At 46.2% G+C, this 69,958-nt stretch overlaps 5 protein-coding genes across 15 annotated transcripts; 2 read left to right on the forward strand and 3 right to left on the reverse strand.

Annotated features, from left to right (window-relative positions):
* Window positions 1–4,971: 4,971 nt before the first annotated feature.
* LOC130202983 (neurofilament heavy polypeptide-like) lies at window positions 4,972–6,497 on the reverse strand. The gene is made up of 2 exons (XM_056428881.1): window positions 5,442–6,497; window positions 4,972–5,394 (listed from the first exon to the last, which is right to left on the reverse strand). The coding sequence occupies exons 1-2, from the start codon at window positions 6,495–6,497 to the stop codon at window positions 4,972–4,974; spliced, it is 1,479 nt and encodes a 492-aa protein (XP_056284856.1).
* Window positions 6,498–7,299: 802 nt separating this feature from the next.
* On the forward strand, window positions 7,300–17,345 carry nt5e (5'-nucleotidase, ecto (CD73)). 3 transcript variants are annotated; one of them, XR_008833298.1, is made up of 11 exons: window positions 7,300–7,741; window positions 8,705–9,103; window positions 10,456–10,678; window positions 11,611–11,799; window positions 14,150–14,347; window positions 14,416–14,570; window positions 14,646–14,754; window positions 15,062–15,211; window positions 15,724–15,924; window positions 16,021–16,839; window positions 16,968–17,345. XR_008833298.1 is itself a non-coding variant. In XM_056427509.1 (10 exons), the coding sequence occupies exons 1-10, from the start codon at window positions 7,724–7,726 to the stop codon at window positions 16,179–16,181; spliced, it is 1,803 nt and encodes a 600-aa protein (XP_056283484.1). In that variant the 5' UTR covers window positions 7,300–7,723; the 3' UTR covers window positions 16,182–17,345. The 3 variants fall into 3 exon arrangements, 2 of the variants coding, with proteins under 2 accessions (XP_056283484.1, XP_056283485.1); XM_056427509.1 differs by having other exon boundaries at window positions 16,021–17,345; XM_056427510.1 differs by lacking the exon at window positions 7,300–7,741 and having other exon boundaries at window positions 8,609–9,103; window positions 16,021–17,345.
* Window positions 17,346–18,153: 808 nt separating this feature from the next.
* snx14 (sorting nexin 14) lies at window positions 18,154–48,361 on the reverse strand. Of its 5 annotated transcripts, none has more exons than XM_056427483.1 (28): window positions 48,194–48,349; window positions 41,097–41,237; window positions 40,877–40,997; window positions 39,313–39,386; window positions 38,712–38,790; window positions 38,532–38,575; window positions 38,359–38,446; window positions 38,183–38,267; window positions 37,844–38,000; window positions 37,342–37,417; window positions 36,890–36,934; window positions 36,730–36,810; window positions 35,193–35,307; window positions 33,189–33,344; window positions 32,378–32,502; window positions 32,090–32,148; window positions 30,659–30,791; window positions 30,401–30,587; window positions 30,221–30,304; window positions 29,745–29,845; window positions 29,277–29,376; window positions 28,565–28,605; window positions 28,261–28,443; window positions 27,347–27,470; window positions 19,234–19,398; window positions 18,914–19,009; window positions 18,544–18,635; window positions 18,154–18,449 (listed from the first exon to the last, which is right to left on the reverse strand). In XM_056427483.1, exons 2-28 carry the CDS (start codon window positions 41,222–41,224, stop codon window positions 18,381–18,383), a joined length of 2,808 nt encoding a protein of 935 aa, XP_056283458.1. In that variant the 5' UTR covers window positions 41,225–41,237; window positions 48,194–48,349; the 3' UTR covers window positions 18,154–18,380. The 5 variants fall into 5 exon arrangements, with proteins under 5 accessions (XP_056283458.1, XP_056283457.1, XP_056283459.1 ...); XM_056427482.1 differs by having other exon boundaries at window positions 29,277–29,388; window positions 48,194–48,348; XM_056427484.1 differs by having other exon boundaries at window positions 28,261–28,380; window positions 29,277–29,388; window positions 48,194–48,345.
* LOC130202189 (E3 SUMO-protein ligase ZBED1-like) lies at window positions 22,011–23,573 on the forward strand. The gene is made up of 5 exons (XM_056427557.1): window positions 22,011–22,357; window positions 22,448–22,592; window positions 22,764–22,995; window positions 23,096–23,212; window positions 23,331–23,573. Exons 1-5 carry the CDS (start codon window positions 22,165–22,167, stop codon window positions 23,433–23,435), a joined length of 792 nt encoding a protein of 263 aa, XP_056283532.1. The 5' UTR covers window positions 22,011–22,164; the 3' UTR covers window positions 23,436–23,573.
* An 856-nt stretch (window positions 48,362–49,217) lies between the features above and the next one.
* LOC130202161 (heterogeneous nuclear ribonucleoprotein Q-like) lies at window positions 49,218–59,396 on the reverse strand. 5 transcript variants are annotated; one of them, XR_008833297.1, is made up of 12 exons: window positions 59,262–59,396; window positions 58,316–58,472; window positions 57,633–57,751; window positions 56,574–56,795; window positions 55,680–55,856; window positions 55,434–55,569; window positions 55,140–55,345; window positions 54,065–54,214; window positions 53,877–53,998; window positions 52,880–53,261; window positions 51,240–51,342; window positions 49,218–50,841 (listed from the first exon to the last, which is right to left on the reverse strand). XR_008833297.1 is itself a non-coding variant. In XM_056427508.1 (10 exons), exons 1-10 carry the CDS (start codon window positions 59,262–59,264, stop codon window positions 52,652–52,654), a joined length of 1,881 nt encoding a protein of 626 aa, XP_056283483.1. In that variant the 5' UTR covers window positions 59,265–59,396; the 3' UTR covers window positions 51,715–52,651. The 5 variants fall into 5 exon arrangements, 3 of the variants coding, with proteins under 3 accessions (XP_056283483.1, XP_056283480.1, XP_056283481.1); XR_008833296.1 differs by having other exon boundaries at window positions 51,240–51,345; XM_056427508.1 differs by lacking the exons at window positions 49,218–50,841; window positions 51,240–51,342 and having other exon boundaries at window positions 51,715–53,261; window positions 53,898–53,998.
* Window positions 59,397–69,958: the final 10,562 nt, after the last annotated feature.

The following is a 69,958-nucleotide window of genomic DNA, read 5'->3' on the forward strand; positions in this document are numbered from 1 at the left end:
AGCTGAAGCTGTGAAGCTCCTCACACCAGAAACCGATCCAATCATCAGAACCCATAACTCCCCCCGTCTCGTCTGAATGTGGAGGCTGATACTTTAACATCATCTCATGTCCGGGTTTCTTCACGTTCTGGTGCTCAGAGACCAGAGGAGCTCCGTTAATCTCTCCGTCTGGATTATTAACGTCTGGCAGCTTGTTTACGTTTCACGCCGACGTGAATTCATATTTCTGCTCCGCGGCAAAAGATTAATACAGAAGCTTTATGAACAATGTCATCGGGGTTATGACCTCGCGCTGCTGGCAATAAAGAAGATAAGTTTACATTATCGATTCTTTTTAATTTTGATTATGTCCCTGTAACCACGCCTCCTCCCCATGACCATGTCCTCCTCCCTGTGGCCACGTCCTCCTCCCCGTGACCACGCCTCCTCCCTGTGACCACGCCTCCTCCCCATGACCATGTCCTCCCTGTGGCCACACCCTCCCTCTGATCACGTCCACCTCCCCGTGACCACGCCTCCTCCCTGTGAACACGCCTCCTCCCTGTGACCACGTCTCCTCCATGTGACCACGCCTCCTCCCCATGACCATGTCCTCCCTGTGGCCACACCCTCCTCCCTCAGATCACATCCTCCTCCCCGTGACCACGCCTCCTCCCTCAGATCACATCCTCCTCCCCGTGACCACGCCTCCTCCCTGTGACCATGTCCTTCTCCCCGTGACCACGCCTCCTCCCCGTGACCACGCCCTCCTCCCCGTGACCACGCCTCCTCCCTGTGACCATGTCCTCCCTGTGGCCACACCCTCCTCCCTCTGATCACGTCCTCCTCCCCGTGGCCACGCCTCCTCCCTGCGACCATGTCCTCCTCCCTGTGACCACGCCCTCCTCCCCGTGACCACGCCTCCTCCCCGTGGCCACACCTCCTCCCTGTGACCACGCCTCCTCCCTGCGACCATGTCCTTCTCCCCGTGACCACGGCTCCTCCCCGTGACCACGCCCTCCTCCCTGTGACCACGCCTCCTCCTTGTGGGCTCTTTTAGTCTCCTCCTCAAACCTCCTCCTCCTTCTCCTCATCGCTCTGAATGACATGTTGTCTCTTCCATACAAACGGCAGAGAATCTTCATCTCCACGGCAACTGGCTGTGTGTGTGTGTGTGTTTGTTCATATTGAGGGTTCAGAGTCTCTTAAAGGGGCCCTGATAGTCAGGAGGGGCTAACGTAGCAGCTAGGTGGCTCCCAGGCTGACGTGATTGGCTCTCAGGCTGTGTGGGCGGGACCTCGACAACATAGCATTGAGTCATCATTGTGTGTTAGGGGTCAAAGGTCTTTGCTCTCCGTGTCTCCAGAGCTCCTAGAGTTTCATTAGTTCATCTACGACTGACGAGGAGAAGAAGCTGAAACACGTTCCAGCCTCTTGAAGGAGACGCTCAGCATGCCGGCGGCGTCCCGGCGAGGAGGCGGCGGCGTCTGCCGGTCGGCGGGTCGGCGCCGCCTCCTTTGATGAGCGTCTGCACCGTGGAGTCCGAGCTAAGTCTGCGGCCGCCTCTGCAGGTCGGCCCTCAGCCGAGAGGAGGAGGAGAAGCTTTGAAGTCCTCTGTGGTCTCTGACCGGCGGAGGAGAGCATCAGGGTCCAGTGGGAGGAGCTTGTTGAAGGAGTTCTGAGAGCGTCAGTGTTAACGTCTGCAGAGCGAACACAGACGCTGTAGCTCTGTTCATCTAAATATGTATGTATACATATAAATATGTATACATACATAGAAATATGTATACGTATAAATATATATAAATGATTTACGTTGTTGCGTTACGTTGTTGCGTTACGTTGTTGCGTTGTTGCATTACGTTGTTGCGTTATGTTGTTGCGTTATGTTGTTGCGTTACGTTGTTTCGTTACATTGTTGCGTTATGTTGTTGCGTTACGTTGTTGCGTTACGTTGTTGCGTTACGTTGTTGCGTTATGTTGTTGCGTTACATTGTTGCGTTGCGTTGTTGCTTTACGTTGTTGCGTTATGTTGTTGCATTGTTGCTTTATGTTGTTGCGTTACGTTGTTGCATTGCGTTGTTGCTTTACGTTGTTGTGTTATGTTGTTGCGTTGTTGCTTTACGTTGTTGCGTTATGTTGTTGCGTTGTTGCTTTATGTTGTTGCGTTATGTTGTTGCATTACGTTGTTGCGTTATGTTGTTGCGTTATGTTGTTGCGTTATGTTGTTGCGTCACTATTATTTGAGATGTTCTTCACAGCCTTCATGTCGTGAAGCTGATATGAAACTTATTCATGAAGCTTTATTTTAAATCTGAAATATATAATAATTACAATAAGATATATAATTAGTGTTAAATTCTAGTTCAAAAGTTAAACTTTCAGATTGTTAGTTTAGTTTGAACAAGAAATTAATTTCAGTTCGCAATTTTTTAATTATTGAATTTGTTGTTTATTATTTCTGTTGATCAAACAGATTTCAATATGCAAATGTGAATATTTGCATGATTGTGTGTGTGTAACTGTGTGTGTAACAGTGTGTGTGTGTGTGTGTGTGTGTGTAACAGTGTGTGTCTAATAGACTGGGTTACGCATGTTAATATTCACATGAATATGAAGCTGTATTCAGTCTCTTGAACCACATCCATGATTTCAAACAGGAGGAGGAGGGGAGGAGGAGGAGGAGGGGAGGAGGAGGAGGGGGGATCATGTCTCTCAGACCAGGACTGCAGAGATGATGGAATGATGCTACATAAAAAACATTTTTTTATTTCCAGATCTCCCAGAAGAAGCGTTCCCGCTTCACTTTGTCTGAAGAGGCCTTTCCTTTTTTTTTGATGACTCGATAAGAAACGTCAGCCTCCCGCTGATGAAAGAAATATCTCCCAGCATGCCCCAGACCCGCGGGTACTTCCACCACGACATGATTAATAACCCTGCACTTAAAACAGGCTTCAACAGTAATTATAGGAGACGGCTGGGGGCCAATCAGAATCCTTTAATTACAGAGGACGGAGACGGATTTGTGTTGGTGGGATAAGTGCAGCGCGGCTGACACCGGACAGGAGGAGGAGGAGGAGGAGGAGGAGGAGGAGGAGGAGCTCCACAGGGACGCAAAGGGTTAAAACACCGTATCAATGTGTCGCTGCTGCCGAGTCCCGAGGGATCAGAGGGAAGGAGAAGAAGTAGAACGTTGAATCCTGAAGTGCATTCTGGGAAAAGAAGTGAAATGTATCAAGAAATATGAACATTCAATTCTAAACTCTAGTTCTGAAGCTTAAAGCTGCATTCTCTCTCCTGACCACCAGGGGGCGACTCCTCTGGTTGTATAGAAGTCTATGTTTCATGTGTTAAAGCTGCATTCTCTCTCCTGACCACCAGGGGGCTCCTCTGGTTGTATAGAAGTCTATGTTTCCCCTTGGGGATTAATAAAGTATATATCTATCTATGTTTCATGTGTTAGAGCTGCATTCTCTCTCCTGACCACCAGGGGGCTCCTCTGGTTGTATAGAAGTCTATGCTTCATGTGTTAAAGCTGCATTCTCTCTCCTGGAGGTTAAGGAAACTATAACTAGATTTATATCTCATATGAACTTCTACTGCCTTTTTTATCCATTTCTTTGTTTCTTTGTACCCATTATAGTTATTACTGTGTGTGTGCGTGTGCTGCACCATCTCAGATATTACTACCTGACCACACATAGAGCTACACTCTGCTGCACTAGAGAGCTTTGGCTCGGTGTATTGATGGCACTTTAGAGTGTGGTGCTGGGTTCAGTACCTCATCATGCCACTGGTTGGTGCAGTACCTCATCACGCCACTGGTTGGTGCAGTACCTCATCACGCCACTGGTTGGTGCAGTACCTCATCACGCCACTGGTTGGTGCAGTACCTCATCACGCCACTGGTTGGTGCAGTACCTCATCACGCCACTGGTTGGTGCAGTACCTCATCACGCCACTAGTTGGTGCAGTACCTCATCACGCCACTGGTTGGTGCAGTACCTCATCACGCCACTGGTTGGTGCAGTACCTCATCACGCCACTGGTTGGTGCAGTACCTCATCACGCCACTGGTTGGTGCAGTACCTCATCACGCCACTGGTTGGTGCAGTACCTCATCACGCCACTGGTTGGTGCAGTACCTCATCACGCCACTGGTTGGTGCAGTACCTCATCACGCCACTGGTTGGTGCAGTACCTCATCACGCCACTAGTTGGTGCAGTACCTCATCACGCCACTGGTTGGTGCAGTACCTCATCACGCCACTGGTTGGTGCAGTACCTCATCACGCCACTGGTTGGTGCAGTACCTCATCACGCCACTGGTTGGTGCAGTACCTCATCACGCCACTAGTTGGTGCAGTACCTCATCACGCCACTGGTTGGTGCAGTACCTCATCACGCCACTAGTTGGTGCAGTACCTCATCACGCCACTGGTTGGTGCAGTACCTCATCACGCCACTGGTTGGTGCAGTACCTCATCACGCCACTGGTTGGTGCAGTACCTCATCACGCCACTGGTTGGTGCAGTACCTCATCACGCCACTGGTTGGTGCAGTACCTCATCACGCCACTGGTTGGTGCAGTACCTCATCACGCCACTGGTTGGTGCAGTACCTCATCACGCCACTGGTTGGTGCAGTACCTCATCACGCCACTAGTTGGTGCAGTACCTCATCACGCCACTGGTTGGTGCAGTACCTCATCACGCCACTAGTTGGTGCAGTACCTCATCACGCCACTGGTTGGTTGTGTATCTGCAGATAATGGTGATGTTTTTTCTGCCTGGAGCTGCGTGACGTTCACACGGAGATCACGTGATCACACGAGCCTGGTCAAGGACTCACGGCGTGCCAACGGACACGCTGTCGGTCCGGTTGCCATGGAAACACCTCTGCGGGGGAAGCAATTAAAAGGCCTGAGATTTTTGCTTTTAACTGATTGTCAGACTGACAACAAAGAGCAGCAGGCAAACCACAGTGCAGTGTTCAGAGGCCGCCACAGGGGGGCGCCAGAGAGCTGACGGCCAGACACGGAGTTTGAGTCCCTGAGTCACAGGTCTTGCTCCTCTCGGGGGTCCTGCTCCTCTTGGGGGTCTTGCTCCTCTCGGGGGTCCTGCTCCTCTTGGGGGTCTTGCTCCTCTTGGGGGTCTTGCTCCTCTTGGGGGTCCTGCTCCTCTTGGGGGTCTTGCTCCTCTCGGGGGTCCTGCTCCTCTTGGGGGTCTTGCTCCTCTGGGGGGTCCTGCTCCTCTTGGGGGTCTTGCTCCTCTCGGGGGTCCTGCTCCTCTTGGGGGTCTTGCTCCTCTTGGGGGTCTTGCTCCTCTCGGGGGTCCTGCTCCTCTTGGGGGTCTTGCTCCTCTGGGGGGTCCTGCTCCTCTTGGGGGTCTTGCTCCTCTCGGGGGTCCTGCTCCTCTGGGGGTCTGGTTCCTCTGGGGGTCTTGATCCTCTGGGGGTCTTGCTCCTCTGGGGGTCTGGTTCCTCTGGGGGTCTTGCTCCTCTGGGGGTCTGGTTCCTCTGGGGGTCTGGTTCCTCTGGGGGTCTGGCTCCTCTGGGGCCTTGATCCTCTGGGGGTCTTGCTCCTCTGGGGGTCTGGCTCCTCTGGGGTCTTGATCCTCTGGGGGTCTGGCTCCTCTGGGGTCTTGATCCTCTGGGGTCTTGATCCTCTGGGGGTCTGGCTCCTCTGGGGTCTTGCTCCTCTGGGGGTCTGGCTCCTCTGGGGTCTTGATCCTCTGGGGTTCTTGATCCTCTGGGGTCTTGATCCTCTGGGGTCTTGATCCTCTGGGGGTTTTGCTCCTCTGGGGTCTTACTCCTCTGGGGGTCTTACTCCTCTGGGGTTCTTGCTCCTCTGGGGTCTTGCTCCTCTGGGGGTCTGGCTCCTCTGGGGTCTTGATCCTCTGGGGTTCTTGCTCCTCTGGGGTCTTGATCCTCTGGGGTTCTTGCTCCTCTGGGGTCTTGATCCTCTGGGGTTCTTGATCCTCTGGGTTCTTGATCCTCTGGGGTCTTACTCCTCTGGGGGTCTTGATCCTCTGAGGGTCTTGATCCTCTGGGGTCTTGATCCTCTGGGGTCTTGATCCTCTGGGGTTCTTGCTCCTCTGGGGTCTTGATCCTCTGGGGTCTTGATCCTCTGGGGTTCTTGCTCCTCTGGGGTCTTGATCCTCTGGGGTCTTACTCCTCTGGGGGTCTTGATCCTCTGAGGGTCTTGCTCCTCTGGGGTCTTGATCCTCTGGGGTCTTGATCCTCTGGGGTTCTTGCTCCTCTGGGGTCTTGATCCTCTGGGGTCTTGATCCTCTGGGGTCTTGATCCTCTGGGGTCTTGCTCCTCTGGGGTCTTGATCCTCTGGGGTCTTGATCCTCTGGGGTTCTTGCTCCTCTGGGGTCTTGATCCTCTGGGGTCTTGATCCTCTGAGGGTCTTGCTCCTCTGGGGGTCTGGCTCTCTGCTGCCCCCTGTTGGGAGGGCGCCTCCTGTTCAATAGCAGCTGCAGGTCTTCGTTGGTCCTCGGGGGACCAGGACGCATCCTCTAGTCAGAGCTGAACCATCACGGAGACATCAAAGCCTCTCAGATTCATGACGGATCCACCGCCATCTTGTTTTAATGACCCAGAGAACAGGAAGTGAGCTGGAGACGCCGTCTCTGTCAACACCTTGTGGCCCCGCCCCCCTGGACGAGTCCACAGGGAGGAACCGAGTCCTTCATGTCCTGCAGTCTGCTGACACCTAGTGAGTCAGAGTGAGGAGGAGGAGGACTGTCGACGGGCGATGAAGGTGGAGACGAGTCTCTAAGTCGTTCTGTCCTCAGCGAGCGCACACATTCATTCTAATAGTCTTATAAAACGATGTTTATTAACTCGTGAAGCCAAACGTCTCCATGACGACGACACGCTTCCCTCCCTCAGGTCAGGGGTCTGCTGCGACCAGAGAGCTGTCAATCACCTGTAGCCCCGCCCCCAAAGCGCCCCCTGCTTCATGGTCTGACGCTAAATGACCATAAAGTATAAATGATGACATCATGCTGATTAGAAGAAGACTTGAAACTAGAGACTGAGACATAAACTCATGTTTACAATGTTTACTGAGGGAATATATCAAGAGAAGTAGAGTCACTATATAGACTTATATACAACCAGAGGAGCCCCCTGGTGGTCAGGAGAGAATGCAGCTTTAACACATGAAGCATAGACTTCTATACAACCAGAGGAGTCGCCCCCTGGTAGTCAGGAGAGAATGCAGCTTTAACACATGAGCATACATAGACTTCTATACAACCAGAGGAGTCGCCCCCTGGTAGTCAGGAGAGAATGCAGCTTTAACACATGCAGCATAGACTTCTATACAACCAGAGGAGTCGCCCCCTGGTGGTCAGGAGAGAATGCAGCTTTAACACATGCAGCATAGACTTCTATACAACCAGAGGAGTCGCCCCCTGGTGGTCAGGAGAGGGAACTCTCATGAAGTCTGCTGGTGACTTGCTTGACGACTGTTTCTCTCAACATGTTTTCCTGTCTGTTGTTTTTAGTGTTTCTCTCTTCCCCTCCATAAATAAACCGAGCCTCCGTCGGCCCAGACTGCGGCTGGTCCGGTCTGGGGGACCCGCCAGGAGGTCTGGAGGACCCGCCAGGAGGTCTGGAGGACCCGCCAGGAGGTCTGGAGGACCCGCCAGGAGGTCTGGGGGACCCGCCAGGAGGTCTGGAGGACCCGCCAGGAGGTCTGGGGGACCCGCCAGGAGGTCTGGAGCTGGTTTCCATGAGCCGGCTGTTGGCAGTGAGTGTGTCTGGGAGTCGACGTGTTTCATCGTGTTCGCTCTGAATGTGAAGCGGAAACTACAAATTCAAATCTCAATGTGAAATACCAGCGCTCCTCAGGGAGTCGTCACGTCTTCTGGTGGAAATATTTAGTTTAGAAACATCTGCGTTGAGTTTCTGTCGTTTCGCTGCGAGTCCAACGACCACAGGAGGCGAGGTTCACTGCTGCAGCGCCCCCTAGTGTTCAAGTCACTCACAGTGTGCCGGTTCCACGACGCAATGTGCACATGTGATTCGTTATGAGCATTAAAAACAAGCCACGCCCCCAAGAGGTTCATCGGCCGTCTGAACAATGAGATGCAGCTTCGGGCTCGCGTGGAGCAGGACTCAACGATGTGTTACTCACTCAATTAAAAATGGCGGGAAATCTAAGTAGGCGGAGCTTAGGGTCTGAAACAGAAGGTGGTTGTTGTTGTTGTTGTTGGACTGCAGACTGTAAACACAATAGAGCTTCGGTTGAAAGCCTTTATGAAAGGAGGGTCGAGACAAGGAGACAAGGAGACGAGGAAACAAGGGGATGAGGAGGAGACAAGGGGATGAGACGAGGGGACGAGGAAACAAGGGGACGAGGAGACAAGGAAACAAGGGGACGAGGAGACAAGGGGATGAGGAGGAGGAGACGAGGAAACAAGGAGACGAGGAGACAAGGGGATGAGGAGACGAGGAGACAAGGGGACGAGGAAACAAGGGGACAAGGAGACAGGGGGCGAGGGTTAGTCTGTGTGTGTGTGTGTGTGTGTGTGTGTGTGTCATTCTAAGAGCAGCATTGAGTCCCTTTTAGTATAAAGTCTTTAAATAAACTTTATTGTTCAGAAAACTTCCACCAGTGTTTACTTATGTGAGAACCTCTTCCTCCTCCTCCTCTTCCTTTACCTCCTCTCTCTCTCTCTCCTCCTCCTCCGGTTCCTGCGGGGCCCGTAAGAGGAGAACCACCACGTGGTCTGGTTCTGCTGCTCCGTGTTTCTTGACGCGCCGCGGAGAGATGGACCCGGTGCGCTCCCACCTCCTCCTCCTCCTGCACCTCCTGCTGCTGGGCTTCTTCTCCTGCAGCTCGGCGGACTGGGACCTGGTTCTCCTGCACACCAACGACGTGCACGCGCGGGTGGAGGAGACCAGCGAGCTCTCCGGTACCTGCGGCGGCGGCGGCCGCTGCTTCGCCGGCGTGGCGCGCCGCGCGGCGGCGGTGCGGCGGGTGCGCGCCGCGGAGCCGCGCGTGCTGCTGCTGGACGCGGGGGACCAGTTCCAGGGCTCCGTGTGGTTCAACTACTACAAGGGGGCCGAGGCCGCGCACTTCATGAACGCGCTGCGCTACGACGCCATGGTGAGGCGCGCGCACGCATGGAGAGCTTTATGAGTTATTGATCATTAATAACTGATCAGCTTATTTTTAATATTAAGTTTCTGTCTGTTGACCTGAAGTCTGTCAGGAATGTTACTGAGCTGAGTGTACTTTAAATAAATAGATATATATATTAATATATATGTATATTAATCTATATATTAATATATATATATATTAATAAATATATGAATATTTATATATTAATATATATATTAATACATATATATATTAATATATATATATATATTTGTATATATATATATTAATATATATTTTTTTGTCACTTACATTTTTTATTTGTTACATGATATAAACATAAAATAAGTACAAAAATGTCAGACATAAACATAAACATATATATACACCCATATACATACCCATACACACACACACAGACATATACACACATATACATACACACACATACCCTCCCCTCCTCCAAAACACAAACAACAATAAAAAACAACAAAAAGACAACAACAAAAAACAACCCCGGCACCCCCTTAATTATCTTTTACTTGTAAGTGTGTATACACTACCCTGCATCTGTATTTGCAATCCCCTCAAAATCCAAATCTTACCCCTGAGTATTTGACCCCTCCTCTAATTTGTAATGAAAGCCATCAGACTTTTCCATGCTTGGTCAGTTTGGCTTGAACTGTCCTTCAGCCTGGCAATCATACTTTCAAAAGCAGCCGTCTCCGTCATGAGTCTGAGCCGGTCTGTGAGCGTGGCCGTATGTGGGCTCTTCCAGTTTCTCAGGATAAGCCTCGCTGCCACCATGAAGCCTGTTAGTGACAGTCTGATCTCTGCGTTGGTGAGGCCTGGTGGCACCAGTGATGTGTCCCCTAATAAACACAGTTGTGGGGATTCTGGTAAAGGCCGCTTGAGCCACACACGCATGGAGAGCTTTATGAGTTATTGATCATTAATAACTGATCAGCTTATTTTTAATATTAAGTTTCTGTCTGTTGACCTGAAGTCTGTCAGGAATGTTACTGAGCTGAGTCTGTACTTTAAATAAATAGATATATATATTAATATATATATATATATTAATAAATATATGAATATTTATATATTAATACATATATATATATATATATATTAATATTCATATATATATATATTAATATATATATATGTATATTCATATATATATAAATTAATACATATATATTAATACATATATATGTATATTAATATATATATGGATATATATTAATATATATATCCATATATATGGACCGTAGTCCTCCTGCACCTCCTCTTGGTCTTCGGTGTGATGTCACTAAACTCACCAAACCTTTTCATTGGTTCTGGTTCTTCAGGTTTTTGGGAACCACGAGTTTGACAACGGCGTGGGGGGCCTCCTGAAGCCCTTCATGGAGCAGGTCCAGTTCCCGCTCCTCAGCGCCAACATCCGGGCCGACGCCACGCTGGCCGCCACCTTCGGCGCCTCCTTCCTGCCCTACAAGATCTTCACGGTGGGCGGGCGGCAGGTGGGCGTGGTGGGCTACACGTCACGGGAGACCCCGGATCTGTCCAAACCTGGTGGGTCCCCTGAAGGTCTGGAGGCCTCCGGTCTGTGACGCCATGATGTCATCCACTTCCTGTCCAGCTGTCATGAGAGGGACCTGTAGGGACCGCTATGGACCCGTTGGGACCTGTAGAGACCTTTATGGACCTGTAGGGACCTGTAGGGACCGCTATGGACCCGTTGGGACCTGTAGAGACCTTTATGGACCTGTAGGGACCGCTATGGACCCGTTGGGACCTGTAGAGACCTTTATGGACCTGTATGGGACCTGAAGGGACCTGTAGGGATGGCTATGGACCTTTATGGACCTGTAGGGACCTGTATGGACCTGTAGGGACCGCTATGGACCCGTTGGGACCTGTAGAGACCTTTATGGACCTGTAGGGACCTGTAGAGACCTGTAGGGACTTGTAGAGACCTGTATGGACCTTTATGGACCTGTAGAGACCTGTATGGACCTGTATGGACTTGTAGAGACCTTTATGGACCTGTAGGGACCTGTATGGACTTGTAGAGACCTTTATGGACCTGTAGAGACCTTTATGGACCTGTAGAGACCTTTATGGACCTGTATGGACTTGTAGAGACCTTTATGGACCTGTAGGGACCTGTAGAGACCTGTAGAGACCTTTATGGACCTTTATGGACCTTTATGGACCTGTATGGACTTGTAGAGACCTTTATGGACCTGTAGGGACCTGTAGACCTTTATGGACCTGTAGAGACCTGTAGACCTTTATGGACCTGTAGGGACCTGTATGGACTTGTAGAGACCTTTATGGACCTGTAGGGACCTGTAGACCTTTATGGACCTGTATGGACTTGTAGAGACCTTTATGGACCTGTAGAGACCTTTATGGACCTGTAGGGACCTGTAGAGACCTGTAGAGACCTTTATGGACCTGTAGGGACCTGTAGGGACCTTAAACGTCCCCTCCCCCCTCAGGTCCTCACCTGCGGTTCCTGGACGAGGTCTCTGCGGTGCAGCAGCAGGTGGACCAGCTGGTCCTGCTCGGCGTGGTCCACATCGTGGCTCTGGGCCACTCGGGCTTCACGGTGGACCGGCTCATCGCCGAGCGCGTCCGCGGGGTCGACGTGGTCATCGGGGGCCACAGCAACACCTTCCTGTACACAGGTAACGCTGCCTTCAAGGACACGGGGAGAAACCACACCTCCCTTTACACAGGTAACGCTGCCTTCAGGGACACAGGGAGAAACCACAACTCCCACTTTTATTAACTTTAACGTATAAATAACATGAATTAGCTGCTTATTTATTATTTACTTTATGAGCGAAAGAGATTCCTCAAAACAATCTTTATTATTATTATTATATATTATTTTATTATTATTATTATTTATTTTATTATTGTTATTATTTCCACAACAACAACAACATATATTACAAATTAGGGCTGTCAATCGATTAAAAAAAAGTAACTAATTAATCTCAAATTTCGAAATTGAGATTAATTAATCGCGATTAAAAGTTGTTTCCTTCTTTTTAAAGACAAAACTTCACACAGAGCTGTTTTCAAAGAGGCTCCTACATATACAGTGTGAGCGAGGTATTTAATATCGTGGATGATAAATTGTTTCTTCAGTGAAACATCAGATTAGTAAAAAAAAAAGAAGTATTTTGAGACCCCATTGGTCCCGTCATCTTTACCACTGAACAGCAGAACCAGTGGCCTTGATAACTGACTGACATTCACATATGTCCTGTTCACCCTCTGGAGGCTGGGGGCATTTTATACATTTTACAAAATAAATTAAATTAACCGTTTAAAGTCTTTTGCATGTGACACACCCCCACGTGTTCTACATCAAACATTCCAGAACAATCTCAGCTCTGAAATGAGGCTCATTGTCCTCGCGCCGTGTTCTCTGCTCTCTGACTGACAGGCTGCTAAATGAGCCTGAGGTGGGAGGTCCTTTGTGATTTACTGAGTGTTCATTGGTTGTTTCGCCCCTCCGTTCCTCTGTGTCTCAGAGGGGGAGACGGGAGGGAGGAGAGCAGGAGGAAACCCGACTGATTCATCCACGAGTTAAACTCATTTATGATCCTTATTTTCGCGGAGAAATAATTGTTTTAAAACCGGAAACAGTGTTAAACCGTACTGCCGCGGTTTAAAAAAAAAAAAAAAAGTTGCGTTGAAATATTTTAGTGCGTTAAAGCAACACTATGTAACTTTTGGACCTTAAAATAACAGCTTGAAAAAATTTGTGCCGCTACAATAACTTTTAATATGACGATTTGCGTCTCCGCTATTGCCATCGGGGGTCTGTGGGGAAATAACTCCGCTATGTAAGATTCTGGAGCCGCCCGGTATATCCGGCGGATGTACTCGACCTGCTTTCTGGCAGTGATTACGCAATGTCATATAGTGCCACTCCACGCCCGCAGCTCCAGTATAAGGGAAGCTTTTTATGTAGCTTTTTGGTGTTGTCAACAATATTGTATTCGATCACACGTACTCCACATTTGCAGTCCCCCAAAACAAAAGGAAATGACTGCACGCGCACCCCCCCCCCAAAAAAAAGCCGGCTAACAGCTGACCGACCAGGCAGAGACGTGGCGAGGCGCCGCGTTCAATCCCCGCGCTCCTTCACCCTCGTCCGGTCGGTGCTGACCCAGTTCAGTGTTCCTGCGCAGTCTTCTATTAGTGATCCCGCCCGTTGGTATGAATCCAAAATAGAAAGTCGCCGGATTGCTGCCGTTCTGAGTCCGCCGCCTGTCAGCGCGCTCCAAACAAACAAAAACTCTCGTCACCTCCCCCTCGTCACCTTTTATAACCCGTGACACGTACAAATAATAATAATAATAATATTATAATACAGGACAACACATGATCCCAACTCAATACAAGTGTATGCAAGGCTGCATCTATCGTCACTGGGTATTTACGACACTGAAATATTTAAACTTTCGTCTGTTATTGTTTCACAAGAGGAAACTCTGAGTCGCGGTGAGTTCAAGTGCTCCGTAAACAAGCCTGCGGTCTTCTATACACACGGGAGCGGGCGCTCGGTTTGGACTCGGGCTGCAGGAATGTGTGTTTGGGTCCTTGAAGCAGACGGTGATGCGTTCAGGGCCTCCTTGGAACACACGGGAAAGAACATAAAAGACACGAGCGCCCAAGATCTATTTATTGGACTTCATGAACTTCCAGACATTACTCTGGGCTCCTGAAGGGATCAACAGGAAGTAGAATGCTGCCGATGTTTATGTTCCTTTATCTTTGAACTGTCACTTTAAAACGTGACGATTCTGCAGTTATGAAGCAAATTCATTTAATATTTATTCACATGAACAAAGATAAGAGACCCTGAACACACCTTCAGGCTTCAGTTGGGATTCAAAGATAAAGAGTCACAACTTCCTGTTGTTTGTCTGTCAACTTCCTGTTTGTCTCAACTTCTTGTTGTTCTTCTGTCAACTTCCTGTTCGTATGTCGACTTCCTGTTGTTTACTTACCCCCCAGGCCCCGCCCCCTCCTCCGAGGTCCCCGCGGGCCCGTACCCCTTCATGGTGCAGTCGGCTGACGGGCGCCAGGTCCCGGTGGTGCAGGCCTACGCCTTCGGGAAGTACCTGGGTCATCTCAAGGTGACCTTTGACGAGGCCGGGTCGGTCCTGAAGGCCTCGGGGAACCCGATCCTGCTGGACCACTCCGTCCCTCAGGGTACGACGGGCGCCGCGTGACCTTCACCGGTGACCTCCGGCCGGCTCATGTCTGAATGTCCCGTCCAGATCCGGAGGTCCTGGCCGACGTGGCGCTCTGGAGGCGGGGCCTGGCCCAGTACTCGGCCCAGCTGGTGGGCCGCACGCCGGTGTTCCTGAACGGCTCCACCGGGGCCTGCCGCTTCCAGGAGTGCAACCTGGGGAACCTGATCGCTGACGCCATGGTCAGTGAGACGCCCTCCCTGTCTCTCTCTCTCTCACTATGTCTCACTGTCTCTCTCTCTCTCTCTCTCTCCCAGGTGGACAACAGCGTGAAGCTGTCGGACGGCGTGCGGTGGAACCACGTCAGCGGCGCCATCTTGAACGGCGGCGGCGTCCGAACGTCCATCGACGAGCGGACCAGAAACGGTGAGTCAGAGCACCGAGAGTTACGAGGTCACTAGTCTCACTCCAGAGTCTCACTAGTCTCACTAGTCTCAGAGCCAAAGCTGCGTTCAGGAACATGCGTCTTTCTTTGTATTTTCCTGTATTCCTCGTCTCTTTAAATCCTACTGGTTGTTCCAGAAGAACGTTGATAACCCCGTGTGGCCTTCAGGCTCCATCACCATGCTCTGATAACCCTGTGTGACCTTCAGGCTCCATCACCATGCTCTGATAACCTCGTGTGGCCTTCAGGCTCCATCACCATGCTCTGATAACCCCGTGTGGCCTTCAGGCTCCATCACCATGGAGGACCTGGTGGCCGTGCTCCCGTTCGGGGGGACCTTCGACCTGGTGCAGCTGAAGGGTTCCACGCTGCTCCGAGCCTTTGAGCATTCGGTGAGGAGATACGGCCAGAGCACCGGGGAGTTCCTCCAAGTGTCCGGTATGTACAGCTGCTCCTGAACGCCCCACACCCCCTAGGGCTCAAGTCCTGATCAGGATTCATGGATGAGAGCCAGCCCACGAGGCCACGCCCCCCCCTCCCTCTCTCTTTATATCTATGACATGACATGCTTGAGGGCGGGGCTTGAGGGCGGGGCTTGAGGGCGGGGCTACAAGGTTAAAAAATAAATATAAAGATGGCGACAGAGAAAAAAGAAAAGACGGATTCGAAGCTTCAAAACATCAAAAACCCGACAATTAATATGAAGTCTGTTTCATAATGACGGAAAAAAATCATAAATTAAGATTATATATTTAAATAAAATATTAAAATATATAATTAAAAATATATATATATATATCGTGACAAACAGTAAAGGTAAGTTATGTAATTATTATATATATATATGTATATAAAATATGTAAAAAAATATATGTATAAATAAAATATTTTATATATATATATATATATATATATAAATAAAATAAATATCTCTCTTTGTCTTGCTCCAGGCTTCCAGGTGGAGTTCGACCTCTCCTTGGGGGCGGGGCATCGCGTGAGGAGCCTCGCCGCGCTCTGCACGCGCTGCCGGGTCCCCCGCTACGAGGCCGTCCGGCAGGACGAGGTCTACAGGGTCCTAATGCCCGACTTCATGGTTTCGGGCGGGGACGGCTTCTCCATGATCGCCAAGGAGATGCTCAAGCACGACAGCGGTAAGAAGTCCCACCCTTTCGGGGGTTCCTGAACTCATTAAAAAGAATACGTATTTATTTATTTTAACACTCAATTTCCTTCTGCGTTCCCTCCAGGAGATCTGGACATCTCCGTGGTGTCCGACTTCATCTCACAGCGGCAGAAGGTCTACCCGGCCGTGGAGGGACGCATCCGGTTCTACACCTCGGGCGCCGCCCGCCTGGTTCCCCTGGTTCCCCTGGTTCCTCTGCTGTGGACCGTGTGTTGGACCTTGTGACTTGAAGAACTAACGTCTCGCTGCACTAAGACGTGAATTTATTTGTACTTTTCTATCAGTTTTACAGTTATTAAAATAAAGAAAGAACATCCGGCTGAACTTCATGAAGAACCTTCAATATTTAAGCTTTATATCAACAGTTCACCCCAAACAGGAAGGACTTCTACTTGTATTTATTCACGCCCATGTGGACAGCTACAACGTTAGCCTAGCGGTAGCATAGCTTAGCATCAGCCTTCTGACTTGAAGACGTTTCCTTCTCCTCGTGAATGAACTTCCTGTGTTTACTTCACTGGCGCTGCTCGGGGTCGGGAGAACAGGGCGTCCTGTGTGAAGGAGCTCCCTGAGGAGCTCTGCATGTTAATGCCGGGAAACTCCTCGAGACTCGGTACTCCGCCAGCTGGCAGCCGGCCAATGGCAAGCAGCCCGTTGCTATGGAAACCATCTGCTCCCATCGAGCCCCATTACCCCCCCCCCCCCTCAAGAGGTCACTTCATCCATCTGAGAAGAGCTTTGAGTCACGTCATTGTTCAAAAACGGTTCTTAAAAGGGTCCATGAACGCATCGCCGTTCACATTTACAACAGTAAGCGAACGCATCTTAGTTTATTACCTTCGCATTGAAAATTTTGAAGATTTTGGGATCGATCGGGTCAAAGGTCATGAACAGGTCAAAATCTTTCGCAGAACTCAAAAAGTATTGAACCGAATCGCATGAAATTTGGTGGGATGATTGTTTATTATCCGGGGACCAGTTGATTAGATTTTGGGATCGATCGGGTCAAAGGTCAAGGTCAAAGGTCATTAACAGTTCAAATCTTCTTGAATCACATGGAATTTGGTGGGATGATTGGTTATTATCCGGGGACCATTTGATTAGATTTTGGGATCAATCGGGTCAAAGTCATGGAAAGGTCAACATCTTTTTTTTAACTACAGCACGATACATTTTTGTCCAATTGGCATGCAACTAATGCCAAAATGTTCATAATTCAATGCCCAATCTTGTGATATGCGAAGGTATGCGCTCTACCGAGTGCCCGTTCTAGTTTATAATGTTGACGTGTTTGAGGAACTAACTTTTTTTAAGTTTTAGATTTTGAATGAGCACTTCATGGATATATATCTGAAAAGATTTGTAATTAAATTTGTATTCTACACCGAACTGTGACTAATTATGATTTCTATAGTGTATATTGACTTTTAAAAACTGACATCTGAAGGATATAAAAGTTAAAACATAAACAATGTCTAAAGTCTCCATATCGTGGGTCATAAAGCTTCATGAAGTTAAAGCATCCTGGAAAGAAATCTTAACGTATGTTTGTGATTTTCTTAAAGCAGATTAAAAAAAACAAAAAAACTTGTTTTACAGTTTTTAACGAAGTTTTTAAAGTAACATTATGTAACAATTGTACCTTAAAATAACAGCTTGAAAAGAATTGTGCCGCTAAATGACTGCACGCGCACACACACCCCCCTCCCCCCAAAAACCGGCAAACAGCTGACCGACCAGGCGGAAACGTGGCGAGGCGCCGCGTTCAATCCCCGCGCTGCTTCACCCTGGTCCGGTCGGTGCTGACCCAGTTCAGTGTTCCTGCGCAGTCTTTGTTTAGTGATCCCGCCCATTGGTATAAATCCAAAATAGAAACAGTCGCCGGATTGCTTCTACCGGGCTGCATCTATCGTAACTGGGTATTTACGACACTGAAGTAAACGTTAAATACCTCAAAAACTGAAGGGGGCGCTAAAGGGGAAAAACTACATAATGGGGCTTTAATAAGAATAATAAATCGAACCCGACCCGACTGTAGAAAACATCAGATTCCTAAAAATTAATCCTAGCATCAAATTTGTCTTCTGGGAATATTCAAGTCAAATAAACAATTAGAGACTGAAGTTTAAAACTGAATAATTAATAAAAGTATAAATATTAAAATATTAAAAGAAAGAAAAAGACGACAGACGTAAACTGACATCAATAAATATAAATCTTTTTATTAATGCTTTTATATACATTGGAATGTAAAGATGACCCTGAAGTTTTTCGGGGGGGAAATCGTGTCGCGCCGATCAATAATCCATAATCGATAAGGCGGGATGTGTCGGCTCCCTGCAGAGGAGACACCTGGCTCGCCTCACTGATCCGCTAACACCTGAGCTACGTGTTGCCGTGCCATGAGGAGCTCACGGGACGACGTCACTCGCTCAGCTTGCTGAGCTCGGGGAAGAGCTCCCGCACGGCCACGTCCAGCAGGACGTACGTCATCTGAGGAGACGAGGAGACACGAGGTCAGAGAGGACACAGAGACCTCACAGCAGGAAACAGAGTTGAATGGATCCTATTGGACGACACCGGTCACCTGCTTGTTGAGGACGGGCTGCTGGAAGCCGTCAAACAGGAGGCGCACGCCGTCGCGCTTCGCCTCCTGGCCGATGCAGCGGACCACCGCGTCTGAGAGGAGGCGACACGCCGCGGTTATGATCATGTTGAAGGAGCTGGACTACATCAAACTGAGGTGGTTTAGATATTAAAGCACATGATGATGGAGACACCTGCTCTGTTATCAAGATATATATATATATATCTATATACATATATCTATATATACATATATCTATACATATATCTATATATAAATATATATAATATAAATGTATATATATATAAATATCTCTCTCGATGTGTCTGGCCCTGGGTGCTCATGTGTTGCTTGTGGTGAGTCACTGAACCTGGAAGGTAGTTCATCATCTCATCAAACGTCCTCTGGGCTCGGAGGAGTTGGTCCTCTGGCGGTCGCTGCTCACTGCTCTCACAGAACATGGAGTCTGGAGGAGAACATGGAGAACATCAACTATAGAGAACATGAAACTAGAGAACATCAACTATAGAGAACATGATTATAAAGTCATCCATCGTTTGTTTCATTAATAAACTACAAACATGGCCGCCGTAATTGACGCAGGAATCTCACTAAACCTTATAGACCACATGTTCAGCAGGAAGCTGTTTATATATTGTAGGAGCCGACGAGTCTTAGAGGAGTCTTTACCTCGGAGCTGCGTGATGAGGGACACCAGGTGGTGCTCCTGGAGGATCAGGTCCAGCTTGGACTGCAGGAACCGGTCCATGTAGCCTTCAAACGAGTTCTTCACGAGGATCCGGCCAGCAGACAGAGCCTGGTGGAGCCAGTCGGCCATGTGGAACACCGTCCGGCCTGAGAGTCACGACACAGAGAGAGTCACGACACAGAGTTACGACACAGAGTCACGACACAGAGAGAGTCACGACACAGAGTCACGACACAGAGTCACGACACAGAGTCACGACACAGAGTCACGACACAGAGAGTCACGACACAGAGAGAGTCACGACACAGAGAGAGTCACGACACAGAGAGTCACGACACAGAGAGAGTCACGACACAGAGAGAGTCACGACACAGAGTCACGACACAGAGAGAGTCACGACACAGAGTCACGACACAGAGAGTCACGACACAGAGTTACAACACAGAGTCACGACACAGAGAGAGTCACGACACAGAGAGTCACGACACAGAGAGTCACGACACAGAGAGTCACGACACAGAGAGTCACGACACAGAGTCACGACACAGAGTCACGACACAGAGAGAGTCACGACATATAGTCACGACACATAGAGTCACGACACAGAGAGAGTCACAACAGTTACATCACAGAGTCACGACACAGAGAGAGTCACGACACAGAGTCACGACACAGAGAGTCACGACACAGAGAGAGTCACGACACAGAGTCACGACACAGAGAGAGTTACGACACAGAGTCACGACACAGAGAGAGTCACGACACAGAGTCACGACACAGAGAGTCACGACACAGAGAGTCACGACACAGAGAGTCACGACACAGAGAGAGTCACGACACAGAGTCACGACACAGTCACGACACAGAGAGTCACGACACAGAGAGTCACGACACAGAGTCACGACACAGAGAGAGTCACGACACAGAGAGAGTCACAACACAGAGTCACGACACAGAGTCACAACACAGAGTCACGACACAGAGAGTCACGACACAGAGTCACGACACGAGAGTCAAGACACAGAGTCACGATACAGAGAGTCACAACTCAGTCACGACACATAGAGTCACAACACAGAGTCACGACACAGAGTCACGACACAGAGAGTCACGACACAGAGAGTCACGACACAGAGTCACGACACAGAGAGAGTCACGACACAGAGAGTCACGACACAGAGAGAGTCACGACACAGAGAGAGTCACGACACAGAGAGAGTCACAACACAGAGTCACGATACAGAGAGACAGTCACGACACAGTTACAACACAGAGTCACGACACAGAGAGAGTCACAACACAGAGTCACGACACAGAGAGAGTCACGACAGAGTTACAACACAGAGTCACGACACAGAGAGTCACGACACAGAGTCACGACACAGAGAGAGTCACGACATAGAGTCACGACTAGGGATGGGTACCGAGAACCGGTACTAAGTCAATACCGGTACCTGATTTGACGGTATCGGTTTACCGTTAAGCCGCTGGACATACGGTGCTGCTATCGGTATATTACGTGACCCTCATCCCGGTTTGAGACCCCTCTGATTGGCCATCGGCGCGCTCTTATCATTGTTGTGATTTGTGTTGTGACTGTGAGACTCCCGCAGTCATGGCGGACAGAGCGAAGCGATCAAAGGTCTGGGTGCACTTTCAAAAATTGAGTGGCGATAGTGCAAAGTGCAATCTTTGTACTCAAGTCGTTGCTTGTAAAGGGGGTAACACAAGCAACTTGATGAAGCATTTGCAAACGAGACACTCGTTGAATCTCAAACGGTGCAGCATATTTGACAGCCTAGTAAACACTGTGGCTGCTAGTAATGCTAGTGCTAATAGTGCTAGCATTAGCACAACAACAACGTCTTCCTCCTCAGTGCAACCTGGTGCGAGTTGCGGACGGCTGCCTCGACTTCGACACGTGAAGGTAACATTTGTTTTTGTTTATAACTCTACAATTATTAACTCGGAGCCATCAAGCAACTTCTAATGTATGTCCCCAAATAATCCCATAGACAACGTCAGTCAAGCAGCAGCAACAGCGACAGCATCCACACAGGAGAATGTTAGGAGAAGTCAGACAGCGGTGGCCTCTCCATTCTCTATAGCTAAACGAGGGACAATGACACAGGATCAGAAAGCAACATGTCATAGGGCTATCGCAAAGTATATTGTGAAGGATATGCAGCCCTTCAGTACAGTGGAGTCCAGTTGGTTTAGGTACGTTTGGTAGCCGGTAGCTGGCTTAGCATAAATCGCTATCTAATTGTTAGGTAAGTTAGCCCTAGTTTTGACTTGCCCAACGTTTTCTTCTGTGTTGAATATAAGCAGACTACGACGTTGTGAGCATTCTTGCACTCTATGTTACTTCTTAAATTGGATGTTCTGAAAAATCTACAGCATAGAGTATGGCAGGTAGCATATAAACAGAAGTGCAAAGATGTAACATATTATTTACAGAGAGTGTAGTAAGTTATTCAGTTTAACTGATGTAATAAATTACAATATACATGTATATAATTAAATATGTATGCTTGTTGCTATTTTTCCAACTGTAGGAGATGACCACAGCCCTTAACCCTAATTACCACCCCCCTTCCAGAGACACTCTGTCCAACACACTCATACCTGCTTGGTATAACATCGAAAAAGAGAACCTGAGGGCAGAGCTTGCCAGTGTGGAAAAAGTTGCCATTACAAGTGATGGGTGGACCAGTATTACACAGGACCACTACATAACGGTCACGCCCGACTACATTAACCAAGGCCAGTTGAAGCAGAAAGTCCTTAAGACACAGGCAGTATATGAGTCTCAGAGTGGGCCTGTTGTTGCTGAACAAATAGATGAAGTCCTGGCTGAATTTGGGGTGAGACAGAAGGTCGTCGCCGTAACTGTCGACAACGCTCCAAATATGGATGTGGCTGTACGTCAGCTACAAACAAAAAAGCTTGGATGCTTTGCGCATTCTCTAAACCTAGGGGCAGAAAAGGTTTACAATGTGCAAGCTATCTCCAAGTGGTCAGCAAGGATCCGGGATGTGATCGTTTGGATCAAAAGATCCTCAATGATTAAGACCATTTTCAAAGAGAAGCAGCGTCTCCTGGGTAAGAAACTTTGCCTCATTGTTTCAGTGTAATTCAGACAGGACAGGAGGAATAAATACATTTTAATTGGTCATCATTTATATATTTCAGGCCTGCCTGACCATTCTGTGGTCCTTGATGTCAAAACCCGCTGGAATTCTCTTTATCTCATGGTGGAGAGATTTGTGGAGCAATATCCTGCAATACAGGCAGCATTCTTGGACCCGCGTGCCAAAAAGCTCATGAAGAGAGACAGGTATGAATTAATTAATGGTCTAAGCAAACATAATAATGCTATTATAATAAGTCTTAAAAAAATAGTTCATTCTTGTCAGGATGAAGAAAATCCATGTCATGATATAAACAAATTATTGTATAACTAAATGGTCAATACAGTATACATTATAATTTTGTAATTTAATATCAGACTTGAAGAGATCACAGATGAAGACTTCAGGAGGGCTGAGGACTTTGTCAGTCTGATGCGCATGCTGTATACAAGTACCCTGTGTGTGTCAAGCGACAAGTCTTCTACATGTGGCCAGATAATTCCCATTCTGCAAAAACTGAAGACCCACTTAACTGTCAAAGAGGAGGATTCCACATTTGTGGCCACGGTAAAAGAAAAGGTCTGGGGTGACCTCTCCAAACGTTACCAGGTACAGCTGCATATCTTTCCCTAATAATGAGTAACGATATATACCCTCCCTCCCTCACTGTGAAGTGTTATGTGAAGTGTTATTATTTTCTTGTGTACAGGATCATGACATAATGGCCTTTCTGGAGGAGGCCACTCTTATGGATCCAAGATTCAAGGGAAAGCTGAGTTCTTCTGATGAAGTTTGGGAACGACTGAAGGCAGCAGCATTGAGGGAAGTAAGTATTTATCAAAATTACATATTTAAGAAAAAGTTTGCAATGTTTACTACAGTGTATTTTTATTTGCATTGCAATAATGTGCATAGCAACATTAATATGTTGATATCCCTCTCAGATGTTAGGAGAGGAGGATGCAGTGCCAGTGGAGGCTCAGGAAGTGGAAGTGGATGAGGATGAAGAGGATGAAGAGGAGGAGGTGGAAAATGTAAGTAAGACATGATTCTGTAATACCAATGCTATATGTTCTAACAAAAGCAATAAGCCTGAATACATTTACATGGTAAATATTATATTTCAGCCTCATGTTGTCAAGAAACCCAGGGTCTCTGCACTGGAGGAACTCTTCGCTGAAGAGGATAAAGAGCTCGGAGGAGCCTTATTCAACAGGAAACAACAGCGCCAACAATCCTCGAGAACATCAGGAATGAGCTGTCCGTCTACAGAGGCCTCCTTCCCATCCCTACATCAGAAGACCCTGTCCACTGGTGGTGGAGAAAGAAGGAAACTTTTCCTGTCCTCTCTCAGCTCTCCACCACCTACCTCTGTGTTCAAGCCTCCTCAACGCCTTCTGAAAGAGTGTTCTCCACAGCTGGCAACACTCTCAGAAAGGAGAGATCTCGGCTTCTCCCGGAGAAAGTGAACATGCTTATCTTTTTAAACAAAAACTGTTGAGTGCAGTATTTAGTTTTCATTCTGGGACATGTTTCCATGCATTAATGTTACAAAAAATGTTCATCCTCTGTTTGAGGGAAAACTCCAAAAAGCATGATAGGGAGAGCCAGGCCCCTTTAAGTTATTATATTTATTTTTGTCTGCTTCTGAGAAGCTAATGTAAGTTATACAGTTACTTCTGCAAGACAATATCAATAAAATAACTGTTTAATCTTCACATCTTGTATTCATGTCTATAATTTTGAGCACCAAATTATTGAAAAGTATCGATAAGAGTATCGAAAAATACCGATACCGATAAGCAATAACGGTATCGGTATCGGTATCGATAAAATCCTAACGATACCCATCCCTAGTCACGACACAGAGAGTCACGACACAGAGTCACGACACAGAGAGTCACGACAGAGTTACAACACAGAGTCACGACACAGAGAGAGTCACGACACAGAGTTACGACACAGAGAGAGTCACGACAGAGTTACAACACAGAGTCACGACACAGAGAGAGTCACGACACAGAGTCACGACACAGAGAGAGTCACGACACAGAGTCGCACCACATAGAGTCACAACACAGAGTCACACCACATAGAGAGTCACAACACAGAGAGAGTCACGACAGAGTCACAACACAGAGTCACAACACAGAGAGTCACGACACAGAGAGAGTCACGACAGTTACAACACAGAGTCACGACACAGAGAGAGTCACGACACAGAGTCACGACACAGAGAGTCACGACACATAGAGAGTCACGACAGAGTTACAACACAGAGTCACGACACAGAGAGTCACGACAGAGTTACAACACAGTCACGACACAGAGAGAGTCACGACAGAGTTACAACACAGAGTCACGACACAGAGAGAGTCACGACACAGAGTCACGACACAGAGTCACGACACAGAGAGTCACGACACAGTCACAACACAGAGAGTCACGACAGAGTTACAACACAGAGAGAGTGACAACAGAGTTACAACACAGAGTCACGACAGAGAATCACGACAGAGTTACAACAGAGATACGACACAGAGAGAGTCACGACAGAGTTACAACACAGAGTCACGACACAGAGAGTCACGACACAGAGTCACGACATAGAGAGAGTCACGACAGTTACAACACAGAGTCACGACACAGAGAGTCACGACAGAGTTACAACACAGAGTGACGACACAGAGAGAGTCACAACACAGAGTTACAACACAGTGTCACGACACAGAGAGAGTCACGACACAGAGAGAGTCACAACACAGAGTTACAACACAGAGTCACGACACAGAGAGTCACGACAGAGTTACAACACAGAGTCACGACACAGAGAGAGTCACGACAGAGTCACAACACAGAGAGAGTCACGGTCACAACACAGAGTCACACCACATAGAGAGTCACAACACAGAGTCACACCACATAGAGAGTCACAACACAGAGTCACAACACAGAGAGAGTCACGACAGAGTCACAACACAGAGTCAAAACACAGAGAGAGTCACGACACAGAGTTACAACACAGAGTCACGACACAGAGAGAGTCACGACAGTTACAACACAGAGTCACGACACAGAGAGAGTCACGACACAGAGAGAGTCACGACACATAGAGAGTCACGACAGAGTTACAACACAGTCACGACACAGAGAGTCACAACAGAGTCACGACACAGAGAGTCACGACAGAGTTACAACACAGTCACGACACAGAGAGAGTCACGACAGAGTTACAACACAGTCACGACACAGAGAGAGTCACGACAGAGTTACAACACAGAGTCACGACACAGAGTCACGACAGAGTCACAACACAGAGTCACGACACAGAGAGAGTCACGACAGAGTTACAACACAGAGTCACGACACAGAGAGTCACGACAGAGTTACAACACAGAGTCACGACACAGAGAGAGTCACGACAGAGTTACAACACAGAGTCACGACACAGAGTCACGACAGAGAGTCACGACAGAGTTACAACACAGAGTCACGACACAGAGTCACGACACAGAGAGAGTCACGACAGAGTTACAACACAGAGTCACGACACAGAGTCACGACAGAGTCACGACACAGAGTCACGACACAGAGTCACAACACAGAGTCACAACACAGAGTCACGACACAGAGTCACAACACAGAGTCACAACAGAGTCACGACACAGAGAGTCACGACACAGACAGAGTCACGACACAGTCACGACACAGAGCGAGAGTCACAACACTGAGTCACGACACCGAGTCAGAGTCACGACACAGAGTCGCGACACCGAGTCACGACACCGAGTCACGACACAGAGTCACGACACAGAGTCACGACACAGAGAGAGTCACGACACAGAGAGTCACGACACAGAGTCACGACACAGAGTCACGACACATAGAGTGAGTCACGACACAGAGAGAGTCACGACACACAGAGAGTCACGACACAGAGAGTCACGACACAGAGTCACGACAGAGTCACGACACAGAGAGTCACGACACAGAGAGTCACGACACAGAGTCACGACACAGAGTCACGACACAGAGAGAGTCACGACACATAGTCACGACACAGAGTCACGACACAGAGAGTCACGACACATAGAGAGTCACGACACAGAGTCACGACAGAGTCATGACACAGAGAGAGTCACGACACACAGAGAGTCACGACACAGAGTCACGACACAGAGTGAGTCACGACACAGAGAGTCACGACACAGAGAGAGTCACGACACAGAGAGAGTCACGACACAGAGTCACAGAGTCACGACACAGAGAGTCACGACAGAGTCACGACACAGAGTCACGACAGAGAGAGTCACGCCACAGAGAGAGTCACGACACAGAGTCACGCCACAGAGAGAGTCACGACAGAGTCACGACACATAGTCACGACACAGAGAGAGTCACGACACAGAGAGAGTCACGACACAGAGTCACGACACAGAGAGAGTCACAACAGAGTCACGACACAGAGAGAGTCACGACAGAGTCACGACACATAAAGAGTCACGACACAGAGAGTCACGACACATAGTCACGACACAGAGTGAGTCACGACACAGAGTGAGTCACGACACATAGAGAGTCACGACACAGAGTCACGACACAGAGTGAGTCACGACACATAGAGAGTCACGACAGAGTCACGACACAGAGAGAGTCACGACACAGAGTCACGACACAGAGTCACGACAGAGTCACGACACAGAGAGTCACGACACAGAGAGTCACGACACAGAGTCACAACACAGAGAGAGTCACGACACATAGAGAGTCACGACACATAGAGAGTCACGACAGAGTCACGACACAGAGAGAGTCACGACACAGAGAGAGTCACGACACATAGAGTCACGACACAGAGAGAGTCACGACACAGAGAGACTGAAGAGTCACGCCATCCACCCTTAAGAAGCTGCAGGTCCTTCTCTGAGGTACAGCGTCCTCGTCTGTGCGCTGCACTCACCGACGTGCATCACGGAGTCGTACATGCCGTCTACAGAGACCGCCTCCAGGAAGAAGTTGTCGTTGTGCCTCTTCTCTGAACTCTCAGACAGGTTTGCGTTGTTCTTGAACAAGTCGGTGAAGAGCTGCAGGAAAGTGAGAATATTAATATTACGCCATTCCTTTGTTTACCATATGCATCCGATTGTGTATTCTTCTATTATTTGTCTTGTTTGATTCCATGTCTGTTTATTGTTAAGAACCTTTCACTGACTAATTCACTGAATGTTCAACGTATGCGGCTAATTTTTTTTTAATTTCTCTTGTCAAATTGTGGCTTGTGATCATACTAACATTATATTTTCCCTTCTTTTAACTTCGGTGAAGTGGATTCACAAACTAAAGGCCATGAAGTCTCAACGTTGTCCTTTCATTACGTGGTGGTCATCGATTGTAAAACACACAAATAAACTCATCAGGAAATAGAAGATTATATTTCCTCTCTGGGAGTCAGAGTGATCAGTTGGATGTTTTGAAAGATCACGTCTTGATGCAGAAAACAAGATAATTAGACATTTAAACCCAATTCTCGACATTATGATTGACGACAACTTTTTAACTTTTCAATCTCAAGTCAAAGTTGCGGTTCGGCGCCAGAGAGCCGATCCCGTTACTCCTGGAGAGAGACAACGGAAGTTTATTTTAATCTCAGATGCTGCTTTAAACGTCACTGAGACAGAAAGACAGCGTGTGTACGTGTGGAGGCAGTTCCCTCCAATGGTCTCCATGGCGCCATCAGTTTCCTGGCTCCGCCCACTCGCCCTCGTTAACAGAAACTTATCACAAGTCTTCCTCCCTGGAGCGGAAATCCTCCGTTTAACAAGAACGTTGACAGGAAAGTGTTTGGATGAGGTTAATTAGGTCGGGGGGGGGTACCTTCTTGCTGCTCTCGGGGGCCGGGCTGAGGATCGTCAGCTCCGGGCGGCCGGGTTTGGGTTTGGGCGACTCGCAGGAGTTGAAGAAGGACTGGATGAACGGGTCCAGGTTCTGTCCTTTCTGGAAGAAACAGTTCAATGTGCTTAGTGTCGTCGGCGGTAAGAAATCCCGAGGTCCCTGAACCTGTTTTATGATGGGGAGCAGGAGCAGAGGTCAGAGGTCGTGTGAGTTCAATGTAAACACCGCCGGTGGGAAGTGGACATGAGGGATGTTTAAAGGAATACCTCCATCAGCAGGGACTCACCTCCTTCATCAGCTTCCCCGGAACAGACTTAAACATCTTTCCTGGAACAAGAGGAACACAGGAAGTGAAGAAGAAGAACAAGAGGAACACAGGAAGTAAAGAAGAAGAACAAGAGGAACACAGGAAGTGAAGAAGAAGAACAAGAGGAACACAGGAAGTAAAGAAGAAGAACAAGAGGAACACAGGAAGTGAAGAAGAAGAAGAACACAGGAAGTAAAGAACAAGAGGAACACAGGAAGTGAAGAAGAAGAACAAGAGGAACACCGGAAGTAAAGAAGAAGAACAAGAGGAACACAGGAAGTGAAGAAGAAGAACAAGAGGAACACAGGAAGTAAAGAAGAAGAACAATAGAATAAAAGGGCAGGAGGTCCGTTTTAAATCAGCGTCAACGTAACCGATAGAAGACGTAAAGAGTTGGAAGCTGTTGACGGTGAACATGAGCCACGTGGACGTTTGGCGCTTTGATGCCTTGCTCAAAGACACGTGGTAAGAAAGGAAAGAGGTCGTCTTGTTATGTCTCGGCCTCATTCTGAGAAACGCTGGAAGAGTCCGACCTCGAGTTCAACCCACGACGCTCTGGGACCTTTGAACCCAGGATCCTGCAGCTTCAAGTTTCAAGTTTCAAGACAGCAGTAGCAGACTAAAAAGATATATATAAAACAGTGTAATAGAATATACATCATGACAATATATATATACTAGGCGTTCGTACCCAGGTTGACGTCGGGCAGCATCCGGTCCAGGAACTGAGACTCCATGCTGTGAGGAGACAGGAAGTCTGCCAACAGCTGACTGTTACTGAGCTCTGGATGCTGCAGGAGCCTCTACAAACAAACACACACACAGACACACAGACACACACAGAGAGACTTTTAATTTCTCTCTATAGAATGTGTGATTTTAAATAATTAGCGGTTCCTTCTTTTACAGTTCAATAAAAATAGAATCTATAAAAGACATTTTAAAGCTTTTAATACTTACGGTCAGGATGAATATCTTCATTCCTTTGAGTTGAGGGTTATTGTTCATCATTTATTTCGTAGCTGTTTATAGTTTTGTAAAAACTAAATAAAGACTCTAAAGTGTTCGATGTGGTTTTAATTCCCCTGGTGGTGAGTTCAATGGAGCTCGTTCGTTTCTTAATTGATAATTAAACAAGCTTCTGATGGAGGATTCAAACCTGTAAATATTCCTCAAACTCTTCCTTCTTGGAGGAAAGGAAGTCAGAATTCTTTGGTCCGAGGATTCTTTTAGACGGAAGCTGAGCGTCTGCAAATGTGCCTGGAACAAGAGATGAAGATATTAGATATGTCTTATAATATATATATATATATATACATACACACGTTAGATTTATAATTTACAAGACAATATTCTCATTAGAATATGAACATTATTTACATTTCTCTTATTATTATTATTAGAGAGAGAGAGGGGGGGGAGGGAGAGGAGAGAGAGGGCAAGAGAAGAGATAGGGGGGGGAGGCAGAGGAGAGATGGAGGAAGGAAGAGGAGAGAGAAAGGGAGGGAGGGGGGAAGAAGATAAGAGGAGAGAGAGAGTTACTCTTCCTCGTAATTGTTCCTTTTCTTTTCAAACTTGAGCAGGCTTCAACAAGAGGTCAACTGTTGCGCAACAGGTCAGATTCATGGCGGGTACCGTGGAACTCGGTGAGTTTGGACTCCAGCACGTAGAACTCCAGGTACCGCCGGTACACGGACCACCGCTCCGGGTCGTGACCCACTGGGGACAGAACCACAGGCAGCGTGAAGACGACCGGACGCCTCTCACATGGTAGGCCCCACCCACGGTCCGGGTTAGGCCCCGCCCCCCGCTCACCCTCCTTCCTGTCCTTGCGCTCCACGTCGATGCAGAACACGGGGACCTTCTCCCGCTTCACGTCGTCGTCGTAGACGTCGATGTACGGGATGGCGACGCTCCACGCCGACAGGTTCCTCGGGGAGTCCGGCGAGGAGGCCGGCTCGGGGGGGGCGTCGTCCTCCAGCACCACGGTGGCCTCCTCCACCTGCGAGGAGACGAGGAGACGGCGAAGGAGTCATCCTGCGGGGAGACCGGGAGACGCCGGGGGGAACTCACCGGCTCCTCGTCCAGGTCGCTCATGGCGCCCGGCGGCAGCACGGCGCCCTCCATGGCGGCGCTCTTGAACACGCCTTTGATTCTGCTGCCGATCCGGCTGATGCCGAACGACTCGCCTCGCTTCGACAAGTTCCTGAGCACGAGACACAGAGGTGAGACACCACGGAGCTGCCTCTTCCTCCTCCATCATCATCCTCTTCCTTCTCCTCCTCTTCATCATCCTCTTCCTTCTCCTCCTCTTCATCATCCTCATTATGGATGCTCCGATCTGATCGCCGCCGATCCATATTGGCCGATATTCCCATTATCGGTTTTGATCGGCGTTCTCAAAACGGCCGATCAAACTTGGCCGATCAGATGACGTCACATCTGCGAGAAAAACTATCAGACGTTTCAATTGCAGATGTCGACAAATCATACACTAACAAAAGTCAATGAACTGATTTTGTATCTTTATAGATCATTTCTGAGATTTAGCTTAAATTATGCTAACATTAAAACAGTTTTACTGGACCAAGGAAGAGTTTATAAAAATAAGTCAGACTTTTGTATGTTAAGAAAAGTCCTGTAAATAGATTTCCACAAGAGTTCCAGGAAATGAATGATGCAGATGTGTTCCATACATATCTGAAATCCCCATCACTGGCAAGCAATACATTTTAATATATCAATTAGGACATTTTTCAAAGTAAAAGTCCTAAATCTTTTACAGAAATGTCATTTTTTTAATGTTTGAGGCGCTCTAGATATGTTTTCCCTCAGAGTCCAAGGCAACGACTGATGCAGATGTGTTCAGGACGTCCCTGACTTCCCCTAGCCTGGCAATCAAACATATTCACTGTCGCAATTAAGAGATTTTTCAAATTAAAAGTCCTAAATGTTTAAAGAAATCTGTAATTTCTTTAATGTTTGAGGTGCTTTATATATGTATTTCCTCATAGTCCTCATAGCAATAATGCTACACAATAAATAGAATGCTTCAATCGACACCGTGATCGGTATTATCGGATCGGCAGATACTGATTTCAGTGATCGGCACCAAAAAACCTGATCGGAGCATCTCTAATCATCATCCTCCTCCTCCATCATCATCCTTCTCCTCCTCCTCCATTTCTATCATCATCCTTCTCTTCCCTCATCATCATCCTTCTCCTCCTGCTGCTCTTCCCTCATCATCCTTCTCCTCCTCCCTCCTTCTCCTCCTCTCTCTCCTTTCTCCTCGTCCCTCCCTCCCTCAACCTACCCCCTCCATGTCTCCCTCCTCCTCTCTCTCTCTTCCCTCCCTCCTCATCCCTCCCTCCCTCCCTCCTCCTTCCTCCTCCTTCCTCTCCCTCATATTCCTCTCTCCTCCCCCCTCTCTCTCCTCCTACCCCCTCCCTCTTCTTCCTCCTCCTCCTTAACAGAATCATGAATCAGAGCTCCAGAGCCCACCTGTTGGTGCGTGAGTTCCTGGCTGGAGACTCAGCTCCCCTCAGCAGGTGTCTGAAGTACTGCACACACACAACCATCACTCAATGTTACTTATTCATGATAACAGACCCCGCTGCAGTGAAAGTACCACTTTCGTCCACAAGGGGCGCCACAATCTACCCAAGCGTGCTTTTAATATGTAAAGCAGAAGTCTTCATGTCACATTATGATGGTTTGTATCGTTTCTGGAGCATTAATATATAACCTTTAACAATCCCGTATTAGAACCTGGGTTCTGCCAGTTCTCACCTCGTCGCTGTGGCAGAACATGGGGGTGAAGACCCTCTCCAGCAGAGACAGGACGTGCTCGTAGGCCTCGAACAGGCAGTGCATGGTCTGCAGCTTCACCACGCCGAGGTACGGGCCTTCAGCGACTGAAGGGGAGGAGCTTCAACTTTAACATCACTGATACAGCCTGAAGGCTTTGAAGAGTCGCTCGGCGGTTAACCGTTTAAAGGACGACGTTCACCTAACAAAACACCCGTGACTACATTTCCCATGATGCAACGCTGCGTCTTTCCAGCCCTCGGTTTGTAACACAGGGTTTCACTTGTGAATGATCGCTTTGACATATTCAGGGTTATAACTTTATAAAGTAGTGACTAGATAGCCTTTATTCTGAAAAAGAGCCGTTTACATGGCAATACTAATTATTATTCAAATAATATTTCTGTTTACATGAAATAGCATCGACAGGATCTTTACACGTTATGGTTACTCCCTTTTTCCTTCTGTGCTGATCTGAGATCTGCTCTGTGACTTTTAGACCCCGTTGCTCCGCTGGTTAATTGATCTCTAAATTGCCCATAGGTGTGAATGTGAGAGTGAACGGTTGTCTGTCTCTATGTGAGCCCTGAGATGGACTGTGACCTGTCCAGGGTGTCCCCTGCCTTCGCCCTATGTCAGCTGGGATCGGCTCCAGCGCCCCGCGACCCTGATGAGGATGAAGCGGTATTGAAAATGGATGGATGCTCCGCTGATGTCTAGAGAACGCTCCTCCATAACGTCGTCCCACATGTTCTACCTGAGAGAATAGGAGCACATGTGCAGCTGCTCTTACTGATGCGGATCTCCTCCACGATGAAGCGGTCGAAGCTGATCTTGTCGACGCTCTCCTCCAGGCAGTACGTCTTGTAGATGTGAAGCACTTCACCGTGAAGCCGCTGCAGCTCAGAGTCGCTCAGGTCTGGACTCAAGATCTTATCGTTGAACTCCTCTGGAAGGAAAACACACATAGAGCAACATATAAAGAGCTACATTTAAATATATATATGCATAAATGTATAGATATATATAAATATACATATAAATATATGTATACAAACTTATATGTATATATATATGCATAAATAATATAAATGTATATATTTATATAAATATATAAATATATACATGTACATATATATTTATATAAATACATATTTAATATATATATTATAAAATATATACATAAATATATACATACATCTATGTATATATATAGACACATATAAAATATACTTATATATATATGTCACAGGGTCGTTTATGTATATTTATGCATGTATATATCTATACACATATATGCATAAATATACATGTATATATAAATAGATACATATATATTTAATATATATAAAATATATACATTAGGGCTGTGAAACGATTAAAATTTTTAATCGGGTTAATCACAGGTTTTTGTGGATTAATCATGATTAATCACATATTACCGATATTCTCGGTATATTTTGTGAGAACATAGAGATTTATGACAAAAGACGGATATATACATTCTTCTATACAATGGTGCTGCAACTCAGCAGTTATTTAGCAGTTTTCTTCCATATGGAACATTAATACATCTTCATCCTAAACAGAATGTTTAACCCTCCTGTTACCTTTCGGGTCCATTTGACCCCATTCAATGTTTAATGTCGGTGTTCTTTGGGGTCAATTTGACCCCAGGCTGTTTTTCACTGTGTCAAACATATCAGAAATATCAACTTTTTTATTTATTTAAAGGGCTATTTAGGTAGTCAACAAACAAACATAAAGTACCTCACACTTAAACTTGGGAAGCAATATTAATTCTAATAATTTTCTGGAGGTTTTAATTGCTGGGGTCAAATTGACCCGAGGGTAAAATATGTTAGTAAATGTAAAGGTAACAGGAGGGTTAAACAGAACATGTTTCTCTTGTTTGTCAACCATTAACTCCACCATGATACAATCTAAAGGCCTCTAGTCTTCCTCTAGCAGCTGCTGAGGCAAACTGACTGTGTGGGTTTTCTTCATGAACTGGGCCGTGATGAAAGGGACGGCGGGACACCGCTGCAAAGCTGAAACCTCACCGGCCCGGACAGGTGGACAGATTGACAAGTGACTTTTTTTGCTCGGTCCCGATGCGCGCGCGGAGCTCTGTGGCGCCAGACGGAGATCGATAAGTGTTAACGCAACGCGTAGACAGAAATGACATGCTGCTGTGGAGATCAACAACAGACGTTTAGTTTAATAAAAGAACAAAGACGTGCTATAGAGAACATGTCAGGGGGCGGGCCAATCTCTTTAATGTCATGCGATCTACCGACACTACGCCGCGATCGACTGGCAGGTCGCGATCGACGTGTTGAGACCCTGATCTACAGGAAGTAAAAGTCGGAACAAGGTTTCCGGAGGTGAACCTGCGGAAGGATCATTACCGATGAACAGACCGTCTGCATGAGAGCGGACAGAGTTCAGATTGAAGTGGTGTATTGGAAGCTCATTTTGCAAGTGACTTTTTTTTCGTCCCGATGACCAACAACAGACAGATTGGAAGCTCATTCTGCGCATGCGTTAAATGCGTTAAAAAAACAAAAACTAGTTAAACCTGAAATTGAATTAACGCGTTATTTTTCACAGCACTAATATACATACATATATATATTTATTTCTATATAAAATATATACACACACATATATATATATATAGATATATATATATCTATATATATATAGATAGATATTGCTATAGATATACACCTACATACATCTCTGTACACATGCATATGCTGCCCCATGTTCATGGAGTCAGGTGGCTTCTTACCCACAGTGAGGCAGAACTGCAGCACGTGAACAGCTCCTTCCTGCTTCAGGAAGTTCATGAAGCGGAACAGGAGGTCCTGCTGCTCCCGGATCTCCTTCAGGTCCAGCTTCAGCACCTGGAGGAGGGAGCCGCTCATTAGACTCAACATTATTATTATACAACGATAGAATACAAGATAAAGAACAACACACCTGAACCACCACATGAAGGTTCCTTCACAGAGAACGTTTCCATATGAAAAAGATGATTTACTTTGTACGTATTTATTATTGTGATTATATAAACTTTGTATTGTGTATTTCGATATTTTGTATATCCATCTACATACCAAACTACCAACATAACAACTTACCAACCAACCTACCTAACAACCTACGTAACAACCTACCAATCTACCATCTACCTTACCAACCTAACAACCAACCTAACAACCTAACCTACAAACCTAACAACCAACCTACAAACCCTAACCTAGCAACCTACAGACCTAACCTAGCAACCTACAAACCTAACCTACAGACCTAACCTAGCAACCTACAAACCTAACCTAGCAACCTACAAACCTAACAACCAACCTAACTACCAACCTACAAACCTAACCTAGCAACCTACAAACCTAACCTAGCAACCTACAAACCTAACCTAGCAACCTACAGACCTAACCTAGCAACCTACAAACCTAACCTACAAACCTAACCTAGCAACCTACAAACCTAACCTACCAACCTACAATCCTAACAACCAACCTACAAACCTAACCTAGCAACCTACAGACCTAACCTAGCAACCTACAAACCTAACCTAGCAACCTACAAACCTAACAACCAACCTAACTACCAACCTACAAACCTAACCTAGCAACCTACAGACCTAACCTAGCAACGTACAATCCTAACAACCAACCTAACTACCAACCTACAACTGTAGCAACCTACAACTACTAGCAACGCAACCTAACAACCAACCTAACTACCAACCTACAAACCTAACCTAGCAACCTACAGACCTAACAACCAACCTAACTACCAACCTACAAACCTAACAACCAACCTAACTACCAACCTACAAACCTAACCTAGCAACCTACAGACCTAACAACCAACCTAACTACCAACCTACAAACCTAACCTAGCAACCTACAAACCTAACCTACAGACCTAACCTAGCAACCTACAATCCTAACAACCAACCTAACTACCAACCTACAAACCTAACCTAGCAACCTACAAACCTAACCTACCAACCTAACTACCAACCTACAAACCTAACCTACCAACCTACAAACCTAACAACCTACAAACCTAACCTAGCAACCTACAAACCTAACCTACAAACCTAACCTAGCAACCTACAAACCTAGCAATCTACAAACCTAGCAACCTACAAACCCAACAACCTAACCTACAAACCTAACCTAGCAACCTACAAACCTAACAACCTAACCTACCAACCTGATACATTGATCATATTAATTAAGGGTTCCCCACAGTGGGTTCTTGCAGAACCAGGTCTCTGATGTCAGGTCTCAGTTACTCACAGACGCCTTCTTGTTGCTGACGTCTGCGTATTTCTGTAAGAACGGCACCAGAGAGGACGGAGCATCGGTGGAGGCTTCAGGCTGCAGACAGAGAGGAGCATTAAGGAGGAGATGATCAGAGGAACATGAAGGTGGAGGATGGTGTTCATCTGTAACTCACGGGAGTCTCATCGAGGAAGATCAGCACCATGAGGTTCACAGTGTCCTGAAAAGCAAAGAGACGTCGTCTTAAAGCTCTGAAGTTCGGATCAGTTCGGCGTGATTATATATTTCATCATAAAATATTGAGTGGAAACTTAAACAAAACTCATGAACGTGAGGAATATGTTCTTGTTTGGTGTCAATTCCTATAAAGTTACTCTTTATTTTTAAAAAAAGGTAAAAGCAATAACAATATAAACCGGAACGATGACATCATAAGTAGCCTCACGGGTGAAAAGCAAATCTAAATAAACGACTTTTAAGAGACGTCGCGGTCTTTGAACGACGTCTTCAAACTCATTTTTACAGACTGGCTTTCATGTGAAAAAACTTTGTAAACTCTGGTTTTATGAATTAAATACACGATTAAATACACGAGCACGCCGCGTTCCGGCCGCCGGCGCCACTCACCGGGTCGGCCATGAAGTCCATCGTGGGCAGCAACACGGAACCGGCCATCACCTCCCGGAGCAGCAGCGCCAGAGACCTGGACACACAGCGGACATTTAAATACTGCTGCCTTCAGTGAATTATGTGAGCCTAGTTTATTTTATATACATATATAAAGATCCCTTCCATAAGTCGTGTTGTGTTCCCCGCAGGCCGACGCTGCTCCTGGAGAACTACCAGCCGTGGTTGGACCTGAAGGTTCCCTCCAAAGTGGACGCTTCAGTAGCCGAGGTCGCCGTGCCACACATTTTATGAGAAACAGACTTTATACCTTTTTAAAATGTATTTTCGTCTATTTTCTTACACAAGTACACGTTTAAACTCTTGCTGAATGTAAATATTTAAGTTTTAAATGTGTGTTTTATATGCTCCTTAATAACTAAGGATCGGTTAAATGCAGAGAACTAATTTCCCCTTGGGGATAAAATAAAAGTGTATATTTATATGTATATATACGGTGTACCTGCAGTCGGTGGCTTTGGGCGGCATGACGTAGGGGAACAGCATCTCCGTCAGCTTCCTCAGGTACAGCAGCTCGTCTTTGCGGCTGTGCAGCGCGATGTGGAGGTCAGGACCGTATGCATCCAGAGCGGCCTGCTGCAGGGCCTCCACGTTCTTCACTAGAGAGAGAGAGAGAGACAGAGACGGAGAGAGAGACACACACACACACCATGAATACAGTATGAAACTGTGATTCACGACGACAGAGAGCTGCGTCTTTATCTCTCGGAGCATAAATAATAATAATAATAATAATAATGGCTTCAAGATGAATTGATATGACAGCATGGAGCTCCGGTACCTTTGTGTCGAGCTTTTGCAATGATCTCAATGTGCTTCATGACAGCTTTCAACACTTTGTCTGCAAACACGGCCGGAACGTCCACCTGGGGGAGGAGAGGTGATGGAGAACGTGTTCTGAGGTCCTGAGGTTCTGATGAGGCTGGAAAACCGAGTGCATCTGGAGAAAACACAAACCTTTTGAGCCCGGCGGACGAGCACCGACGCGAAGAAGCGGAAGGTCGTCCTCACTTCGTCCACACACGCCTCGTCGTCCGTGATGTCCCTGAACGCCACAGCAGGAAGTTCAGAACAGCTTCTGCACATTTACATAACATGTAAACAACGAGGGGGGGGGGGGGTTCTCTTACCTGTACCAGGGGTACACAAAGTTCTCCAGAACCAACTCAAACACCTACAGAACACACATTTAAAACTTAAATATTTACATTCAGCAAGAGTTTAAACGTGTACTTGTGTAAGAAAATAGACGAAAATACATTTTAAAAAGGTATAAAGTCTGTTTCTCATAAAATGTGTGGCACGGCGACCTCGGCTACTGAAGCGTCCACTTTGGAGGGAACCTTCAGGTCCAACCACGGCTGGTAGTTCTCCAGGAGCAGCGTCGGCCTGCGGGGAACACAACACGACTTATGGAAGGGATCTTTATTATGTGTGTGCGCGCGTGTGTGTCTCTGTGTGTGTGTGTGTGTCTGTGTGTGTCTGTGTGTGTGTCTGTGTGTGTCTCTGTGTGTGTGTGTGGGTGTGTGTGTTTCTACTCACCACCATTTGTTTTTTTGGGTGATGGGAGATTAACGTTGTGTGTCTTAAGACATTAATCTATTGAGATGCACTGACGCTGTAGTGCTTCATAACGTCCACTAGGGGGCATACTTGTGTTCTAGTTGTACATAATCGCCTGAATTAAAGAATTCTTGATCAGTTTGGTGACAAAGTAAAATATATTGGGTACATTTATTTAAACACAACATCTTCTTTCAGACTCGTCGGAAAAAACTTTTATTTTACTAATTTCTCTGTTTACGTCAGTAGATTTCTTCCAAATTCATCAAGAGTTACCATTACATAACTTCTCTATTGTTATTGTAATTATAATAGTTAATAAATATCACGTTAAACAACCAGACGTACCGGTGACGGTTGCACTTCACCTTCCCGCACACGGCACAGCTGTGACCCGAAGGAAACAACTCCTGCTCACGCCGCTGGGGAGGAAACACGTCAAGTCAGCCAACATCCAGTAGAACATGTGTAGATCATGTGATCAGTAGAACATGTGTAGATCATGTGATCAGTAGAACATGTGTAGATCATGTGATCAGTAGAACATGTGTAGATCACGTGATCAGTAGAACTTGTGTAGATCACGTGATCAGTAGAACTTGTGTAGATCATGTGATCAGTAGAACATGTGTAGATCACGTGATCAGTAGAACATGTGTAGATCACGTGATCAGTAGAACATGTGTAGATCACGTGATCAGTAGAACATGTGTAGATCACGTGATCAGTAGAACTTGTGTAGATCATGTGATCAGTAGAACATGTGTAGATCACGTGATCAGTAGAACATCTGTAGATCACGTGATCAGTAGAACTTGTGTAGATCACGTGATCAGTAGAACATGTGTAGATCACGTGATCAGTAGAACTTGTGTAGATCATGTGATCAGTAGAACATGTGTAGATCACGTGATCAGTAGAACATCTGTAGATCACGTGATCAGTAGAACTTGTGTAGATCATGTGATCAGTAGAACATCTGTAGATCATGTGATCAGTAGAACATCTGTAGATCATGTGATCAGTAGAACATGTGTAGATCATGTGATCAGTAGAACATCTGTAGATCATGTGATCAGTAGAACATCTGTAGATCATGTGATCAGTAGAACATGTGTAGATCACGTGATCAGTAGAACATCTGTAGATCACGTGATCAGTAGAACATGTGTAGATCACGTGATCAGTAGAACATGTGTAGATCACGTGATCAGTAGAACATGTGTAGAACACGTGATCAGAACATGTGTAGATCACGTGATCAGTAGAACATGTGTAGATCACGTGATCAGTAGAACATGTGTAGATCACGTGATCAGTAGAACATGTGTAGATCACGTGATCAGTAGAACATCTGTAGATCATGTGATCAGTAGAACATGTGTAGATCACATGATCAGTAGAACATGTGTAGATCACGTGATCAGTAGAACATGTGTAGATCACGTGATCAGTAGAACATCTGTAGATCATGTGATCAGTAGAACATGTGTAGATCACGTGATCAGTAGAACATGTGTAGATCACATGATCAGTAGAACATGTGTAGATCACGTGATCAGTAGAACATGTGTAGATCACGTGATCAGTAGAACATCTGTAGATCACGTGATCAGTAGAACATGTGTAGATCACGTGATCAGTAGAACATCTGTAGATCATGTGATCAGTAGAACATGTGATCATGACATCATGATGTTTCTCTAGTCTCTGATCATGTGACTTTGTAAACAACCAATCGGTGTTAAGACCAACAGGAGAGCTAGTAACGTTAGCAGCACCGCTAACGGAGATCCAGCGGAGGTTCTCTTCAGTTACATTATTAATTAAAAAACCCAAGATGGATCCTCAACAAAAGAGCGTTACATCGGCTCCTTTCTGGCCCGTGGTGCTTCAGGCCCAATGGACTCACTTCTCTCCTGGGCCCGGCGCTGAAGAACACGTTGGGCAGGAGGGACTCTGGGCCCAGGGAGCAGTAGAACGTGGCCACGCCGGCCAGGAACGACCAGAACACCATCAGGACGTGGAGGAACCTACGGGGGCACCGATTAGTCTTCAAATGTCTCGAGTACGACAACAAATACTGACGGAGCCAGACGTCTCGTGACTCTCCCAGCATGCACCTCACCTACCTGGTGAGCAGCAGAGTCAGCGACGCCATCGCCAGCAGCACGAAGCAGAAGACGGGATACTGGCGGCCGGCTTCCCTCAGAGCCTCAAGCTGCAGCCCTCGCTTCACAGACGAGAGCAGGCCTGCCATCCTCCTGTAGGACCTGTAGTTATACATCTATATAGTTATATATAGTTATATAAACATGTCATCATCCTGTAGGACCTGTAGTTATATAGTTATATAAACATGTCATCCTCCTGTAGGACCTGTAGTTATACATCTATATAGTTATATATAGTTATATAAACATGTCATCATCCTGTAGGACCTGTAGTTATATAGTTATATAAACATTCCATCCTCCTGTAGGGCCTGTAGTTATATAGTTATATATAGTTATATAAACATGCCATCCTCCTGTAGGACCTGTAGTTATATAGTTATATAAACATGTCATCCTCCTGTAGGGCCTGTAGTTATACATCTATATAGTTATATATAGTTATATAAACATGTCATCATCCTGTAGGACCTGTAGTTATATAGTTATATAAACATGCCATCCTCCTGTAGGACCTGTAGTTATATAGTTATATATAGTTATATAAACATGCCATCCTCCTGTAGGACCTGTAGTTATATAAACATGTCATCCTCCTGTAGAACCTGTAGTTATATAGTTATATAAACATGTCATCCTCCTGTAGAACCTGTAGTTATATAGTTATATATAGTTATATAAACATGCCATCCTCCTGTAGGGCCTGTAGTTATATAAACATGTCATCCTCCTGTAGGACCTGTAGTTATATAGTTATATAAACATGTCATCCTCCTGTAGGACCTGTAGTTATATAGTTATATAAACATGCCATCCTCCTGTAGGGCCTGTAGTTATATAGTTATATAAACATGCCATCCTCCTGTAGGGCCTGTAGTTATATAGTTATATAAACATGCCATCCTCCTGTAGGACCTGTAGTTATACATCTATATAGTTATATAAACATGCCATCCTCCTGTAGGACCTGTAGTTATATAGTTATATAAACATGCCATCCTCCTGTAGGGCCTGTAGTTATATATAGTTATATAAACATGCCATCCTCCTGTAGGACCTGTAGTTATATATAGTTATATAAACATGCCATCCTCCTGTAGGGCCTGTAGTTATATAGTTATATAAACATGCCATCCTCCTGTAGGACCTGTAGTTATACATCTATATAGTTATATAAACATGCCATCCTCCTGTAGGACCTGTAGTTATATAGTTATATAAACATGCCATCCTCCTGTAGGGCCTGTAGTTATATATAGTTATATAAACATGCCATCCTCCTGTAGGGCCTGTAGTTATATATAGTTATATAAACATGCCATCCTCCTGTAGGACCTGTAGTTATATATAGTTATATAAACATGCCATCCTCCTGTAGGGCCTGTAGTTATATATAGTTATATAAACATGCCATCCTCCTGTAGGACCTGTAGTTATATAGTTATATATAGTTATATAAACATGCCATCCTCCTGTAGGACCTGTAGTTATATAGTTATATATAGTTATATAAACATGCCATCCTCCTGTAGGACCTGTAGTTATATAGTTATATATAGTAATATAAACATGCCATCCTCCTGTAGGACCTGTAGTTATATAGTTATATAAACATGCCATCCTCCTGTAGGGCCTGTAGTTATACATCTATATTGTTAAATATAGTTATATAAACAGTCTCTCTTGGCTCTCTTCGGAGGCGGTCGCATTTTCTCTCCCTCTCCTCCCCATGATCTTCCCTTCCCTGCTTGGCTTCTCTCGTCATGTCTTGTCTTGTTTTATACTTGAGAGACTCTCTCCTCATCGCTCTTCGAACTAAAAACCATGGACCGATCAACTGATCATCTGATCAACTGGTCTCTCAACGCAATTGACACCGTCTTCTCGAGAAGCTTGGGTTTGGGGAACCTGCCCGTCCTGCCGGGGCGTTGCAGCTGGTTACGATGGACGTGTCGTGTGCCTAGCAGCCTTTCCGTGGAGGACGGATGACATCTACCTATTCGAACTATGATTACAGGATTTCTGTTGTTTGGATTTGGCGTGCCCTGGTTTATCGGAAAATTAAGGAAACGGTGACAGCCGTTAAAAGCCCCTAAGGCTGCCCGGCGAAATTGGATCGATTTGAAAATGGGAGGAAAGTGGTGGAATAGCAGGTGCGCAAATTGGATGTAGCTGCTGGCAGACCAAACAATCCCAATCTTATCTGCTCCTCAACCAGAACGGTGCCTTGGCCAAGGCGGGAACAACAACTCCTGAAGATCGCTGAAGTGAGAACCTCTCATTCCTTCCCCTATCCACAGACACCTGTGGTTGTTTTCTCCCAGGACCTTTCAAGGCTATCTCCATGGCAACGACCATCTTGCGGACTGAGAACTCTGTCTGTTGTGGCCTGGGGAGGACGACATACCAGAACACGCATACGAACTTTCAATAATACTGATTGCATTCACTACCCTCCCCATCCCACGCCGCCTGCTTTTCACCCCAGTGGACCGGACGGGCTGTGGCTGGCGCTGCTGTGTTGGCGCCGGACCGCTGGCTGCTTGTCGGTGCTGGTTACCTTCTGCCCCAATGGATGGGCTTAGATCACCCAGTTGTTGGATTACCTCCCTCCCCTTCCTACTCGTTGCAAGTCAAGTCTAAAATGCAAGTGCTTATGTTCTAAGGTGTTTTTCCTGCTCCACACTGTACCTCTCGGGCATAGTCGGGGGGTTGGTGTTTTTTCTCGCCTTCTTCCCTCATGTTATGCTGTAATCTTTCATCCACCCTTTCTTGTAATTTCGATGCTTTTGTACCTGTACTCTGGCAAACGACAAATAAATATATCAATCAATCAATCAATCAATCAATCAATGTCATCCTCCTGTAGGGCCTGTAGTTATACATCTATATTGTTATATATAGTTATATAAACATGTCATCCTCCTGTAGGACCTGTTGGTGGTTGAGATGGTAATTATATATCGTATTAAAGTAGTTAAACACATTTAATATTCAAGTTAACACTATTTATTCACTTAGTTATCACTAGAAAAGAAGGTTTGTGGAAGTTTTATTTAACTGAACAGTGTCAAATGTGAAACTGTGATTGTAAACATGTCCAGCTTAGTTACGTCGACGGTTGACGTCAGGTAGCTTAGCTCGCTTCACGTTAACGTCAGGTAGTTTAGCTCGCTTCACGTTAACGTCAGGTAGTTTAGCTCACTTCACGTTAACGTCAGGTAGCTTAGCTCGCTTCACGTTAACGTCAGGTAGCTTAGCTCGCTTCACGTTAACGTCAGGTAGCTTAGCTCGCTTCACGTTAACGTCAGGTAGCTTAGCTCGCTTCACGTTAACGTCAGGTAGTTTAGCTCGCTTCACGTTAACGTCAGGTAGCTTAGCTCGCTTCACGTTAACGTCAGGTAATTTAGCTCGCTTCACGTTAATTTAGACTTAGACTTAGACTTAGACTTTCTTTATTGTCATTGTTACAGAGAACACGTTCAAAGAACAACGAAATTGAGTAGCAGTCCCCTAGGTGCACTTCAATGTAAAAAAAATAGGAGTACAAATAAAAAATAAGAATACAAAACAAAATATGTACAGAATTATAACAGAAGTGAGTAAAAGGCATGTCAGTATTGTATACATGGTATACGAGGAATAGAAAAAAGACAACCTTATTTAAAGTGACTCAGCATTTAAAATATGTGCGAACAGTTGTAGTAAAATTCCAAGTGTACATTTGGGCATAAGGGCACATTTTTCCTGAGTGGGCATATGTTGTAATTGTTTGCACTTTTTCAATATTGCACATTTGTTCTGTATTGCACATGGTGTATTGCACATTATTTTGACAGATGCAGAGAGGTTCAGGGCCTGTTGAGCACAATTATTGCTCTCGGATAAAAACTGTCCTTCAGTCTATTTGTTTTTGTGTTCATCTCTCTGTATCGTCTGCCTGAGCGCATGAGTTGAAAGTGGCAGTGTCCTGGGTGGGAGGGGTCTTTCAGGATGCTATGGGCTTTCTTCAGGCAGCGGGTGTTGTAGAGTTCAGTCAGGGCGGGGAGGGGGCATCCGATTATTTTCTGAGCGGTGTTCACGACCCTCTGGAGCGCCTTCCTCTCTGCAGCCGTGCAGCTCCAGAACCACACACAGATGCAGTATGTCAGGATGCTCTCAATAGAGCACCGATAGAATGACACTAGCAGCTCCTGTGTGAGGTGATTTTTCCTGAGGACTCTCAGGAAGTACAGTCTCTGGTGTGCCTTCTTGATGGTGGCTGAGGTGTTGGTGCTCCAGGTAAGGTGTTCTTGAGGTGTACGCCCAGGAATCGGAAGTTGGAGGCTCTCTCCACATTGTCTCCACTGATGACCAGGGCTGAAAGTCTGTTCTTTTCCTCCTGAAATCGACAATCAGCTCCTTGGTTTTGGAGGTGTTCAGGGCCAGGTTGATCTCTGTGCACCACCCTGCCAGCCTCTCCACCTCGTTCCGATGCCACTCATCTCCTCCTGAGATGAGCCCCACTATGGTGGTGTCGTCCATGAACTTGATGACCGAGTTGCTGGAGTGTGCGGGGTGCAGTCGTGTGTGTAGAGGGAGTAGAGTAGAGGACTCAGCACGCAGCCCTGTGGAGAGCCGATGCTGAGGTTTAGGTTTGAGGAGGTGTGGCAGCCCATCCTCACCCTCTGGGGACGGTCAGACAAAAAGTCCATTATCCATTTGCATATTGAGCTTGATAGTCCCAGATCTAATAGTTTGGACACCAGTCTCTCAGGAATGATGGTGTTAAATGCCGAGCTGTAGTCCACAAAGAGCAGCCTCAGTAGCTCCCCCTCTGTTCCAGGTGGCTCAGAGTGGAGTGCAGAGCTGTGGCGATGGCGTCCTCCGTGGACCTGTTTGTTCTGTAGGCGAACTGGTGAGGGTCAAACCCGGGAGGTAGAGCTGAGGTGATGTGTGTCTTGATCAGTTTCTCAAAGCACTTTGTGATGATGGGTGTGAGTGCTACTGGGCGGTAATCGTTAAGGCAGGTGATGGAGTTCTTTTTCGGCACCGGAATGATTGTGGAAGTCTTCATGCATGGTGGGACGACAGCCTGAGAGAGTGATTGGTTGTAGATCTTGGTAAAGACCCCAGCCAGCTGGTCTGCACATTCTCTCAGTACTTGTCCTGGAACACCGTCTGGGCCTGTGGCCTTCCTCGGGTTCACCGTTCTCAGCATGCGCCTCACCTCGTGCTCCTCTACGATGAGAGTGTGGCTGCTGTGAGGTGCAGGCGGGGTGGGGGGGCTGGGGGGTTGTTGAGGGGGTGTTGATGTGGCTGCAGGACGCTCTCTGTCGAAGCGAGCGAAGAAGCTGTTTAGCTCCTCCGCTCTGGAGGCGTCACCGTCAGCTGTTGATTTGCTGGGTCTGAAGTTTGTGATATGCTGTATTCCCTGCCATACTTTTCTGGTGTTATTGCTCCGTAGGTAGTCCTCGATCTTGCTTTTATAGTCCGCCTTGGCCTCTCTAATTCCTCTCTTTAGTTTGGCCCTGGCGCACTGTAACGCCCTGGTCACCTTCCTTGAAGGCTGTGTCTCTCTCCTTGAGTAGGCCTTTCACTTCTCTGGTCATCCAGGGCTTCCGGTTTGGGTAGACACGGATACGCTTGTCCTCTGTGACTGTGTCTATGCAGTGTGTGATGTAGCATAGGACCGCTGCTGTGTGCTGTTCCAGGTCCCTGTCTTCAAAGACCGACCAGTCTGTCTTCGCAAAGCAGTCCTGTAGCCGTTCCATGGCGCCCTCTGGCCAAGTTTTCACTGTTTTGTTGATTTTGGGGCGCTTTTCCTGATTGGTGTGTATGCGGTGTTAGGATCAGGGACATGTGATCAGACTGATCCAAATGGGGCAGCTGTCTGGCTCTGTAGCCATTTTTGATGTTTGTGTACACCTTGTCCAGTGTATTTTTTCCCCTTGTGGCACACTTCACGTGCTGGTATAACTTAGGGAGCACTGTCTTTAGATTAGTCTGATTAAAATCCCCCCCTATGATGTGGACAGCGTCAGGGTATCTGCTTTGTTGTGCGCTGATGGAGCCGTGTAACAAAGCTAGCGCCGAGCTAGCATTAGCATCAGGGGCTATGTAAACAGATGTTATCAAGACGGCTGAGTGCTCTCTGGCCAGGTGAAAGGGTCGGCATTTGACTGTGATATACTCCAGATCTTTGGAGCAGTGGCTGCTTACCAATTTGGAGTCTGAAGACCAGTCGTTGTTAATGTAGATTAATAATCCACCGCCGCGTGTTTTCCCTGTAGCCATAATGTCAGGTAGCTTAGCTCGCTTCACGTTAACGTCAGGTAGCTTAGCTCGCTTCACGTTAACGTCAGGTAGCTTAGCTCGCTTCACGTTAACGTCAGGTAGCTTAGCTCGCTTCACGTTAACGTCAGGTAGCTTAGCTCGCTTCACGTTAACGTCAGGTAGCTTAGCTCGCTTCACGTTAATGTCAGGTAGCTTAGCTCGCTTCACGTTAACGTCAGGAAGCTTAGCTCGCTTAACGTTAACGTCAGGTAGCTTAGCTCGCTTCACGTTAACGTCAGGTACCTTAGCTCGCTTCACGTTAACGTCAGGTAGCTTAGCTCGCTTTACGTTAACGTCAGGTAGTTTAGCTCGCTTCACGTTAATGTCAGGTAGCTTAGCTCGCTTCACGTTAACGTCAGGTAGTTTAGCTCGCTTCACGTTAACGTCAGGTAGTTTAGCTCGCTTTACGTTAACGTCAGGTACCTTAGCTCGCTTCACGTTAACGTCAGGTAGCTTAGCTCGCTTTACGTTAACGTCAGGTAGCTTAGCTCGCTTAACGTTAACGTCAGGTAGTTTAGCTCGCTTCACGTTAATGTCAGGTAGTTTAGCTCGCTTCACGTTAATGTCAGGTAGCTTAGCTCGCTTCACGTTAACGTCAGGTAGTTTAGCTCGCTTCACGTTAATGTCAGGTAGCTTAGCTCGCTTAACGTTAATGTCAGGTAGTTTAGCTCGCTTCACGTTAACGTCAGGTAGCTTAGCTCGCTTCACGTTAACGGTTGACCTAATGTTTAAATACTTACGCCGGCAGCGCGTGGGCAGCTCCTCGTTTAAAACGCAGTCTTCCGTTGGACGGACTCGTCCTTCGAGTCGCAAAGTTATTCACTTCATGTCGTTTTAAATGTAGTTTTAGCGGTTGAAGTCGAGACCGAGTTCCTCTCGGAGTGTTTCCTGATCCGATGGGTTGCCAGGCCCGTCTGATACGCACGTAAATTAAACGAAGCACAAACTACTCCAGTACGAGCTATGCTGGCCATTCACACGAAAGACAATATGTAGGAAACTTAAAAGTAAATGTTAACTAAACCAAAACAATAAATTGCGTAATGGTAAGATACAATTATAGATTAAACGTATCTGCATACATACATACCCTTTCTAAGAAAATCGATTTAACCATCTCTCTTAAGCGTATTATTCTGCGTATTATTGTGTTTCTGCTTCGTTGGTATGTTATTAAAACATATAAAAATACATCTTATATGTTTGTAATACATGTATTTGCTTTGTTAGAAAGTGTAAACTTAAACTTCAATAAACTTAAATTTGCCTCGAGATTTAAAAGCTTTAAAAGATGTATTCTAGCGAACGGACTTGGCAACCCTGAATACAACGACGCCATTTCCGTTGTAGAGCTACAGCGCGTCACGTGACCGGAAATACAAAGACAGTTATCAATGACTAATTTACATTGTAAATACAATAAAATAGTGACCATGTGAATAAACTCTGAAATCCCCCCCCCCAAAAAATTTAGATTTTCCACCACTTGAGGCTAACATAAATAAATGATTTATTTGTTTATATATATATATATAAAGAAAAATATAAAAAATATAAAATAAATATGTAATATACAAATTTATATTTATTTGCGATACATTTTTCATTTACTTTTTTTTTAGGGGAGCTTGAAATCTAAGATTTATTATTACCAACGGCTGCTTCAACTGTACAACTTGAAAAAGACCGATATGTTGATTTAGAGCTTTTCAAAATAGTTTATTGAACATATATTTACAAGAAAATCAAACACACAACCCAAGATCAAAGTCAATAACTTTATTAGAAAAATAGGTTTACCTTACCTCACTATACAGTATAAAACAATTTATTTGCAAGAATGCAAACACATTTGTTAGCAAAAAAAGTATATATATATATATATATATAATTATTGACCCTTAAAATTGGTGATCCAACAGAGTCAATACTAGTATGAAAGAAAAAAAAGAAAAAAATAGAAATCTGGCCTTTTTCCACAAACCCGAAAAAAAAGAAAATATCTTTAAAGGAGAAACCCAAACTCAAGTCTGCATTCAAAAAGATTTCCTACAATTCCCAGAATGCCAGAGAGTATTACGAGACTCCTCGTTTTTGTGTTTTGTCTTTTCCCTCTTTCCGTGGGATTTGTTGGCAGTTTACAAAAGAACTTCTATTGACTCGTTTAATATTCAGGGAATTTGAACCAATTTTTATTTGCTAAAAAAACCCAACAACAAAACAAAGTCGAGCCCTCGCTAAGAGCGATGACCTCGCTGGAAGCCCTCTGGCTAAAAACTACGACGCACCAAACCAAAAGCCTGTGACTTCTCCCCTAAACAAGCTGAAATGTATCAGGATGGATTTTCTCCTTTAAAGCCTCAAACATGGCTCCAGTACAAAGCGTCCATCAACAGTTTCCCCCAGAATGAGTCAACACGAGCGGCATGATCGTCAGTCGACAGCGGTAATGAGAAATGTAGAAACACTAAAACTCCTCAGGACCAGGAAGTCTATTTTCTTCAAAAATCTGCTAACATGAGCCCAAGTTAAAAATATTAAAATTAAAAAGGGACCTCACAGATGTTTGTGCAGAGTGAGACGACACTTTGCGATCATCCCAAAATAATAAAGACAGTTTCCCATCGTGGAAGACAAAAGGACGTCTGAAAAATAACAGAACAATCCGTCCGTAACCTACATGTCCACTTAGTTCATGTATTAATACAACAGCGCGTCAGGCCCACTGGAGGTACCAATTATAATTATTATAAAATACAGAGCCGGGTAATAATCGGAGGATAGAAACTCTGAATTTCGTAGAATTTTTTAGTAAATTTACAAGAAAAAAAAAAACTTGAATATTCTTTGGGAACAAAATAAATTGATGTAGAATAAAAAAAATTTAAACACTGAATATTCACTAATATTATTATTATAATATTTCAAGACTGTGGGGATTTAAACGTCACCGTTTGAGACGGCGGCGTCACGCCAGAGGCCGGCGGTTAAACTGGAAACGCCACACGACGGCGCGGTGAAGCACCCACAATGCACCGCAGGCTCGTGGCGAGACGACGCGATGCCAACCTTTCAAAGTAACGTGGACGCTTTTAACTTTTTAACTGGGAGTTTGTGACAGCGTGGACCTCTTCCGGCTCCGCGACCGTACATCTTTCACCCCGACACGCGTGTGAGGCGTGTTCCAGGAGGAGCAGCTGACCGCCGCGTCTCCACCGAGCAGCTAAAACTCATTAAGCGCTCCGTTGGCGTTGCAGTTCTCGAGTCCTTTTAAAAACGGAGGTAGTTATCGGACCCGTAGTGGTTCAGGCTCCTAAAGAACCCGCTTCCTGGATCCAAAGACCCACAGGCCCGTCTCGTCCTTCACTGCGATGTAGAAACTTAACATCTGCATTAAAGAGCACACCCAACTTAAAAAAGAAGACAAAAAAAAGGTGCAAATACTTTTCCAGAAGGATGTCCATCATGAACCCTCAGGAGGGGGGGGATTATAAATAATAAAAATTAAAAAAATAGCACGCTCAAGATTTCCTCCTCTGATCTTCTAACATGGCAGTTGTTTTTCTAGATGTGCTCCTTTTTTAAATATATATATATTAACAAAGATATATATTTGTATATATATCTATATATTAACACATATATATATTAACATACATATATATATATTAACAAAGATATATATATAAATAAATATTAACACATATATATATATATAAAAATAAAATAAAAAAGTAATTAAATAAAAGAGCTGAATACTGAATGCCATCCTTCAGGCGACCTTACCATTCCATCCACTAGGCGGCCGGCAGTGCGTGTTGTGCGCGTGGCGCCGAACGCCAGACTGTCCTCATAGCGCCACGTCAGGACCGGCCTCGAACCCTTTGTCCTGCTAGTCAGGTAACAAAAGGAAGTGATTAGAGAATGAAGACAACACATCACCACACACAGACAGACAGACAGACACACACACACCTACTAGTCAGAGACCCCCCCACCCACACACACACATATAACTGTAGAGGGAGACCTCGGGTTTAAAACATGCCCGTCTTCACAGAGGACGACAGGTAAACGGATAACCAGGTGAAAAAGAGGAAGAGGGAGGAGGGGGGGCAATAAGAGCATACCAGAAATCTATAAAGAAGGCAAAAGTGAACACAAATACGACAAGCGAGTCGGCATGACAACACAAACATGCAGGATTAGTATCCAGGCCTTCAACATGAGGTCGATCCTTCTGTAACGTTAACTAATCAAATTGTGTTTTTTTTTAACAAAGGGGGACTGCTGGCCGAGGAGGCGGGGCTTAATGCTGCATCGACAGTGAATTTAAAACACCAATTTGTGAAGCGGTTGTTTTTGGATGTGAGAGTAAAGATGGAGTCGCCACACAGAGCAGAGAGAAGCCGATTATACAAATAAAAGAGGAAGTGATTTGGGGAATTTTATGGCATGCAGGTGACACATGTGGCCGTCACTGGCAAACCGTTGGTCCATTTTCTTCCACAAGGAAAAGCCTTTTTCAATTTAAGGCAATTTGAAGAGAATTTGCCGAAACATGAATTTGCAAACACAATTTGAAGTTTTTTTTGTACACGTGTGCGTGTATGTTTATTAAAGCAGACAAACAGCAAAGAATACAAGCCAGAATGTAAAGCCCAAAAAAAAAAAAAAAAAATAGGACTACGATGGTCCTACGATTTTTTTTTTCTCTCCTTCCTTTCTTCCAATAACAAGACACGCATTACTTTGAGACAATACAAATTAGTTTTTAAATACAAGTTTAGGAGACATATGCTTTGTGGCCGGGAGGTACTTAAAACATGGAAACCAGAATCTCTAAAAACAGACAGAAAGCTGCAGCAGCTTGTAAAGTGTTCTCAAACGTTACATCGCTTAAAAACGACCACCAGTTGTTTTGTTATTTGTTTTTCTAAAGGGGGAGGGGGGGGATAAAACCAGTTTGCCAGAAACAAGTGGGAGTGTGTGTGACTACGATTCGAGTCAAAGCAGATTATTAAAATATGTACAAAAAGATAGATCTTGCCAGATGTCACCAGTTTGTTTTTTTGGAGGAGAAAAATAAAAAAAATGTGCCAGCAGCCACACGAGGGCCAATCACATCACGTAAAAAAAAAAGAGACAAAAACATTTTAAAAAACAAAAAACCTGTTTGTTATGAACGCTCTACTGGTTTACTTCCACTGCTGGCCAAAAGAATCCTGATAAAACTCCTGGTTGTCGGCTTTGTAACCAGAATAGTTTCCGGAGTGGTCCCCGCCCTGCAGCGGCTGCTGAGCGATGGGCTGAGAGCCCCAGTTCTGATTATTGGTCTGGCGCCGCTTGGACTCTGGCTGGTTGTACCCGTCAGCTTTGCGCTTTCCTCCTACATTTCCACCGCGGCCACCCCGAGCACCACGTACCCCTCCTCGCCCTCTGGGCGGCAGGCCTCCTCTGGCGCCGCGCCCGCCGCGCCCCGGTCCGGGCCCGCCCCGCTGGGAGAAGCCGGCCCTCCCTCTGGGCGCCCCTCCGCGTCCTCTGGCCGCCGGAGAGGATGCGCCCCGGGAGCCCCGGCCGCCGCGCCCCCGGCTCAGGGCCTGGAAGTCATCGTAGCCGTAGTAGGGGTCGTCGTAGCCGCCGCGGTAGTTGTGGTAATCGTAGCCGTAGTAGTCGTAGTAGTCCTCGTAGCCGCCGTAGTAGTCGGGGGGGTAAGAGGCGTAGCCGCCCCGGTTGCCGCCTCGGCCCCGGCCTCTGCCTGGAGGCGGCATGTGGGAGGGAGGGGAGTAGTAGTAATAGTCGTCGTACCTGGAGAGGAACAGGAAGAAGCGACATTAAAACCTTTCAACGCAGCTTTTATACGCTTAAAGACAGTTTTAGAATTATATGATCATTTCATCATTTCCCATAATTCACAACACGTTTTATCTCGTGGAATAAGCCTCTTTAACATGCAGTTTCCACGAGTCTGTAATACCCACGTCAGCCAGTAGGGGGTCAGGATGTTAAACAAACATTTAGTGAAATCTCGTCAAGTACACCGTGACACAAATTAATGAGACAATAATTTGATTAAAAGAATAAACATTATATTTAAATCAAACTGCGTAAATGAATAAATTAATATAATATATAATTTTTCTTCAAGGACTTTTCCAGACATGAAAAAAACTTTTATAAATTCCAGGACTTTTCCGGGTTTCATGAGCGTACGAACCCGTCTACCTTTACTCCAGCAGTGCATAGAACACCTACAGGACGTCTCCGCTGCACCACAGGGATCTATAGGGTTTTTAAATGTTTGCCTGAAACTAATATTTAGGCCAATAAGACGTTGGTGGATGGAGCAGCTCGAGACAAACCGACGCGTGGCATCGGTCGGCTGGCGAGAGCGCCGGGCGATGGCGTCTGGCGGCTCCTTACATGACGGTTTTGGCCGCTTGCCTCTGGGCTTTGCGTTCCTTCCGTTTCTGATCGGGCGGCTTGGCAAAGACGATCTCGATGGGCTCTCCGTCCAGCTCCTTCCCGTTCATCTCGTCCAGCGCCTGAGAGGAGGCACAGCGGTTACCACGCAGGCAAAGCATCCGCTAGCCAAGGCGAGGACCCCGTACCTTCACGGCTCCATCCCGCTCCTCAAAGTGAATGAAGGCGTAGTCTTTGAGCTTCTTCACGCGCTCCAGTGTCCCAAACTCGCTGAAGGACGTCTCCAGGAGCTCCTCCGTCACGCCGTTGGCCAGATTCCTCACAAATAAAACCTTCACCTGCAGAGAGAGAGGGAGAGAGAGACATTGGCGAGAGAGACAGAGAGAGGGAAAGATGCATAGAGAGAGAGAGAAACAGAAAGACAGACATGTAGAGAGACATAGGCGAGACAGAGAGACATGTAGAGAGACATGTAGAGAGACATGTAGAGACAGACATGTAGAGAGAGACATGTAGAGAGAGACATAGAGAGACAGACATGTAGAGAGAGAGAGAGAGACATAGAGAGACATGTAGAGAGAGAGAGAGAGAGACATGTACTGAGAGAGAGAGAGAGACATGTAGTGAGAGAGAGAGAGAGAGACATGTAGAGAGAGAGAGAGAGACATGTAGAGACATGTTGAGACATGTAGAGACAGACATAGAGAGAGAGACATGTAGAGAGACATGTAGAGAGAGAGACAGACATGTAGAGACATAGAGAGACATGTAGAGACAGAGAGAGAGAGACATAGAGACATGTAGAGAGACAGAGACATGTAGAGACAGACATAGAGAGAGAGACATGTAGAGACAGAGAGAGAGACCGCGAGAGAGAGACATAGAGAGAGAGACAGAGAGACATGTAGACATAGAGACATGTAGAGACAGAGACATAGAGAGAGAGACATGTAGAGAGACAGAGAGAGAGACATGTAGAGACAGACATGTAGAGAGAGACATAGAGAGACATGTAGAGACAGAGAGACACATAGAGAGACATGTAGAGAGAGACAGAGAGAGAGAGACAGAGAGAGAGAGACAGAGAGACATGTAGAGAGAGACATGTAGAGAGAGACATGTAGAGAGACATAGAGAGAGACATGTAGAGAGAGATGTAGAGAGACATAGAGAGAGACATGTAGAGAGAGACAGAGGTCAGACTCAACGCATTTCCACACTCTAATTATAAACAACGTGTTATTCTCCGTAGTTGAAGCCCACCTTGGCCATGACCTCGGGGTCGGGGTCCTCGATGGGGTCGGCCCACTCCACCGTCACCAAGTTGCCCCACACCTTCACCTTGCCGCTCATCAGCCGGCGGCGGGCCTGCGCGGCCGTCTTGTGGTCCTCGTACTCCAGGAAGCAAAAGCCCCGGTTCTTCTTCTTGTCGTCGGGCTGGTGGTACAGGATGACGTCGCTGAGGCCCTCTGAGGGACGAGGGGACACGTTCCTTTAAGACCGTCGCAGGAAGCTAGAAGAAGACTTTCTAAAAAAACAGCAGCCAGACGTGTGTACCTGTGACTTTAGCAAACTCCTCAACAATCTGCTCCTTTGTTTTGCTTTTGGGAATCGAGCCGACGAACAGCCGGTTGTTGGCGACAGAGATACACACCCCGATGTGCTTGTTGGGCCGAATCTCGTGATTATTGCACTGAGAGAAAGAAAACCGCACGTCAAGGACAAAGAAATCCCTCCGACGTTTGTGGTCCTCGAGAGAAAGAAAAGGGTTCGGCTCGAGTCCCCGACTCCTCCGGGACCCACCAGCTTCACGGCCTCCTGGGCGGCTTCTTTGGTGCAGAAGGTGACGAAGGCGTAGCCGCGGTTCAGGCCGCTCAGCGGGTCCATCATCAGCCTCAGGTCCCAGATGGGCCCGGCCTTCTCGAAGAGGGGGACCAGTTCGTCTTCAAACAGGTCGCGGGGAATCTTCCCGATAAATATCTGGGGAGAGAAAAGAGACGTAAGATGACACGCGTCACGTGAGCAGACATCTCGATGTGGTCGCCGGCACGCTGCAATAGCAGGAGACGTTTTGAAAAGGTTAATTGAATATTGTGGCACAGAAAGCGTCTTTGTGTACCTAGAAAAGCGCGATAGAAATCTAAATTATTATTATTAGATGTTCTGGTCTACTCATCGTAAAGCGCCCAAAAATAAAGAAATATGGCCGACGCGTCATAAAAAGTCCCAATTCTCTCAAATAGTTTCAATGACGCAGGAAAAAAGAGGGAAATCAAAATTTGAAATCTGAAACTAATGGAATCCTTTAACTGTGGGTCCGTCTTTCAATCCGGGGGTCGGCGGTTCAATCCCCGCCCTCGTCCATGTGTCCTTGAGCAAGGCACGTCACCCTGAGCTGCTCCCCGTCGCCGTGTTAATGCAACATGAAGTCGCTCTGGATGAACGTGTCAGCTAAATGTAATGTGTTCCAATCCTCTCAAAGATAGATTCAATGACGCAGGGGGAAAAATGGAAATCCTAAAATAATGGAATTCTTTAACTTTCTGCTTAAAACAATAAATCGATCATCAAAATAGTCGCCGACCGATTGCTTTTAAAACGGTTAGAATTAAACCAGAAGCGAGTTCTTGAAACATCAGAGAAGGTATAAAACACCCGTCTATTCCATTCCTCCGAGAGGAAAACCACCCGACGCACCTCCGTCCCCACGTTGGGCTGAGCCCCCGAGTACACCTCCTCCGGCGGGGGGCCGCCGTACTTGCGCTGGCCCGTCGTGACGTCTAGCGTGTAGTCGGTTCTGTCCAGGAGCTCCTTGATCTTGGCCTCGTCCGGTCCTTTCGTGGAATCGGACACTTTGGTGCCTTGCTTCTCCCTCTGCCGGTACGTCTTCATCACGCCACACAGGAACGCACTTTTGTTCTGGAGAGACAGAAACGTTGTCCACGCTCAAATAAAACCAGCTGTTAAAGCAGGGTCCACGCACACGGCGGACTCTGAGGACTTTAAACCAAACGTCCAGGACCCGTGTGAGAGACCTCGGTGTATCACAGGGTTCTGACACATGTCGACCAATGGATTTACAGGACTTTTACAGGACTTTAAACCAAATTTTCATGACCAAACTGAAATCTCGGTATAAACATGAAAAATATAGAAAATTTAGCGTATTGAGAGCGTACGTATTTTGAGCGTCTTTCTTTAAAAAAACATGAATTATTTCAAACTCCATGAACTCAAGCTCAAATGAACATTTCCACGACTTTTCCAAAACTTTTATGATTTAAGTTTTTTCCATGACTTTTCTAGGCCTGGAAATAACAATTTTAAAATTCCATGACTTTTCCAGGTTTTCCATGACCGTACGAACCCTGATAACATGAAAGGTGATACAAATTTTGTAATTTAAACTAACAAACAGAATTCCAAAGCATACAGTATATAACCTTAAATGACACAAATGAATGAGACAATAGTTTGAATAAAATAAAAAATATGTAGACAACACTCTAAGGTGCGATGCGTTCACTTGGAGCACGGGAAAAAAATTATAATAAATTGCGCGGCGATAATGAGTCAGCGGAAATGCACATGTGAATATAACAACATGTTCAGCACTTTATCAAAACTTTTGGGATTACATTTTTTTCATGACTTTTCCAGGCCTGGAAATAATAATTGTAATATTCCAGGACATTTCCAGGTTTTCCACGAGCGTACGAAACCCTGTTAAAGGAGTGATGGTCGGAGTGAACTCACCTGCACGTGCGACAGGTCGCTCTCTTTGAACTGGACCAGCACCTGCAGGGCTCCGTCCTCATTGAACTCCTTCAGCGCTTCCAGAGCTCGCTCGTCGAGGTCGCTGTGAGCCACGAGGCCTGAGAAGAGCAGAGCACCGCTTAGAGACGGCCACGTGGTTACTCCGGCACACGAGAGGCTTCAGAATAATAATAATAATACAGTTTTAACAGAAGGAACTAAACGATTGCTTCCAAGTTTCATCGTTTAAAAACGTTCTCCTAAAACCAGATTGAAGAGCATCAAACAAACACACCGGTCACTAATAGATATTTTCATTCTTTATTTGCCTGCAGAGGATTTTATAAATGTAATCATTTGGTGTCATAAAAAGTGTTTTTTTTAAACATTGAAACGTCGTGTTTAGTCCAAAACCTAAAGATGGGTTTTACAATACATTAAAAAGAATAAAATCTACATTTATTGACAACAATGGACAACAGATTTGATTATTTAATCCCGTAAGGGAGTTGACTCATTTAAGAGACATAAATTAAAGCTGGAAAACAACAAATTTACTATTATTAGCCAATTATACAAGAGAAGGCCCTTCCAGGTTACCGTTGTTTTTAAGCTATTAAAGATACATCTCATATATATATATATATGCACACACACACACACACTCACACTCACTCACACACCTGCTACGTAGAGCTCGTCCAGCTTCTCCGCCACGTTCTGGGGGATGCCGGCCTCCAGCAGCGCCGGGTAGTGCTCGGAGCGGGTCGCCTCCGGAGGGTCGATGGGTTCCTCCGGTCCGGTCCCGTTCACGTGTTCCGTGGCCATGTGTGCAGACATCTGGGCACCGGAGGGGAATGCAGGGTCGTCAACAACAACAACATATTGGGTGGGCGGGTCCCAAAGCATTGTATGTGTGATTATTGCAGAAGCTCCTCATTAAATATGTAACCTAAATGGATCACATGTACGATGTGTGTGTGTGTACGTACACACACACAAATGGTAGATGAACATTAATACAAAGCAAGCTAATGTAAATAGGGACGAAGAAAGAAACACACACACTTTGGTGAAACTTGAGCGCGTGACACGTAGCGCGGACCGGTCCCCGACCACTAAACTACCCCGTTATAAACTTAGTTTATTCAGCGGGTCCCGGCGCGTCCTCCCCTCGGTGGCTCGCGCGGGTCCCGGCGCGTCCTCCCCTCGGTGGCTCGCGCGGGTCCCGGCGCGTCCTCCCCTCGGTGGCTCGCGCGGGTCCCGGCGCGTCCTCCCCTCGGTGGCTCGCGCGGGTCCCGGCGCGTCCTCCCCTCGGTGGCTCGCGCAGATCCTCGCGGGCCCGCAGCCTTTTCCGGCCGCGTGGAGCCGCGCAGCCGTAACGGGACTTTTTTTGTTTTTAAACCTTCATTGTTCAAATCACGCCGTGTGTTCGAGTCCACCTGTAAACCCGGTGCCGATAAGTCCACACGGGCCGCGTCGTCTCAACCGGGCCCATGATTCAACCACGAGCCCCGGGAATCAGAAGGCCGGCAGACTGTTTGAGGTTAACCGGGCTGCTCCGTCGGTAACGTGACGGTAAAAAACAAACAAAACGCGGTACTCCCGGTGGGCTCGGTGTTCACGTACCATGCGACGCTAACGCTGGGTGCACGATGCCGATCCACCGCGTTGAAGGAGCTCCGGATAGAAGGGAAGACCCGCGCCCGGTGCTTTTCAGGGTGGGTTTCCTTACTGCCGGGGAAACAAAATGGCGGCGACGTAACGTCGAGATCTCTGCTTCTCGACTGCATGTACGGGGTTTCTGAGCGGGGTTCTCACGGGCTCCTCAGCTTTCAAACATCCGGGGCACTGAACAACTATTTATTATTTGACTGTACGAGGAAAAAGTCTAATCACTAATTATTAGTGATTAGACTTTTTCACAAATATATTAGTTAAAGTTATTAGTTTAAAGCATTTAAATTCAATTCAGTTTATTTTATATATCCCAAAATCACAAATGTACAAATGTGCCTGAGCGGGCTTTACAATCTGTACACACACAAACAATCACACACGTATATAATATATATATACACACATATATATATTAGGTCAAATAGGTAGAGTTATTAGGTCATCAGCTAATTATTATAGTTAATCATGATATAATGGCTCGTTGCAAACAAAAGTATATATTATTATTATCTGATTAGTTTACAGTTTAGTACAAAATATACTTTGACTTCCGGGGTCTGTCCCAAGCCTGACCTCCTAACGTCTAACCCTACCCACGTCTCCTCAACCTCTGTGGAAAACATCAAAAGGTCAAGGAAACATGGGAAGGAGAGTTCATGAGGCGTTATAGGAAAAGTCAAGTGTTTAGAGAACCCCCTGACTCCACTTTCACTGAGCTGTAGTTATGAGGCGAGTGCAGGAGCATGTTAGTGTAATGGTTACAGGTAGTGGAACCCAAAAGCACGACAAACACAGGAATGCAGGAGGAGGCTGTTTACTTAATCTTTCAGGCAGGGTCAAAACCAGGTGGTCCGTCAAACAGGGCAACAAAGCCAAAAGGGGAAGCAAACATCTCAAATCGGGTGAACAGGCAAACAGGGTCGTAACAGGCAGATCAGAACTAGTACAAGGAATTTGCTGGAGAGTTTGGCAATGACACACAAGACAATCTGGCAGAGGACAAGTGGAAGTGAGGGAGCTAAATAGTGAGGGACTAATGAGGGGAGGGGCTGCAGGTGAGAAGGGCGTGAGGACCAGGTGAAGGGAATGAGGGACTAATGAGGGGAGGGGCTGCAGGTGAGAAGGCGTGAGGACCAGGTGAAGGGAATGAGGGACTAATGAGGGGAGGGGCTGCAGGTGAGAAGGGCGTGAGGACCAGGTGAAGGGAATGAGGGACTAACGAGGGAGGGGCTGCAGGTGAGAAGGGCGTGAGGACCAGGTGAAGGGAATGAGGGACTAATGAGGGGAGGGGCTGCAGGTGAGAAGGGCGTGAGGACCAGGTGAAGGGAATGAGGGACTAATGAGGGAGGGGCTGCAGGTGAGAAGGCGTGAGGACCAGGTGAAGGGAATGAGGGACTAATGAGGGAGGGGCTGCAGGTGAGAAGGCGTGAGGACCAGGTGAAGGGAATGAGGGACTAATGAGGGAGGGGCTGCAGGTGAGAAGGCGTGAGGACCAGGTGAAGGGAATGAGGGACTAATGAGGGGAGGGGCTGCAGGTGAGAAGGCGTGAGGACCAGGTGAAGGGAATGAGGGACTAATGAGGGAGGGGCTGCAGGTGAGAAGGCGTGAGGACCAGGTGAAGGGAATGAGGGACTAATGAGGGAGGGGCTGCAGGTGAGAAGGCGTGAGGACCAGGTGAAGGGAATGAGGGACTAATGAGGGAGGGGCTGCAGGTGAGAAGGCGTGAGGACCAGGTGAAGGGAATGAGGGACTAATGAGGGAGGGGCTGCAGGTGAGAGGCGTGAGGACCAGGTGAAGGGAATGAGGGACTAACGAGGGAGGGGCTGCAGGTGAGAAGGCGTGAGGACCAGGTGAAGGGAATGAGGGACTAACGAGGGAGGGGCTGCAGGTGAGAAGGCGTGAGGACCAGGTGAAGGGAATGAGGGACTAATGAGGGGAGGGGCTGCAGGTGAGAAGGCGTGATGACCAGGTGAAGGGAATGAGGGACTAATGAGGGGAAGGGCTGCAGGTGAGAAGGGCGTGAGGACCAGGTGAAGGGAATGAGGGACTAATGAGGGGAGGGGCTGCAGGTGAGAAGGCGTGAGGACCAGGTGAAGGGAATGAGGGACTAATGAGGGGAGGGGCTGCAGGTGAGAAGGCGTGAGGACCAGGTGAAGGGAATGAGGGACTAACGAGCAGAGGGGCTGCAGGTGAGATGGCGTGAGGACCAGGTGAAGGGAATGAGGGACTAACGAGGGGAGGGGCTGCAGGTGAGAAGGCGTGAGGACCAGGTGAAGGGAATGAGGGACTAATGAGGGGAGGGGCTGCAGGTGAGAAGGCGTGAGGACCAGGTGAAGGGAATGAGGGACTAATGAGGGGAGGGGCTGCAGGTGAGAGGGCGTGAGGACCAGGTGAAGGGAATGAGGGACTAATGAGGGGAGGGGCTGCAGGTGAGAAGGCGTGAGGACCAGGTGAAGGGAATGAGGGACTAATGAGGGGAGGGGCTGCAGGTGAGAAGGGCGTGAGGACCAGGTGAAGAGAATGAGGGACTAACGAGGGGAGGGGCTGCAGGTGAGAAGGGCGTGAGGACCAGGTGAAGAGAATGAGGGACTAATGAGGGGAGGGGCTGCAGGTGAGAAGGCGTGAGGACCAGGTGAAGGGAATGAGGGACTAACGAGGGGAGGGGCTGCAGGTGAGAAGGCGTGAGGACCAGGTGAAGGGAATGAGGGACTAATGAGGGGAGGGGCTGCAGGTGAGAAGGCGTGAGGACCAGGTGAAGGGAATGAGGGACTAATGAGGGAGGGCTGCAGGTGAGAAGGGCGTGAGGACCAGGTGAAGGGAATGAGGGACTAATGAGGGAGGGGCTGCAGGTGAGAGGGCGTGAGGACCAGGTGAAGAGAATGAGGGACTAATGAGGGGAGGGGCTGCAGGTGAGAAGGCGTGAGGACCAGGTGAAGGGAGTGAGGGACTAATGAGGGGAGGGGCTGCAGGTGAGAAGGCGTGAGGACCAGGTGAAGGGAATGAGGGACTAATGAGGGGAGGGGCTGCAGGTGAGAAGGGCGTGAGGACCAGGTGAAGAGAATGAGGGACTAATGAGGGGAGGGGCTGCAGGTGAGAAGGCGTGAGGACCAGGTGAAGGGAATGAGGGACAATCAGGTGAGGATGACAGGATCTGGAATGACAGGAGAGTTCATTAAACGTGTAAGCAGGATGAATTTAACTAGGAAGGTGGGGAATTCGTGACAGTTAGTGACGTCAGTCTGCAGCGGTGAGACTACAATGTTCAGGGCATGGACTCCAAGAAAAGCTCCGTAGTGGTTTCCTGCCTTGTAGTAGGGTGAATTTAAGAGACATCTGCAGAGTAGTGAAGTGCATGTTCTCTGCTAAATAGAACAACATCTTAAAACCCATCAGTGCATGAAAAACAATGTGTTTTCCACCGTAGAGCAAAAAACACCAACACTACCACACGTAGCAACAGGTTCTGTGATGATGAGTCATGCCAGGGTTTCTATTGAGAGACAACACTTCTCTTGCGTCAATCTTTACTCTTTTCAGGTCTGGTGGACATATAACAACACGTCATTTTCATGTTATTTTGACTAAATCTTTCCCCAGGATCTTGGTTATCGGGACGCTTTTCAAAGCAACTTTTTTTTTTACAGAATATTTGTAGTGAAATAGCATTTACAGTTTGTTATGCTGAAAATATTATTTTACAAAAAGAAAATATACAAATGTATAACCTTGTAGAAATCACCACACAAGGATGATTTTTTACTTTTTTAATATAACATGAAAACAAGGAGAAAAAACAAACAAACAAAAACAAAAAAAAGACAAAACTAAACAAAAACATTACACAAACTTTTCCCCATCCCACCCTCCCCTTTTATGGCTCTGTTTCCTTTCATTTATACATCTACACAGTCTCTACACAGTTTACCTACACCCATCCGTACACATTTATATCTACACAAACCAATACAGCACTCACAACAAAATATTTTGTTTTCAAAGCACCTTGAGGCAAATCTTCTCTGTGAAAACAACAAAGATAATTTACCATATGTCAAAATAAGAATCCTGCACATTACACATAAAAAACACCTGAACTTGTTAATCAGCAATATTTAATAACACTTCATTCATTTTGATTTATCTGAAATGTAAACTTCTATGTAATTTGTTCATTTTTAACAATCTTTATTTCGCTTTTTATCCGTTATCCTTTTTTCCTTTCAAACATGACTATTGATAAAAGGAGGTATCTTCAGGAGACATCTTCTGGCTTCTAACCTCACCGACACGAGGTTCAAACATATCTTTTTAAATGTGCAAATAAGAGAAATAATGTGTGAAAACAAAAGTTTTTGAAGAAAAGCTGCTGAACAATCAATACTATAGAGCAGGGGTGTCAAACTCATTTTCACCATGGGCCACATCAGCATCATGGCCGCCTCTTAAAGGGCCGGTGTACCTGAAGCACTGTATAAACTACTCCTGAACATATTGTTCAATAACTCTTTGCATTTGATTATTGTTTATTCAAGAGCAGAAATATTGTACACAAGAACATTTCTCTAATATTATAACAAAAATCCATTTAGTTTGTAACCTTCAAAATAAAAGCACGGGATATAAAGGTGATCATATGCAGGGGTCCCCAAACTTTTTCCTAAGAGGGCCACATAACGTTTGCCTTGTCTGCTGTGAGCGCTGCGCGTGCAGACAGCAGTTAACGGAGCGAAGCATTGCGTGCGCTCTGATCGCTCTTTTAATGAAGTATCGAGCCTAAAAACATGCTAAATCACATCGTTTTTAACGTACGGGTACTTTGTTCGTATCGCTACACCGTGCAGCGTGACAGCAGCAGATGTAGCGGACTAACATTCAAGCTAACCTAACTTCCCAAACGCTGTGGACATCTGAACGCTGATTGGCCGAGACTCGACACGTCTCATCAAAGATGTTTTATTGCGAAGAAGAGCACCACTCCACATTTTCTCCGCGTCTCACTGCAATCTCAACGGCAGCGGGCCAGGTGAACAAAATAATAAATCGGAACGCGTCTCTGATATTGTTCAGGGGGCCGGTCCAAATGGGGAGGCGGGCCGGATTCGGCCCGCGGGCCGTAGTTTGGGGACCACTGATCATATGTCTTTCAAGCAGTCAGGGGCCGCATAACATGACGCGGTGGGCCGCGTTCGGCCCGCGGGCCTTGTGTTTGACACCTCTGCTGTAGAGGCCCTGACATTGTTCCACTCTAACCCACCTACATGCCTTTTAATGGTACTGTGCAACCCTGTGTTTAAATGTAGGAAGTGCATGTCCCAATTCACCCAGTGTTTCCCTCAAAGATATCGCTAATTTTTGCTCCAACAAATACAAATGAAGATTATATCAACAAAACAAATGTACAAATCATTGAAGCAAACAATATAAACAATAGCTTACATATAAAACATAGCAAGCATGAGATACCTTGTAACATTAGATATTATCAATGTGTCTCTGCTAACAGGCCACGTACCACACTCCTTCAAAGTGGCTGTTATTAAACCTCTCCTGAAGAAGCCCACTCTGGATCCAGAGGTGTTGGCTAACTACAGACCGATCTCTAACCTCCCCTTCCTCTCCAAGATCCTTGAGAAAGTGGTCGCAAATCAGTTGTGCGACTTTCTACATCATAATAGTTTATTTGAGAAATTTCAATCAGGATTTAGAAAACACCACAGCACCGAGACAGCACTGGTGAAAATTACAAATGACCTCTTAATGGCAGCAGATAAAGGACTCCTCTCTGTCCTGGTCTTGTTAGACCTTAGTGCTGCATTCGACACCATTGACCATGACATCCTGTTACAGAGACTGGAGCAGTCGATTGGCATTTCAGGCACGGCACTAATTTGGTTTAAATCCTATTTATCAGATCGATCTCAGTTTGTATTTGTAAACGATGACGCCTCGATAACCACTAACGTTAATCACGGAGTTCCACAAGGTTCTGTGCTTGGACCAATTTTATTTACCTTATACATGCTTCCTTTGGGCAATATTATCAGGAAACACTCCATAAACTTTCATTGTTATGCAGATGATACTCAACTATATTTATCGATAAAACCAGAGGAGAGCAACCAACTCGGTAAAATTCAAGCATGTCTTAAAGACATAAAACATGGATGACCTGCAATTTCTTGATGTTAAACTCAGACAAAACCGAAGTAATTTTAATCGGCCCTGAGCACCTCAGAGATCAATGATCTGGTGATGTGGATTCTGTAGACGGCATTGCCCTGGCATCCAACACCACTGTAAAGAATCTTGGCGTTATCTTTGATCGGGACTTGTCCTTTAACTCCCACGTAAAGCAAATCTCAAGGACTGCATTCTTTCATCTACGTAATATTTCAAAATCAGGCACATCTTGTCTCAAAAGATGCAGAAAAATTGGTTCAGCGTTCGTTACTTGAGACTGGATTACTGCAACTCCTTATTATCAGGCTGCTCTAATAAGTCTCTTAGGTCCCTCCAGTTGATCCAGAATGCTGCAGCTCGTGTTCTCACTAAAACTAAGAAAAGAGATCACATCACTCCTGCACTAGCTGCTCTGCACTGGCTCCCAGTAAAATCAAGAATCACTTTTAAAATTCTTCTCTTAACGTACAAAGCCTTGATTGGTGATGCACCATCATATCTTAAGGAGCTTGTAGTACCATATTGCCCCACTAGAGAGCTACGCTCACTAAATGCGGGACTACTTGTAGTTCCTAGAGTCTTAAAAAGTAGAATGGGAGCCAGAGCCTTTAGTTATCAAGCTCCTCTTCTATGGAACCAGCTTCCAATTTCAGTCCGGGAGGCAGACACAGTCACCTCGTTTAAGAGTAGACTTAAGACCTTCCTCTTTGACAGAGCTTATAGTTAGGGCTGAATCAGGTTCACCTGGTCCAGCCCCTTGATATGCTGCTATAGGCTTATAGCTGCCGGGGGACGTTTTAGGATGCACTGAGCACCTATCTCCTCTTTTTTTCTCTCCTTAAGGATGAATTTTCATCTCTCAATCACACGTTACTAACTCTGCTTTCTCCCGAGTCCTTTTGACTTCACGTCTCATGGGGTCATCGGACCCTATGAGACGACATAGATCCTATCTGCCTGATGGATCATCGAGGTCTGGGTCGTGGAATTCCTGCTCCTGACTACGCCACTGTCCTGTTGAGACTCCGCCTACTGTTGAGACTCCGCCCACTCCTCCTCCCCACCGCCATCTGCCTGATGGATCGTGGAGGTCTCCATCGTGGAATATGCCTACTATGAACTATTCATACACTCTGTCATATTCATTGAATGTATTTTAACTCTAAATCTGTCCTTCTGTACACATTACATCTATTGCATCTGTCCATCCTAGGAGAGGGATCCTCCTCTGTTGCTCTCCTCCAGGTTTCTTCCCTTTTTTTCCCCCTGAAGGGTTATTTGGGAGTTTTTCCTGGTCCGATGTGAGGTTTTGGGGCAGGGATGTCTATGTGTACAGATTGTAAAGCACTCCGAGACAAATTTGTAATTTGTGAAATTGGGCTATACAAATAAACTGAATTGAATTGAACACCAGCTGCATTAGATGTTGGAAAGCCCATGGGCATCCTACAGAACTGGTCGAGTCCCCTGTGGTGAAAGCTGTCTTTGCTTTGTCCTGTTCCTCGAGTCACTTGCCATCAGCCCGATGAGAGATCCATCGTGCTGAACACCGAAGAGCCTCTGAGTGCAACCGAGGTGTCTGTCCTGGGCAAAGGGCTCCCTCACCCTGATGGCCTCATGGGACGCCTCCTTCAGCAGAGGAGAAGGAGGTGAAGGCCTCCCCCGATGGCCTCATGGGACGCCTCCTTCAGCAGAGGAGAAGGAGGTGAAGACCTCAATGCTCTGACCCAGCGTGTCATGGGGATTAGTAGTGTTGTTCGCCTCCCTGCCTGAGGGGGGGGTGTTTTTATTTTTTTCAGGTAATTGGACGGCTGTTTAGGAGGGAACCTGTGTTGCCGGCCGGTTCAATTCGGGTCCGTGTACGTTTTGTTAGTTTGTTTTTTCGTTTCATTCCAAATACGGAATACGGAAATCACTTGGTTTTTTCGTTTTCCGTTTGAAACCAAAAACGGAAAAACAGAATACCACCTCCGTATTTCGTTTCTGCCGTCTGAAACCAAAAACGACAGAACGGAAGTGCTTAAAATGAAAGTCAAAATAAAAGCCAGTGATACATATTCGTATTAACGTTAGAAGAATATTAATTAGTCAATATAAAGAATAAATAATTAAACCGGGATTTTTTTTTTTTTTACAATTTTCTTTTTATTCAACAATAAGAACACAAATACAACAAGTCATCAACAACATCGACAACCAGAATTAAAAATAAAATATAAACAAATAAAAAAAAAAGGGGTAAAAGAACAGAAAAACCTGCTGTCATGTCAATTCTGTGTCAACTGCCATCGGGTCCACTTCCTCCATTTACTGTCCATCTGTGATCCTGTCAGCCGTAGCCTGTGTCAGTCTTTCCATCGTATGTATTTCCCCCACTGTGTCCACCCAATGGGTCTGAGTGGGTAAGTCCTCAGTCCCCCATTTCCTTGTAATTACCTTTTTACCTGCAACCATGAGTATCTTGAATAGATACGAATCCCCATCATGCACAATATTCTCTGAGTAAATATACAGATACATCAGCTCATGTTTCATAGGAAATTCATATCCAAGAATCTCTTGTGTTATCCTATGGACCATTTCCTAAAACTCTGTTATTTTGTGGCAATTCCAGAATATATGTGCATGGTTAGCATCAGATGACCCACAGTTCCTCCAACATGACTTTCTTGTTTCAGAATAGTTATTTGATATTTTGGGTGTGATAAAGAACCGTATCAGATTTTTCCAAGAAAACTCTCTCCAGGCTCGTGAACAGGTTGTTGTCTTATGTTTTTCCCACATCTTATCCCATTCGTCTTCAGGTATTTCCATGCCAAATTCTCTTTCCCATTTTTCTTTTATATACCCTGTTGTGCTTTTGTCAGCCATCAATGCCTTATATAATGTAGTTATAGTCCTGACCCGCTTCCCTTTATATGTATCGATCATTACTTGTACTACCATGTTCATTTCTAGAGAGAGCTCCTGTCCAATCCGTTTCCCATAATAATCCCGTATCTGTAGATATTTGTAAAATTCCCGCCAATCCAGGCCACATGCCGTTTTCAAGTCTTGAAAGCTCATTATCTTCCCCTTATTCACCAGCGTGCACCATGCTGTAATGTCCTTATCCGCCCACTGTCCGAGTCCCCCACGGTGCCCAGCTGATTTAAAACTTATCAAAAGCCACCCATTTTAATATTTTTGTGTCCTTCTCCGCCTTATTATGTCTAAGTAATTTGAACCATAATTCCAAGGTAAATTTTGTGATCGAATCCATTTGATTTCTAACCTTCTTAAATGTTTCCCTATCTCCTATAATACTCTGTATCGGACACATTCCAAATGATTTTTCCATTTCTTTCCATTTTGCTTCGTAGTCCAGTTTACACCAACAGTGTACGTATCTCAGCTGGGCCGCGTGGTAGTACTCTTTCAGGTTCGGCAGACTCAGGCCCCCCTTCTCCCTCTTCAGCTGGAGAGTTTTGAACCTCACTCTTGGCCTCTTCCCCCCCCATATAAATCTGGATATCATCCTGTCCCATGTTATGAATTGTGTTTGAGGTATCTCTATTGGTAATGCTTGGAACAAATATAAAAGTCTGGGTAATACATTCATTCTTTTTAATTCTATCCTTGAGCTAAAATCCAATGTTAGGGTGGTCCATCTATGTAGATCTTTTAGTAGTTCTTGGTAAATTTTATCATAATTTGCCCGATATAGTCCTGATATGTTTCTAGTCACTTCTACCCCTAAATAATTAATTTTCTTTAGATTCCAATTTAAATTGAATTTTTCTTTGATCTCCTTGGGTGGTGTATAATTGATGGTGAGTACTTGGGTTTTAGTGATATTTATCTTGTATCCTGATAGTTTCCCATATGTGTTCAAGAGATCTAGCAATTCTGGCAACGACTCACCAGGCTGTTCAAGGTATGCAATGACGTCATCTGCGAAGAGGCCGACCTTATGTTCTACCCCGCACACTGTCACTCCTTGGATTCGTCTATTTTCGCGTATGGCTTGGGCCAATGATTCAATAAAGTATGCGAACAGGGTTGGTGACAAACAGCATCCCTGTCTGGTTGATCTCTGTAGATCGAACTTGTTAGATAGGCTCCCGTTTATTTTGATTCTAGCTGTAGGTCGTTGATATAGGGTTCGAATAATCTGTATTGATTTATCAATGAATCCGAATTTCTCTAGCACTGTGAAAAGGAAAGTCCAATTTACCCTGTCAAACGCCTTTTCGGCATCTACACTAACCAGTATCGTGTCTCTTTTCTGTTTGTTTGCCTGATCTATAATCAGAATCAGAATCAGAATCAGAAACAGTTTTATTGCCAGGAATGTTTACACAAACGAGGAATTTTTTTTGGTGGAAGGTGCAACATTTGGACATGACAAACAAAAAACAATCAACACGACAGAAAGACAACAAATAATGTGAAAGTGTTTGGGTGTGTGCTTCAAGTGGTGTGTT

Source organism: Pseudoliparis swirei, chromosome 12 (assembly GCF_029220125.1).
Source record: "Pseudoliparis swirei isolate HS2019 ecotype Mariana Trench chromosome 12, NWPU_hadal_v1, whole genome shotgun sequence".
NCBI classification, from domain to species: domain Eukaryota; kingdom Metazoa; phylum Chordata; class Actinopteri; order Perciformes; family Liparidae; genus Pseudoliparis; species Pseudoliparis swirei.

Bases quoted from the DNA above. Each gene is read 5' to 3' on its own strand.
- LOC130202983 (XM_056428881.1), bottom strand. From the start codon at position 6,497: ATGCGTCCTGGTCCCCCGAGGACCAACGAAGACCTGCAGCTGCTATTG. The intron at 5,395-5,441 runs GCAAGACCCCCA...CCAGACCCCCAG, and splicing joins GGAACCAGACCCCCAGAGGA to AGGAGCAGGACCCCCGAGAG.
- LOC130202161 (XM_056427505.1), bottom strand. The intron at 55,570-55,679 runs GTGGGTCCCGGA...TCTTTCTCTCAG, and splicing joins CCCAGGAGGCCGTGAAGCTG to TGCAATAATCACGAGATTCG. The intron at 53,262-53,876 runs GTAAGGAGCCGC...GTTCCTCTCCAG, and splicing joins CAAGCGGCCAAAACCGTCAT to GTACGACGACTATTACTACT.
- snx14 (XM_056427482.1), bottom strand. From the start codon at position 41,224: ATGGCAGGCCTGCTCTCGTCTGTGAAGCGAGGGCTGCAGCTTGAGGCT. The intron at 40,998-41,096 runs GTAGGTGAGGTG...GTGCCCCCGTAG, and splicing joins CTGACTCTGCTGCTCACCAG to GTTCCTCCACGTCCTGATGG. The intron at 28,606-29,276 runs GTACGAACGCCT...CTCTTGTTCCAG, and splicing joins GCTGCCCGACGTCAACCTGG to GAAAGATGTTTAAGTCTGTT.
- LOC130202189 (XM_056427557.1), top strand. From the start codon at position 22,165: ATGGATGTGGCTGTACGTCAGCTACAAACAAAAAAGCTTGGATGCTTT. The intron at 22,358-22,447 runs GTAAGAAACTTT...TATATATTTCAG, and splicing joins AGAGAAGCAGCGTCTCCTGG to GCCTGCCTGACCATTCTGTG. The intron at 22,593-22,763 runs GTATGAATTAAT...ATTTAATATCAG, and splicing joins AAGCTCATGAAGAGAGACAG to ACTTGAAGAGATCACAGATG.
- nt5e (XM_056427509.1), top strand. The intron at 10,679-11,610 runs GTGGGTCCCCTG...CTCCCCCCTCAG, and splicing joins CCCGGATCTGTCCAAACCTG to GTCCTCACCTGCGGTTCCTG. The intron at 14,571-14,645 runs GTCAGTGAGACG...TCTCTCTCCCAG, and splicing joins ACCTGATCGCTGACGCCATG to GTGGACAACAGCGTGAAGCT.